The sequence below is a fragment of the Pistacia vera genome, unplaced genomic scaffold (assembly GCF_008641045.1).
Source record: "Pistacia vera cultivar Batoury unplaced genomic scaffold, PisVer_v2 Contig28, whole genome shotgun sequence".
In the NCBI taxonomy this organism is placed as follows: Eukaryota; Viridiplantae; Streptophyta; class Magnoliopsida; order Sapindales; family Anacardiaceae; genus Pistacia; species Pistacia vera.
The window spans coordinates 628,439-700,527 of NW_022196090.1; the positions used below are offsets into that span (position 1 = coordinate 628,439).

General features: G+C 34.2%; 2 protein-coding genes and 1 long non-coding RNA gene across 3 annotated transcripts in view; 1 reads left to right on the forward strand and 2 right to left on the reverse strand.

Moving 5' to 3' along the window:
• Window positions 1-24,860: 24,860 nt before the first annotated feature.
• On the forward strand, window positions 24,861-26,466 carry LOC116134000. The gene is made up of 3 exons (XR_004128635.1): window positions 24,861-25,172; window positions 25,274-25,392; window positions 26,286-26,466. It is a non-coding gene; the product is annotated as an uncharacterized LOC116134000 (long non-coding RNA).
• Window positions 26,467-50,851: 24,385 nt separating this feature from the next.
• Window positions 50,852-52,285, reverse strand: LOC116134011 (ATP-dependent DNA helicase PIF1-like). The gene is made up of 3 exons (XM_031419660.1): window positions 52,057-52,285; window positions 51,606-51,795; window positions 50,852-51,524 (listed from the first exon to the last, which is right to left on the reverse strand). The coding sequence occupies exons 1-3, from the start codon at window positions 52,283-52,285 to the stop codon at window positions 50,852-50,854; spliced, it is 1,092 nt and encodes a 363-aa protein (XP_031275520.1).
• Window positions 52,286-72,085: 19,800 nt separating this feature from the next.
• LOC116134012 (probable E3 ubiquitin-protein ligase RNF217) overlaps window positions 72,086-72,089 on the reverse strand; it is a 1,757-nt gene continuing 1,753 nt past the window's right edge. Inside the window, exon 2 of the mRNA XM_031419661.1 lies at window positions 72,086-72,089. This exon is cut by the window's right edge and continues 300 nt beyond it. The gene's annotated coding sequence lies outside the window, so the exon portion shown is untranslated.

Genomic DNA, 72,089 nt, shown 5'->3' on the forward strand with positions numbered 1-72,089 from the left:
TAACTTGCGTGGAAGGAAGCAGTACTATTTCTAACATGCACTAAATTTCTAATAGTGCTATGCTAACCGCAAATTCGAGATCCATGGAGCTGAGCTCAGGGTCTCATAGGTCTCATTTTTGTACGCCCTGTTTAAAGCTTTCTTCCTCTTACCGTTGCATGGTTTTAGGTAATTTCAAATTGTTATTATCTATTATTTATAATTAATTAATTGTATTTATTAATAATTAATAATTGGGATTTATTAATATTTGTTAATTATAAATAAATATTAAACAAAATTTTATTATTAAAAGTAAATTAGTATTTATATCATTAATAATTTTTTTTATTAAAATTAGTTTATTCTGAGATCTTTATATCATTAATAATTTTTTATTAAAATTTGTTTAATTTTGTTTATTATATCAAAATATTGCTTGAGCGGTGTAAAGTTTGCTTATTGGCAAGATTTGACATTTTGACGACATTGCAAGTTGTTTCCATGGATAGATTATACAGTAAAACCTTTCTATAATCATAATGGTGAGACTAGCTAATTTTATTATTATGAGGATATAATTTAATAGAGGTGTAATTACAAAAATTATTGCATTGATTTTTTATTTTATAATTCATGTTTTAGTAGTATAGTATTAGAATTTCAATTCATATTTTAGTAGTATTAGGATTTCAATTCAGCGCTATAATTGTTTACTTTTGAAACGAATAGAAGATCGTGTCTTGGAATCAGCAAAGATAAGTGTCATTGATAAAATTGTAAATGCACTTAATGCATAGTCAATTGATGTGAAGCCACAAACAATTGTCAATGGTTTTAAGCATTGCAAAATTAGGACCCCCAATTTCAGTGAATTGCAAGTTACAAATGAAGTGGATGAGGAGAATATAAGAGTCATTGTAGAATTGAGGGATCAGATTTGATAACTTCATCATCTTAATCGAATGGATATTAATGTCTTCTTTGATCATCCAAATGAGCAACAAATCGTGTATGTTTTAACTAAAGAAGAAATCATTGCTACAATTAGACAAGAAGAGAAAGGAAATAATCTTGAAGATGATAGTACGAAAATTCAAAAGGTTTCGTGCTATGAAGCTCTAAACATGCTTGAGAAGCTAAACATATTTTAGCTTCAATAAAAAGATGTCCATGTTGACGAGCTATTACGTATTCGCAAGGTAAAAGATATGGTAATAGTTCTAAAACATAAATCATTGTCCCAAACAACTTTAGATAAATATTTTATTTCATCTTAAACGTTAATGTAACTTAATATATATTTTTTTGTAATATACATATAATTATTACTATGTAGAGGCAACTTTCCTTAAGGCGGCAATTAAAAAAATTATAACTTATAATAATGTGTAGTTTATTCTTATTTATAACTATCCCAAATTGGGACTAGAATTTTTTATGAGTGTGTAGATTTTATTCTTATATAAAGTATCACTATAGAGAGGTTTTACTGTATTTGGAAAGAAATATTCTAAACAAAATATCAATGATCTGAAACATGGACTGGTCGGCTTGTCCAGTTCGATTGGGTTTCATTCCTCACTTGTAACACCCACAGCAAGGTACGTAATTTATTTATGCCCTAATACCCTTAGTTAGATTTCTTTGAAGTTACTTTAGACAAATGTGAAGAAAACCCCTTAAAACTTCATTAGGGCTAAAATGGTATTTTTACTCATAAGTAGATGAAAAAGTGGGGAGTGAAAGGAAGCAAAATAATGTGAAGAAGATAATAGAAATGAGGGTATTTTGGTAATTGACTAAAAGATATAGATGAGATTTCATTGAAAGTACAAGGGTAAAATGGGAATACATGCATATATTATTAGATATAAGGTTTCATTAAAAGAAACCCTAACCTATTTTCAGCCCTTGTACATGCCACCCTCACCCTTTTTTCTCTAAAATTTCTTCACTAAATTCCAAAGGGAAATCATAGGATTTGGCTTAAATTCCTGTAGCTTTTCAATCCTAAAGCATCCAAAGGTAAGATTCTAGCACAAGGAATGTGATTAAACTTTAAAGTTTTAAATTCTTTTGGTTTTTATATGATCTAGGTCCAAGAGGAAGAAACTTTTAGCAAAAGGAGGTTATATCACACATTCAAGGTAAGTAAACCCAATTTTAGCCTTAATTTGAGCAAGACTTGTGTAGAATGATTCTTGCATGTTTGTATGTGATTGTATATGAGAATTGTTAGCTGTTTTTTATATTGAATGATGTGTAATTTCCAACCATGAGAAGTAGTGCTTGAGTATGTGATGAATTGGTGGAATTATAGAAGAATTAGTGATGGAATTTTGAAGTGTTGAGGATTGTTGAAAACAGTCAGGCTTGATGCTATAACTAGTGAGTTTTTGCTCAAATTTTGATGGATTTAGAGAGATGTGGAATTGTAGCCAACTTAGTTGTTGTATGTGCATATGAATTGTTTGATGAAAATCCAAAGAGAAAATGCATGCATGAGTTGGCCAAACCCTATTGAAGAAATGGTTAAAGAAAGGCAAGAATTGAAGTAGAAAGATTATGTTGGGCTTAACCAAGTGTAAATTTTAGTATTCAATAATGCATTTTGTTATGCCAAAAATTTAGAATATCACTTGGTCATGTTAGTTCCATAGAGAGATGGCCCTTAGTGTTTGGTTCTAGTTAGTTGAACCTTTACTACTTCTTGAATAGCACATGAAAGTGTTAGAAAAGAATTGCATGTTAAAGTGTTAGAAAAGAATTGCATGTTAAAGTGTTACTTTGATATGACATTGTTGATAGTAGAGAATGGTAGAATATGTCATGACATATCAATATGTCATAATGAATTCTCAAGTTTGTGTATGTGAACTTGGAAATGAGAGAGAATGGGCTTGATCATACATATATTGTGCATATAATTTATTTATATATATAGTCTTGATTTAGTAAATGGGAATATTAAAAAAAATGTTAGCAAAGAATTAGAAAAAGAAAGAAAAGAAAATGGCTTATAGATTCTTTATAAGCTAACATGTACATATGTATATTTTCTCATTTACTAAAGCAAGCAAGTGTAGAATTTTCATAGCTTGGAAATTTATTTAGAAAAATATATAGAATCTCTTTCTACAGCATGTTATGTTAGAAGGTTGTTGCGATGGGGAACCCGTGAGTGACAGAGATGAAAAAATTCTCACATACATGCCGCCATCAGTGAGCGTTCTCAGCATAGAAAAACAATATTCGTACAGTCCGTCAACAGTGCATGTGGATGAAGACTGTACCCAGCTGAAAATTCCTACATGCACGCCACCATCAGTGAGCGACCTCAGAATAGCAGAACGGAATTAGTATAGTCCGTCAGTAGTGCATGTGGATGAGGACTGTACCCAAAAAGAATTTCATAATACACTCATGTGGCCAGGGTTCCAAATCCATGCATCAACCTAGTCCGATTGGCAAATCAGAATAGAAAACAGAAAAGAAAAGAAAGAGAAACAGAAAACAGAAAAGAAAAGAAAAGAAAGAGATACAGCATAAGAGACAGAAAACAGAAAAGAAAAGAAAGTTCATTTTTCAGAAAAAGTTTATTATTCTGCATATGTATTATGCTACTTGCAATATTTAGCATTTTTTATGTGCTCGACGATGTACAGTTTTATTAATTGTCTTTGCACGTTGGTAAGTAGCAAATCAGAATATCAGAAAAGATTAAAGTGAGAAAAGGAAATTCAGAATATGAGTAACAGAGGAAAAATAGTAGTGCAATTTGGTTTACTTACTGAGCAATTAGTGCTCATTCCGTTATTTTACTGTTTTGCAGGTACTAGATGATTTACGATCGGGTGGGACGTCAGTAAGCGGAGGAGTTGGGCGGCACTGTTCAATAACATTTTGTACTTATTAAAGTATGTCAGTTATTTTGTGTATATATTTATATGAATTAAAATTAGAACTTTCGGATTTTACATTATATACCTATATGTATATATGTTTACAAAAGTTATTTAGTGGATTTTGTCATATATTTATCAAAGAATTGCTAGCTAGAGAGAATATTACATCACTCCGATTTAATAATGTTTAAAACATGGTTATGTTTATTGAACCGTTTTGGACCGTTGTTGGATCGGTGAAATAGTGTCAAACTGTCGGTCCAACTGGATCAGATGGAAAACCGGTCCACTACACATTCAAAGTCAACATCCCGAAAAGGCTAAAACAAAATCTCATTCTCTTCTCCTTTATCCATCTTTGAGTTTGAACAAATCAATTCAAAACAAACAAAACCCTAAGCATTCACTTCACTTTCCAACATAGCCAAGAAAATACTTTCTTGCTATCCAAACACTAATTTGAAAAGGAAAGAAAGATTTAATCCGGTTCACAATTGGCGAGCTCGAAATGGCTTGAAAGGTGAAATAGAGCATTTGGGTGTTTCGTTGTGTAATTGAGTTGGATTTGATATAATTGAAGAAAGTGAGGGCTTGTGAAGAGGAGGGAAAGTGATGGCTGATTTTTAAGAAAAGACAAGAGTTGGAGAGGAAGAAAAGAGGAGTTGATTGACTTGAGAAGAGGAGGTCCATTCATTATGTGGGGTTTGGACTTTTGATGTCTTTGGCAGTTTGAGATGAGTTATGTTTTTTTTACTAATGGCAGCGTGCAATTGTTGGGGGAGGTGGCGTTCACAACGGAGAAGAAAAATTGGTGGCGTTGATACTTTGATAACTTCTTTAGGGTTTATACATTTAATAAATTCAAATTTTTTTTTTTATTTTTGACATCATGCTGATGTCAGTATGACGTCACTAGTTTGACCGACTGGTTAGACTGGTCAAATATTGTAGTAGGCCTTGACTGAGTTAAGGCCCGGTCTTGAGCGTGTCTGATTTTCAGAACATTGCAAAATATTGTGGTGAAAAGATTAAAGAGTTGGATAAATACATGTAGGTCCTAATTTTGAGAGAATATAACATTTTGGTGCTCTCATAGCACATGAATTCTTTATGGTCAATAGGAACAAGAATTGATGTAGATTGAAAATAAAAATTCAATGTGAGAAAGAAATCTCAATTTTAATTTTAATTGTCTTATAGTGCCATCCTTTGCATAAAGAGAGAAAACATCAAGGATTAAACGAATTTTTTCTACACGTATTACAAGGATTAAAATGAAAACTTAAAAAATTAAGGCTCCTTTTGGCATACTTTTTTTAATAGCATTTGTCAAATTCTATTCTAAATACATTTTAGGATATGATTCTAAGCATGTGTTTAATAGATTATTGGAAAACATTTTTTAAAATATTTAGATTATTTTTTAACCCTATATTTGTTAATTTAGCTAAACATCCCCTACAATAAAAGTTTATAAATTAACAAAAACACCCTCACCTACCCATTAATTGCCAATGGCTAGCCACCACCGCTAGACGGTGGTCAAAAGTTGCCGAAATAACGCAAAACAGGTTAGATCTAGCCAGTCATGCGCCAATCTGGCCTCTTTCGGCCAAATCTTAGCCTTCGTTGATGGCTAAACGATGACCAGATTTTTTGTCATCAATGACCATATCATTGGTCGTAGATCTGACAGGAAAATGGGCAAATCGGCGCATGACCTGCTATATATTTTGGCCGTCAACGGCCATATCATTGGTCATAGATCTTGCAAGAAAATGGGCAGATCGGCGCATAACCGGCTAGATCCAGTCGATCGTGCGCCATTCCGGCGGCGGTGACTGCTGGCTGGTGATAGTGGCTGGGTGGGTGGGGGTGTTTTTGTTAATTTTAAAACTTTTATTAAGAAAGACGATTGTTAATGTTTTGAGTTGAATATAATATGATTTGATTTTGAAGGATATTAAAATAAATGTATTTTTCATTTTTAGGATAGGATAGTAGAATATGATATGATAAAAATAGTGTGCCAAACGCAACTAAATCATCCACGACAAACGCTTAATAAATTAATATATCAAATGTTTTCAGCGTAAAATTTATTATGCTTTTTTTTTTTCTTATTTACATCCAAAGAATATATATCAAGGTAATAAAAATACTAAATTCGGGTTATATAAATGTATTGAGAAATGTGTTTTTCTATTTTTTGTGAACAAATTATATTGATGTTGTTAAAAATTTTGACCTTTTGCCATGTGATTTCAGGGTACACATTAAGATTATCCATATTTTTATAATATTGGAATTATGTAATAAATTATGAAAAAGGTACACATTAAGATTATCCATATTTGGAATTATGTAATAAATTATGGTTGTAGTTTGGCTAGTGGTGGACCTAGGATTTTTTGTCTAAGGGGGCCTCTGCGGCTCCATCATTGTCTGTCAAACAACTAGTGAAAACTTTAAAAAAATCATCAAACCTGAAATAAATAATACAATATCAAGAACCTGAAATGAAAGAATGTAATAACACAATACTTTCATACTTAAATAAAACTATGAAAAATAAAAGCTTGAGCAAATGTTTTGAAAATAACATTAAATTCACAAGGAAACACAAAAAAATGTTTACGTGGAAAAACCTCTTCAATGTGAAGAGAGCAAAAAACGACTGGAAATTAACGATCCACTTAAATTCAATATAATCAAAAGAGTTTACAACAATCACAATCCACTAAAAATATTCTACACAAATTTCTTATTTCTTATTTCTTCTCTCTTTTTTTTTTTTTTTTTTTTTTTTTTTTTTTTTGGCTTCCAAAGATTATAATATAAATTTTCATGATTTTGATCAACCTAGCCTAAATTAAAGTTAACTAAAACTTAAATCAAGTCAACGTTCTGTTGACTTTTAATATGAATGAATAAAAAAATGAGGAATTTTTTCGGTATAAACATAAATAATAACTCAAATTTCTTTAATAATTTTGAGTAGTTAAACAGTGACGTTTGAAATGTAGGAAAGTGGTGGGTAAAGGGTGAAGAATAACGTCCAGTAAAATATAGTTAAGGTTTAATTTGAGAAAGCAAGAACCTTCTTAGACACAAAACAAACTCACAAGATCCATGTATTTTTCCATCAAATTAGAATAAAAAATATCTAAAAAAAAGTATGATTCAACCCTAAAATAAACTAAATTGAAATGAGCAATACACATACTTAAAACTGATAAAATAAAAAACGGAGCTACTTGTGACACCTTGAATAGTGAAAGCTTAAACAATTTCAATCTTCAAAAATTTTAAGAGCAAATAGCTTGAGAAAGAGAAGGAAAGAATGAGAGAGTAAAAAACTTTGGGGTAAAATCATAAAAAGCAGGTAGAGCCATAGAGAGAGTTTTAGTTTTAAATTTTTAATATAATGTAAGCTTGGTATATATATATTAATAGCAAGTTTTTAGTGGGCTTAGATATATATATATATATAGTTCTCATTTTTTAAAAGTCTGAGGGTATGCCTAGATAAGTTGATATATATATATTAATAGCAATTTTTTATGGACCTATATAAGCAATTTTTTTTTTTTTTTTAAATATGAGGGTAAGCCTAAAGGGGCTGATATAGTTCTCATTTTTAAAAAGTCTGACGGTATGCCTAGATAAGTTGATATATATATTAATAGCAATTTTTTATGGACCTATATAAGCAATTTTTTTTTTAAATATGAGGGTAAGCCTAAAGGGGCTGGATCCGCCCCTACTTGCAACACCCAGTAGAGGCATAGGGTGCCTCATGGCAGCCGCTTGAGGCCACTAAAGGCTTTGCAGCCACTTTGAAAGGCTTGGAAGCCTTATTGGCAACATTGATAAAGGCTAAACAAGGCCACTCGACAATCGTCAAGGCCAGACCTAGACCCTTTGTGGTTGCATAGAGGTCAAATATAGTTTCCACACATGTTAATAGGTGAGATCAAGCCCGATGCTGCTGAGGTCAAATTTGGCTTCTCGATACTTGAAGAAGTCAGATTCGGTTCTATGGGCATTTATAAAAGCCAAATTTGGCCTTTAAGCAACTAGTAGAGGCCTAGTTCGGCTCCGGGAAGCCCATTGAGGCATTTCCTTGCGAGCAAGGGAGGAAAAAGAAGAGGGGGAGGAGAAATAGGAGAAGCATCGGAAAGGGCAAAAAAAAAAAAAGAAGTGGCAGAATTATGCTATTGTTTCCTTGAATAAGGTATATTCAAAAATACCTTTTTTTTTTTTAAAAAAAATTACAAACTACCAATTTGTCAGTCAACTTTAAGAGTGTGTTTGGTTTAGGAACTGTTGTATTATTGAAAATGTTATATTAATAGAAAGATAGATTACCTTGAAGATTACTGAGAATGTTTATGGAAATGTGTTGGTTAGGTTGGAATAAATTGGTAGGTATGTTATATAGATATGTTTGGTTGGGAGAAATAAATTGGTAGGTATATTATATAGATTACTAAAGTACCCTCCTTTTTAAATATTAATATAATATTTTTTTTTTTGAATCATTTTTAAACCCTTACATTTGAGATTTTGCTAAACACTCCAATCACATAAAAGTTTAATTTCTAACAAAATCACTCTCACCCATCCCAAGCCACTGTCGGCCACCACTGCGGTTGCGACAATAGTGGTCGGAACTGCGTACAATCGGTTCTAGTTATTGACAACCATGATTTGGTCGTTATTTGTTGACGACGGCTAGAAGCCATAAATCTAGCTGGAAACGGCTAGATTGATGCATGTAGGCTAGATTTGACTGATCATGCACCATTCTGGTGCCAATGACTGGCGGTGATGGCCAGATTCGGCCACCAGTCTTGGCTAATTTTTTTTTCAAGTTCAAGGGTATTTTGTTAGGTTAGGCGTACTAGAGCCAATAATATTATACTCTAGTAATATTATATTGAATATGAATAAAGGCATAAATTCTATGTCATAGCATTCATTTATATATTTGTATATATATATATATATATATATATATATATATATGTCCTTAGAATGGTTGAATCGTGAAAAAGGAATTCAATGTTTTAAATCTTAATTCTGAGAACCTTATGATCACATATGGTGGCCATTATACATATTTGTATATCATAGCATTCATTTATATATTTCTATATTATAGCATTCACTTATATATTTGTACATATATATTGATATATGTCCTTAGAATGGTTAAACCGTGACAAGGGAATTAAGTGTTTTAAATCTTAATTGTGAATACCATATGATCACATATGGTGACCATTCTAGAACTATCAGTAGCCCCGATATTAATCTGATCAAGGACACAGATTATATGGTAAAATTATCATAGCGTTGAATGACCATACTGAAAGGTAGTGACAATTCTCACATGTCAAGGTTGTTAGGTGACAACCTGGTGCTACGCATGAGTACTTGTTAATGACAAGTTCACTAGACTGACTCACTAAAGGATTTCATATAAATGATAACCCTAATGTCTATAGAATATATCTTCGAACGAATGGTAGAACATGTGATCCTTAGACTTGAGATTACCAGAGCGTCGTGTGTAATTATCGATAATTTGACAGTAGCCTAACATACTCCTATTTAGGATTATCAATACGTAGTTGTTTGTTGTATCGAGAAGTACACTATGGCTATGGTGGATCAATAAAGGATTCATCACTCTTAAGTATAAGAGAAATTATCTCGCTAAGTTATTCGGTTGGTAACTACGATCGCAAAATCGATGGCCATAGTGGAATTGATTCAATGCTCAAATCCAATTTTTTTTGGTCATTGATTCGATAACCGAATACAAACTTACCAAGGAAAATTGATTGAAGTTGACACTACTTCTGTACTTCAAACCTTGATGAGATAAGTGACGATGAAGAGATTTAAATTGCACGGTAACCATACTGTTGAAAGCTAGCAACTTCATGAATCTTTATTTGTTAGGTAATTATGATGCCTTGCTAGAGGCCAATCTTGATTGGTGTACGGAACACTAATTAGTTGATGCTTAATTATGGATTCGATCATTGCTAACACAATAAAGAGCCTATGGGTCACAAACCTTAAAAGCAATTTAAGAAGAAAAATGAAATGAAGGGTAATTTTGTCTTTTAGATGAAATGGGTGCATTGGTAATTTTGTTGTGCGATTAAATTCGCTGAGGTCGTTGCCAATATTCAATATTCATATTAAAGTTAATTTAGCAAAATTGTAATTATATTATTATTAATATAATACATTAATATTAGAATGAAATATATTTAATTCTATTATTAAATATATGAATAAATATGATTTTATATTTATTTGGATTATATTGGAAAGCTATTCCAAATAGGAATAGTGACATTCGTATTCCTAATGAGGGATATTTTATCCCTCTCCATATAAAGAAGGGAATAGGAGAAAAAGAAAATAATTCATTCACTTTTTACTCTACCAAAACCCTAGCCGCACAAAACCCTTTTTGAGAGAGAATTTTTTTCTGTCAAATTTTCGTGAACTCTCTTAGAGCAAATGATTCAATCTAGTCGTTGATTCGTTTGTGATCTCGTCTTGCTTTTGTGTGGATGCTGATTTGCTCAATTATACACTTGAATCGTCTTGCAAAGTTCGAATCCTAATCCAATTGAAGGAGCCATCAACGCAGGTATTGTTTTTTAACCTTGAATGGATTAATTAGGGTTCTTTAAATGGTTGTATTATATCAATCCTGCTCTTGGATTGGGGTATTATTGAATAAATTTTTAAAATATATTTCACGTTATTCAATGCAAAATCCAACATATTTACGTCATACAAATTGTATATAAGGATAAAATAGTCTATGAATATATTTATAAATTGTTTTCAAAGTAAGGGCATTATTGCCCAAACAATTTAATAGTTAAGGTTAAAATTGTAACAAAAATAAGATTACCAAGTAATCTTAAGATACCTAAGAAAATGGTGGTATTCAAATTACCTCTTATATAATCAACTGTAATTACTATTAGTTTTGAAAGATTACCAGAATCTTATATTACTTGACAACCAAACGTGGTAATCTAAGTAATATAAGATGACATTACCTCAGTAATGAGGGATAACCCCCAACCAAACACCCCTAATGGTAAATATAAAAAGAAGGAGGATTAGAATTCTATTTTTGACACTTGCAAGTACTTACATAATTTCTCAAATGCGTGAGTGTTACTATAATTTCCCTTTTTGCTATTATTAAATTAGAGCAATTCTTGTTTACATAATTGTGTGCATTGGATATTCCAAAATGCAATTAATAATAATATTTAATATTTAGAGCATCTCCAATAGTGCTCTTTATTTTGAAAAACATCTTTCATATAAATAAAGAGCATCTTCATTAATTTTAAAATATAAAAAATACAATTTTTATTCAAATCCAATAAACTCTTTAAATTTAATGAAGATGCTCTTTATTTTTAAGAAATAGACTTAATGGGAAAGAGACTTAATAAATAAAATACATAGGAACTTGTAGTTTATTAATTAAAATTAAGATAGAGAGTGAAATTTAACTTTTTAAATGTGGATAGTCAAACTCACTCTCTAATTTATATTTTAAAGATAAAGAATCTGTTAAACTCTGGTTTTTATGAATAAACCATTTATAATAAAGAGTTTGGGTTACATAAAAAGTCATTTGGAGATGCTCTTATAAGAACATACAAATAAAAATTATAATTTTCACAAACTCTTATTACAAAAAATAAATAAATAAATAAGTTCAACACAGTATACCTAGAAATGAACAGAAGCGAAAAAAAATAAGCATATCATTAAATGTATTTAAAATTAAGTAAAATTCAGATCTTAAATCTTAATGAAAACATCGAACCTATGAAGCAACATCCTACGGCCACATTTGCATTACACTCAAACTTCACTTAAAGAAACAAAAGCCACAGGATCTCTTAAAAGCAACGGCCACGGTTCCTCCATCCCGGATTTTTTTTCTCCTTTCCGAAGTGTACAGTACACCGCAAAATATCTAACGTCAACCAAACATTTATAATATCATCAGATTAATAAAGATGAATGTTTCATAAATAATATTTAAAATAAATAAAAATTTAAATCATAATGTCTTGATTTTGTATTGGAATAATACAGTTGTTTATTATGATTGAAATTTAAAACGTAAATAATTGAATTAATACTATAAAGCTCTTATAACATAGCACTTTGAAACAACCAAAAAAAAAAAAAACCTTGAAAATATTTCGAGATAATTTTAGCTTAATTTAAAAAAATAATTTTAGGTTACAAAAAAAGTAACAATAATGAATAATATATGTTTGTGTTATTATTCTAAATATTATTTTTGAAAAAATTGAGTTGAGTTATTATTATGAGGATAAAATTTGAATTTAAAAACGTGTTTAGTATGATTATTTTTTAATCTCCTATATTTGTTAGTTTAGTTAAACACCTTATACAATAAAAGTTTTAAAATTAACAAAAATATCCCACCCACCCATTAAATATCGGTTGCGGGGAATATGTGGGTGGGTGAGGATGTTTTTGTTAATTTATAAACTTTTATTATTAGGGGCGTTTAGTTAAATTAACAAACTTAAATGGTTAAAAAAAATCTAAATATTTTGAGTTGAATAAAATAAGATTAAATTTTAAGAATAGTAAAACAAACATGTATTTTGAATAAAATTTCCGTTTGTTTTGTTATTTTGGATCCTATCCTCTAAATAACTGTTTGTTTCATTATCTTCAAAATACTATTATATTTTTTTCAACTATTTTTAAATCTCTTAAGTTTATTAATATAACTAAACACCCTCAGAAAAAAAGTTTAAAAATTAACAAAAACAACCCCACCCACCTACATTTGTCAGATTCCAGCCACAACCGCCGGAAGGTGGCCGCAATCTGGTATAATGGCACACTATCGGCTAGATCTAGCCAGTAGTGTGCCGATCTATCATTTTTCAGCCAGATCTTTGGCCGTAGCTGGTCGTCAATGACGGCCATATCTTTGGCCGTCGCTGACGGCTAGATCTAGCCGTCGATTGCCAGAAATAATCGTAGATTTGGCCTTTTTCGGCCAGATCCGTGGTAGATTTGGCCGGAAAAGGCCACATCGACACACGAACGGCCAGTTCTGGCCGGTCGTGGGCCGTAACGGCCAGATTCCGGCGGTCGTGGCCGGAATCTGGCAACTGCGAGTGAGGGTGTTTTTGTCATTTTATAAAATTTTTATATATTAGGGTGTTTAGTAAATTAGCAAACCTAGAGGAGTGTTTTTGTTAATTTTTAAATTCTGGCTCGTTATTCTCACCCAACTCTAAAAATATCAAAAATCCTATCCAAAATAATGAACCAAACAAACCCATGTTAAAACAGTAATTTGAAAATAATATAATTTTAATATGAAGTTTAATGAGAATTGGGTGATTAATACAAATCAGATTAGTAAAATTTATTATATTAATCTTTATATGACCTTCTATAAATAGTTTGGTTTAAAAGAATAATACTACAAATGGTAAGTCATATCCCAAAATATTATATAATATTATTTATTTGAAATATGATACAATAATATTGAAAAATAAAAAAAATGAAAAAATGAAAAATGTTTAATCAAGCACCACTAGATAGTCCAACGGTTAATTATGACTCTTGGATGTATTACTAAAAAAACCTTAAGTTTGATCCACTTGGATTGTTAATAAGGGCGGTTATTGATAAAATTTACCTGATTGTCAACTTCAAGGACTTGGTGAATTAGTTGAGGTAGTAAGTTGATCCAAACACCCTAGGCTGCGTTTGGTTTATTATTTTGGGTAGGATTTTAGGGATAATATTGTATAGTTCGATAGGGAAGTATTACGAGATAAAATTTAAAAATTTATAAAAAGCCCCCAAGGTTTGCTAATTTAATAAATACCCAATATATTAAAATATTGTAAAATGACAAAAACACCCATACCACCCACAGTGCTAGATTTCGGCCACCACTGTCGGAATCTGGCCGAAAAATTGGATAACCACTCATACCGATTGGATCTGCCGAATATTCGATCGCTATGGCCTTTTCTGGCCATATCCACCATAGATCTAGCTAGAAAAGGCCAGATCTAAGGCCGGATGTGGCCTTCGACTGCCGGAAAAGGCCATATTTGGCCGTCAACGACGGCCAAAGATGTGGCCGTTGTTGTCTGTCAACGATGGCCAAGATTTGGTCGTCGTTGACAGTCAATGACGGCCATTTCTTTGGCCGTCGCTGACGGCCAGATCTGGCTGTTACCGGCCACTTTTGGTGGTCATATGACTGTTATGACAGATTTCGGCTACCACCGACGGTGGTTGTCAGAATCTGGCAAGTATTGGTGGGTGGGGGTATTTTTGTTAGTTTTTAAACTTTTTTCTGGGGGTATTTAATAAAATTAATAAACTTATGAGGTCTAAAATAATTAAAAAAATAGACTAATATTTTGGAAATAACGTGCCAAACAACATTTGAAGAATAGAATTGGGAATATGGATAAAAACAAAAACCCAAACACACCCTAATTACCAAAAAAAAAAAAAAAAAAAAATGTTTTATCCGGATAAAGTGGCGGTTACCTTTAGTTTCCTTCTTTGAAGCAACTGGCCAGTAAGCTCTTTTTGGTATTTTAGCAAAAACAATAAATAAAACTAGAAAAAATAATAAAAAATACTCTCCTTATTTGCGTAACGTACTCTTTTATCTCTCTCGAAATCATACCAGGTTTCTCTCTCAACTCTCTCTCTAGGTTTTAATTTTTTTTCTTCTTTTTAAATTTCTGTAAATTTTCCCTTTTCTGTTTAAATTAATTAATTAATTTATATTATTTGTGTTCTTCCTCACAGGTTAGGTACAAAGAGGAAGATCTGATGTACCTGCCGGTGGATCTCAATTATACACAAGATCATGATGGCCCTTGAACATAAAGGTCTGTGTTTTTTTTTTTTTTTTTTCATTTTTTTAATTTTTTTTTGTGCTTTTGTGATCTCTTCAGTTCTGGTTCAGTTATATTGAGTGATGATGATTTTTCGGATTTTTGTGTGTTTTTTTAGTGGAAAAAAATTGGGGGTTTTCGTTTCTGTGGGGTGTGATTGTAATGTTTTATGAGTTACTATTATTTTAGGTTTAATCTTGTGTTACTGGAAAAAAAGGGGATTTTTTTATGTGTTGTGTTATTGTTGTCAGTTAATTAGGTTGAAATAGGGGTGAACTGATTAGTTCAAGGCTAGTAGAGTTGTTACTGGGATTCAAATGTGTTTGAATATTTTTATTTTAGTGGGAGCATAAGGTGTTTTTATAATTTGATCCCTTTTAGAGGCTTATTTTTAGTATAAATATGTTGGAAAAACATTTGTAAGGGCTGAATTTACATAAAATTTCGTCGGACACTTTCAAGAAGTGGACCAAGTCCTTGAAATATATTATTTTCTGAACTTCCTGCCCAAAATAGTTAAAAAAATAAAACTTAGACATACTTCAATGAAGAAAATAGAATCTTAGAAACCTTTAACTCTCCTTTTCTTTCTTATCTTTCTTCTTTTGAAATTCCATCCAATTTGGCTAGATGAATGCTTTGTTTACATGTCAATAAAATAGATTGCATAATTTTTCCTAGGTTGAGAAATGTCACCGTTTTAAGAGATATAGCAATAGATACAAGACTTCTCTGTGGTTACTTCAAACTTTTGCACAACAATCTTATAGAAGAAGTCAAATGTTCCAAAGAATTATCCATCTGTTTTTTAACACAATTCAAGATATTATAATGGTGGTATGGAATTTTGAAATGATGAATTAAAGATCCATAATAAGAATTTCCCTTATCATCTACCACGTGTTTTTTTCTTGAATCCATTTATGTGGCTTCTCTGGTGCAAATGATACCTTTTTTTTAATAACTTCGAAGTATGTGCTTGAGCGTAATTAATGGGTCTCTGCAATAGCTTTATCAGATATAGTTAATCCTTGGTTGATCATATGTTAAACCAATAAAATGGATTATTCTTTATAAAAGCTCTACCAGATATCTGTAATGCATATCCCTTCTTTTTTGGTCTATCCGTGTATGTCAAATGGATATAAGTATTCTCAATATACAACGGAGTAATAGTATCTGTAACTTCATCAAAACAGATATTTTTCTGGTAGTGTAGCTAATGATTGCCCAATATTGCATTTGCATTAATTTATCTTTCAACCATGGTTTTTGAGTCCTACTCATTTCCTACATTGCCATTAATTTCAATGATAGTGAGTTATCTTGCTTAAAGAAGTATCCAATGTGCACCAATCTTAGTTGCCATGGTTTTGAGATGAAACAAGTTCTTCCCGTTGATCCTTAAGTTCATACCAAACATGTTGCTTGAAGGAACAGGTTTTTGACGTCAAGAGCTTGTAAATGGGTTTTGGGATATAAAAAGTGAACCCTGAGGAGAGTGAGAGTGGATAGATAATACCCAAATTAGTGTGTAGAAAAAAAAGAGAGTGAAAGAAACGAAAGAGAAACCTTATAATTTAATTCTCTAGAAAAAAAAGTGAATCGAAATACAGTTCTTCATCCTTTTATGATGGTGGTTCTCTTTATTAGTAGATCCTCCTTTTTCAGTAATATCGATTTTTTTATCATTTTTATGGGAATTTAATGTATATTTTAATTAATGAAAATCCTTTATTCTTTGGCTTTGTTTTGCTTGTCTACGTTTGGGAGCTATTGTACTTTGATTGTGCTAGAAGATTAATTATGGATTCTGATGATCAAAATTTTTAGTTAATTATGATGAAGTATTTGTTGTGTGTTTTTTGTTGCAGAAGCTATGCAAGGATTGAGGCGTCCTTAAAAGGCCTCCAGAGCAAGGAATTCCTTGCAATCTGCAGTATATAATGGGAATTCTGTTGAAGGATTTCCGAGTTTAAAGATGACATCAGTGCTTATCAAGGTGGGGATGTTGGAGAATCAGTTCGCCAATAAGCACTGAGTTTCTGGAATATTCTAATGAATTTTATAACAACCCCACTACCAACATGATTTTGGCTCATGGTCCACCTTCTATGGACTCTCAAAAGGTGCATCAATGCCAAATGAATGTTTGAGAGCCAATTTTACCCCTTCCTGTGGAGAATCGGTTTCAATGTGCACCGTACAATACTTTCACTCCAGCTTACCCCTATGATTTCCAGTTTCAAGATTTTCAGTATTTTGTGGTCATAGACTTTGAGGCTACTTGTGACAAGGAAAAAAATCCCCATCCCAGGAGATTATTGAGTTTCCACTGTGATTGTGAGTAGTGTGACTGGCCAGCTGGAAGCATTTTTTCAAACATATGTGCGAACTACTTGCAATCAGCTTTTGAGTGATTTCTGCCAGGATCTGACGGTATCCAGCAAATTCAGGGTAGTCCAGATTTCCTCTATGCATCAGCAGTAAGGAAACTGATATGCAGGTTAGTTGGAGTGGTCATTAATGGGGTGAACTCCTTTTTTTTCACCTAAAAAACCATGCTGGGGTGAAATAATTGAATAAAAGATCTTCATGAGAAAGAATTTAATTGATGAACTATCCTCGCCTTGGTTCAAGTACTCCTTTGTTATTAGTCAGAGTGTCAAATTAATGATGATTGGATTTCAAATATTAGCAAGTCTCAGTAAGTCACTTGGTCCCGCAATATGCGGAAATTTCTTTTCAATCGTGGGGTATCAAGGAATTGATTTGGATTAACATAAGCTCAATTCAAATTTCTCTCAGAAGACAGGTCCCAATTCAAGAGACTTAAATTTTACCATCCCCCCTTTCTTTGCATATGGTGTCTTCATTGTGATGTTATTTTCTTCGGGTATTTGGTGGGGTTGTTTTTTCCCTATTTGTATGAGTAAAATTAGGTATATGTGCTAATAAAAAATGTTTTGTTATCTATCAAGGTTACTATGTAATTCTTTCTAGGAAATGCCCTTCTAATAATAGATGAATATATCTTAATGGATGGATTGATACAAATTTATATCAAAAATGAACTTCCTGATGGTATGTGGCCTAGATGGATGAGTTGTCCCAAGTTGTAGTAGGAGAACCCTAATAGCTTAGCACCCTTAATTTTAAAAGTTACAGTAACTATATAATGAAAATGTTAATCATGGAAGGAAGTCAAGGCTTAGCAAATGAATGAGCTTGAATTTACTGACGGGATAATAAAACTGAATGTAATGAAATGTTAATTCAATTTATTACAACATTTTATTTTAGGTAATTGTGAGAAGTAACAGAGTTGAATAATCAGGTTGAAGCAAATTATCAGGGGCATAGCAGTTTGTGAGTAAAGATAGGGCAGGTAAGCAAAACTTAGTTGTTTGCTAGACTGAGGTGTTGGACAAAAAATTTCTTGTTAGCAAAATATTTGATCATCATTAGCAAAATCTTAATTGTTTGCTACTGTTTGGTTTAAATATTTGTTGGCTTGTCGTGTTTTAAAAGTTAGTTTTAGATCTCTTCTATTAAATTGATTTATTTAAATTTAACCGTATAGGGTTACTGGTGTAATTTTTACAGATTACATTATCTTTAATCCTTTTATATTTTAGGTCTTAATCTTTTGACTTTAAGCCCATCACCAATTGTTCTGACACCTAATTCTACAACCACCATGAATATATTTTGATTCGTATCTCAGTTACCCCACTCAGCTTCATTCAGAACTCAAGTTCTTCCTCATCTTGATAGAAGAGCATTACAGTGCTCAAGGTCTCGGTGATGTGTGTCTATTCCTTGCCTATAGAAGAGAGGGAGATGAGACTAAGACACAAATAGGATGCGTGGGAAACATATTATTATGGTTCATATCCTTGGTGTCCAGGATGAATAATTTAAAGGATACTCCTCTAAAACTAATTGAGAACAGAAATTTGTAGGCAAATATGATCTTTCAGTGAACTTACAAAACAATTTAAAACTGAAAGACAAAATTGGAATGGTATGGGAGGATTTGCTGATATCGATTGATAAAAATCTGTATAGACTGTGCTTTATGATCTAGGAAAAAGAAAATGAGTGACATATTTTCTTCCTTTTGATTATCTAAAAGTGCCATTGATAAAGTCATATGGGTTTCTTATTAACCTTTTCTTTCTTTGAGAACATTGTTAACTTTTGTAATTAACTTTTTCCTAGATTACGTAATACAATTTATCATAGTGGAATCATCATCATCATGTCACTATGATTCTTGTTTGGTTCTTGGTAAAGTGAATAACAGTTGGTGATAATTACGTTGTGATATAGGAAAAAGTTATAAGTAATGTTGTGTTCATTTCAACAAAAAGAGAAGTCATGCTATTTTAGAATTTGAGAAGAAAACAGGAAAAGCTGGGTGGACTTGGATTGTAGTCCTAAGAAGTTTCTTCAAACTAATTAAACATGGGACTTAAAATAGCATATAAGGCAAGAATGGTGCTAAATGAGTTTCTACTTTTTGTATGCTTGTACTTTTTCTGTTTTGTGCTCCTTGTGGTTTCGCAATTCCATTTCTTTTATCATCATTTATTTCCTTGTGAACCTTCAACTAATTTGAATGTATTATATACTTCCAGGTTGACAGAGGTGTTACTTTAAGCGGAGGTCTACTTAGGCATGACAAATGGCTTGAAAATAAGGGCATAAAGAACACCAACTTTGCTGTGGTGACATGGTCAAACTGGGATTGCCGTGTAATGTTGGAATCTGAGTGCCGATTCAAGAAGATTCGAAAGCCTCCTTATTTTAACAGGTAAATGATTTAGATAAGAAATCGTTTGTAATATTTTTTATTCTATGAATAGTTTCTTTTAATATGATTAGATAAGAAATCGTAGATTATTAATGATTTGTAGTGGAATAAAATTGTAATATAGTTTTGTTTTTTTTTTTCAGATGGATCAACTTAAAAGTTCCATTTCGCGAGGTTTTTGGTGGTGTTAGATGTAATTTAAAGGAGGCAGTTGAGATGGCCGGCCTACCATGGCAAGGCCGTGCTACTGCGGCCGGATGATGCTAAAAAACACGCTCGCTTACTTGCACTCCTCATGCACAGGGGTTTCAAATTCTCATTACAAACTCCTTGATGTGGCAGGCAACTGATGCTTCACTGGCATGTACTCAATTCCCTGAAAGCATGCCGTGTTCCCTCATCAAGTACATAAACCAAAGGACCTGCATGTTCTCCAATTCCAGTATCACCCTTATTGTTTCTGTGGGGTGAAGAGCAGCAAGGGGATGGTTCGGAAAACTGGACGAAACAAGGCAGCGTCTTCTTTGGTTGCGGGAACTGGACTGTGCACAAGAGGTGCCGCTGCCATTACTTTGAATGGGCTACTCCATGACTCAAAAACTACAGAGGAATCAAGGAGTGAGTTCTCTATCCTTCTCTTGATGACATCTTAAACTTTGATGAGATGTCTTATGTAAAAAATGAAAAAAAAGGTAGTGGGTTGTTGTCTCCTAATTGAAGCAAATATTTATTTGCCTTAGCCATATGGTGGTGAGGTTTAGGCTTCATGGGAAAACGCATATTAATGGTTGGGTGAATTGCAGAAGGTGAAAGATTGAAGTAGTTTTTCTAAGGGAGGTTCAACTGTAAAGTGACTTCCTGTGACAAAAGGTAACGAAATGGGAATGTGAGGATTCGGGTAGTTAGGATGATGATACTTTTTACATCTTATTAAATAATCTTGTGAGAAAGGGACTTTTGCTTTCCTATGCATTTCTAATGGAAATTTAGTGGAGTGGCTGCACTTGCACCCAATTTGCTCTTTTTTTTTTTTTTTTTTTTTTTTTTTTTTTCACTCTTTTAGTCGGAAAAGGTTATCTTGCCAGATGTCGTTAAGTTACCTGGCAGTTCAGTTCTTGGATCTTGTTCAAGGCAATGGGTGAAATTGGGGGTAATACGTTGGAGCTGTAGTGTTCCTAATTTAGCTTTTCAACGATGTCGGAAGTCTAGATCCGGCCTCTTGATGCTCTTGGGCAGTCTCACGGCTAGATATGGCTTTGCTTTACTCTATGAAGGGTTTTAGAGGTTTTTTCGCCCCCACTCTTATTTTAGATAGAGCTATAATATTATTACAAAAATTATTAACTATTTTTAAAAAAGGTTCGTAGACATGTTCATTATTTTGCTTAAGATCTAAAAACTTTGGCCCCATTTGATATAGAATTTAAATAAACACTAGAAAAACGTTTGATCGAAATTGAAAACCGTTTTAGTTCAATTTTAGAAACTAATAAAACATCGTTTTCTTAGTATTCTATGAAGTTGTATCTATTTGTATTCCTGGCAAAAATCTTTATTTCCTTTCTATAAAATCTATTAATATATAACTACTTTTATGTTCTTCTAATCAATTAAAACTCTGATTTCTCATTCTACATAGCCGTTGTTGTTCTCTCATCTCTGACTTTATTTCACACTCTCAAACTGATCCAACGTATGTTATGCTTATATTTACAGTGTTTGAAAACAGTTTTTAAATATTATGTCAAAGGCATTTTCAAAAATTAAAATTATTAAGAAAACAACTCATATATTTGGATTTTATCCTTGTTTATGAAAACTGTTTTGAAATCGCGAATCAAATGCGGCCATTTTCCTTGCAAGTTCATTAATTGGTTGAGTTCTTTCTTATTTAATCTAAAATCACTTAATTTTTATTTAATAATTAAAATAGGTGACAAGTTAAATGAATATTGAATTAAGGGCAAACATAATCATAAATTTTAATTTGATAATTTCAAGGGTTTGTAGTGCGAAGTTGATGGGATGGTACACTTATTTGTGGATGTGTCTAGATTATTTATGCATTAAAAATTCCAAGATAAATGAATATTAGCCTATAGTGATTCTTTAGTCATTTGTAAAACAAGACCATAACCTCAATTATTATTAATTTATTCGGATAAATGGTTCAACAACAAGGCTAATTCCATATCAAAGGAGGCTATAATATATCAACTTAAAGTCTTGTCTGTCTAGTTTCTAATACTTCAATATGTTCATCAATTGGACTTTTATTAAGCAACTTATGGCCAATTTACTACTGACTGTGTAGGGAAAACTAAAGTAACAGAGAAAAACGAAATGTTTGTGTATTTTGATGATAGAAACATCCTTGGTTTAATTCCATTCCAACACAAGATTTTTTTCCCTATAAACAACAACAATAACAAAAATTAATTGATTTTGATATTAACATTGTGAAGAGATACGCTTATTGAATTGTTGAGACCAACCGTATTGTTGAAACCAAGTAACATAATGTAGCAATAGGCGATCGATAATGTCATGGTGGAATGCTATCATATCAAATAAATATAGATAGATATTTAATGAGAAGGTGAAACGTTTGTATTTATGTGAACATGAAAGGATAAACATGAATCCATAGATCTTCTTATTTGAATAAACAAAGTTTTAAGTAGACTTTTGGGATGCCACTATTTGATAGCATATCTTTTCGATAAGAATGTGAAGGGTTTACAATTATCCAAATTCAGTATAAAATATATCAAATTAAAGTCATGTTTGTCCAGTTTCCAAACCAAATAACATAATGCGACAATAGGCGACCAACGATGTCATGGTGGAATGATATCATATCACATTTTCAATAGTTCGGCAGCACAAGATCATAACCTCAATTATTATTAACTTATTCAGATAAGGCAGATTCCATATCAAAGGCAACATATAATATATCACATTAAAGCGCAATATGTTTGTGTCTTTTGGTGTGTAAAACGTTAATTGTGTCTTTTAGTGTGTAAAACGTCCTATAAACGTGGATAGCATTAGAGTTGTGGGCAGATAACTCTTGTTTATCTTTGCTTACAAACATTCCTTTGTTTGATTTGACAATAATATAAGATTACGGGAATGTTTTATTCCCAATAATGAATACTGTTGGTGATTTTGGGGGTTATTAGATTACCTAGTCTAGGGGTGTTAATCTTTTTTTACCGGGGTTATCTTTTTTTTTCACCAAATTTGCCGTTAAATAAAAGCCATTCAAACTGAATTGCCTTCAAATGTCTACCAAATAACAATTACCCAAACCCCTTACATTTGATACTTTAGCTAAAACACCCTAGCCACAAAAAGTTTAAAAGTTAACAAAATACCCGCATCCACCAAAGACCACTGTCGGTTGCTAGCCACCATCGTCGGCCACCGATAATAGTTGCTAGATCGACACACGACCAGTAGGATTTGGCTGGTCGTGCGTCGATCTGACTGTTTTCGACCATATTGAAGGTCGAAAATGGCTAGATCGTTGTGCTTTTGGCCGTTTGTGGCCGTTTTCGGCTAGATCCATGACGATCTAGCTGTTTTTGGCCTTAATCTAGTTGGAAACAGCCAAAACGACACACTGTCAGCCAAATCTAACCAGTTATACGCCATTCAAGTGATTGTCGCTAGCAGCCGTCGATAGTGGCTGATGGTCGGGGGTGGTCTTGGGTGACTGGGGGTATTTTGTTAAAATTTAAACTTTGTTGTTAGATGTTTTAGCTAAATTCTCAAATATAGGGGGTTAAAAGAATTTATTTAATAATAATAATAATAATATTATTATTATTATTATAATGATATTAAAAAGGAAGGGTAATTCAGTAAAAGCTTATGTCGATAATATTTTATTCTTCCCAACCAAACATCTTAATTATTTATACCCACTAATCTAACAAAACATATTGATATAACATTCCCACGTAATCTTCAAGGTAATCCATCTCTCTGGTAATCTTTCATTTTCAGCAATAAAATATTCTCCGAACCAAACATACCCTAGATGTTCTTAAATTTGACTCTTGAGTTTTCTTTTTAGTAGTAATATGTGTCATTAATACTAACAAATATCAAACTCCAATTACATTAAGTCACATGTAACCAAAAGAGTAATGTTATGTGCACTAATCAAATTGTACTAATTCAAGTACTAACAATTGAAATTTTGAAATTTTTTTTTTTTTAGTTTTTGGGAGAACTGACGTGACAATAAGAGAGGTTTGCCACGTCAGTTAGTACTTGGATTAGTATGGTTTTGGTTAGTGCACACGGCATTATTCCAACCCTAAAGACATCAAAAACCCTGCGATATAAAAGCCTTTTGTTGCAGATAGCCTTATTCCAACCCTAAAGACATCAAAAACCCTGCGATATAAAAGCGCCTTTTGTTTAACTTCCATCGAACAAAAACCCCTGCAAAACCCTCCATTTCGAAACTACAAAAGAGCTTTCAGAAGGATTGTAGGAAGACAATTGAAGCTAAAGACGATGGTGAATAAGAAACAAGCGGCGGACTTCGAGCCATTGCACCAGTTAGTGAGGCACCACATAGAGTCCTTCGATTACATGGTGGATGAAGGTTTGAATGAGATGCTCGATCGCATCAAGCCTATCATCGTTCACGATTCTTTCACCAATAAGAAGCTTAAAAATATCCTTTCTTTTCATTTCTTTATTGGGAAGTTAATTGACGCAAAACGTTATTGTTTGTTTTATTTTATTTTATTTTTATGAACTGTTGTCAATTTTGAAAGGTTTGGAACAAAAATAAATAATTGAAGTGATTTTTGTTCAAGAGCTGAAATTGTTTTTGTTTTGAGAGGAATGCTTTGTCGGCGAGATTGCTTTTGAAGAAAAGAAATTAGAGTGTTTTCTTAAGATAAATTGACAGTTGAAGCGCTTTTTAAACAAGCCCTTATTCTGGAACATTTCCTTTTTATTAGAAAAGCACTTGAAGTAGTTTTTAGAAGAAGAAGAATTAGTGCTTTTCTAGGTAGCTGTATTAAAAATTTTAGCTTTCTAAAATTTGGCTTTAGTGTTGGTAAAGATATAAAAGTAGTTGAAGTGCTTGATGGTGAAAAAGTTCTTATTGCATGACAAAGGGCAAAGGTGTTGAAGTAGTTTCGAGGAATATTTCAAGGGTGCCTTTTGACAAGTGCTTTGTTCTGGACAAGTACTTTCTGGATAGAAAAGGCGCTTCAAGTAGTTTTTGGACTACTTCCTTGGTGCTTTTTGAGGAAGTTCTGTTGAAGAAATGCAATTGTAGTAATTCTGTAATGTTTGGCTGAAATGCAGTATTATTTCATTTTAGTGTGTGTTTTTTCTTGACTAATAGCCTTACTATCAGTGGGTAATCCTGAAATATTTCCACCTCAAAAGGAACACGGCTCCAAATCAATGCGTGACGTGTTACTCCCTTTCGAAGTAAAAGAAAACTGCTATCTCTCTATTTTCTTTAATATATAATTTTATTTTTTTAATTTTAAGAAGTAAATTAATTGGCAGTTTTTGTTTTCTGGAAACAGTGTCGACAGGCTAAAATATCATATACCGGCAAGTTAATGGTGATGTTGAATTTCAATATGATGACTCTGCAGTTATAAGAGAGAAATTCAATTTTGGGCAATTTCCTATAATGTTAAAGGTTGGTGCTCTTTGCTCTGTCTCTAAATTTTCTATTTGTTTTGTCTTCTGTGAAGCGTAGACATATTTTGTTAAATGTCTTGACAGTAAATGCATAAAGAATGATATTTTAGTTGTATATGAAAGTAAAGGGTTTTTAGAGAGTTCAAACGTAGATGTCATACACTCATACCGGTGGCAAGGTCCGTACTATTCATCAGCATTATTCTTTTAATTAGAAATGTTTCTCATTTGCTATGAAAAACTGGCTCATAGTCTCAAAATGCAGATGGTAAATAAAACTGAATTTCTATATAGGTTTTAAAGCTAGCTGCATCAAAGGTTGTTTCTTCAAACACTGTAGCAGTCCTTTTTTGTATTGTTGGGTACCCTTGTCAAGAAAGACCATAGGCAAATTCTTTATAGCTTTGCTTCGAGGGATAGCAGTTTGCCTCTAACCAGGTTATGGCGATATGTCATCAGTATGTTTCAAAGCACAGCTTGCACCTGATGAGTTAATGACCCTAGATAGGCACATTATTGTAAAGAACTATATATATATATATATATATAATAGTAAGTTTATGTGTGTTTGTCTCCTGTACTTGGTCATTTATCTTTCCCTCAATTTTTTTTCTTATTTGTTAAACCTTGTTGTTTGTGGCATCATTTGTTTGTGAAATTCAATCTCATTATTCTTGAAAGTATTGCTACAAATAAATATGTGTTATTACATGTAATGCATTTTTGCATACACAAGCCTGAACGTCTGATTGATAATCATTTGCTTACACAAGACAATAGGAGGCTGGTTATTATCTACATAAAACACTCTATATTTAATTTAGTTTGGTGTGACCACTGAATTTTTCTTGAGTGTGTTGTCACAATTGATGAGTTGAGTACTTTATGCAGTCTAAACGTTGTCATCTACGAGATGCTGATCCCCAAAAATTAAAATCTTTCAAGGAGGAGGCATCAGAAGTTGATGGGTAAGTGATTCAATGTCTTCCATAGTAATCACATATATGGTATCCTTGTTTTACTGGTTTTTGTATTTGGATTTGATTATATTGAACCTTTTCATGACATGGTGTTTGGCCTCTCTTGACTGAATTTTCTTGATTGCATATGAGAAGCTAGTAAAAGATACTGATCTGGAAATGCTTTCATTATATTGTTATGTCTCTATAGATATAGAGTTGCATGATGATGTTGATTGGAATTTTAGAAGTAATTTGTATAATAAACCCAAAGATAATTTTTGTAGTTGTGCGGAGATGTTTTTATCTGAGTGAAATCGGAATGCTATAATAGAAGTAGTAAAAGGTTAATATGAATTTTATCTTCTTTCATAGTAAATCTTGCATTGCTTCCAACTGCCAGTTATATTTGCTTTGAGTTCAGGCGGTATTTTCTTTTCATATTTTGCTTGATTACGGTATTTGAGTCCCTTCTGATGTGCCAAGGATTAGATGAAAGACACTTGCTTTTCTTTTATTTTTTTAATCACTGCATTCTTTATTTAATTTGTTTACCTTTTAAATTGTTATGTAGTTACTAATTCATTCTGAATGGGCTGGAGAGAGTTTTTCGAGCTGTAATATTACCGAAGCAAAACTTCGTAAGTAGGCCTTTTTGTTCTTAAATATAGTTATGATGGTAAGCAGATGTAAAGATTTGAACTTTGGGTGACGAACCTCATTAACCAATCGGTAGTATTTTGTGGTTAAGCAATGTTGTAATTTTTCATGCAGCTATGACCAAATTTTCTTTTGTTTTGTATTTTTGTATATTGCATGGCTGATCTGAATTTTTTCTTTCTATTTCAGCCAATGAGTATGGTTCGGAATTCCTTTCGTGATCGGCGAGAAGGATATACTAATAAAGCAGATGTCTTGAGGTTCTATTCCTATATTCTACTTAGAAACACTTTTGGGACTGAATGAAGCTAAGAACTTGGGCTGATAAAATTATTTACGTTCTGTTATGTCTCAAAAGTCAAGCCTATGTCAGCACAATTAATATCTCTTTGTACTAGCTGCCAAGCCCATATTTTCAAAGATATTCTCACCAATTTTATCTCATTTCAAAGAGATGAATGGACGAGAGTCTTCCATGTGTCAAGGTAACTTGCAAAACACTCATTACATTGAGTGTTTAAGTGTATAAATGGGCACTCTTCCCGAAGAAATAGTGTATGAAGCGCTATTTCCAGATTTTGACCCTCTTTCCAAGGAATAGCGTATGAAGCGCTGGCTGCCTTAAAACAAACAACCACGGTGACTGAATATAGGGAGGAATTTGAAGCTTTTTCTGCACCCTTGAAGGATCTGGAAGAGGAGATGCTTATGGGACTTTTTGTGAATGGGCTTAAGGAAGATGTAAAGGCTGAGTTAAGATTAATGAGGCCCAATAGCATAAGTGAAGTCATTGAGCAAGCCTATAGAGTAGAGGAAAGAAATTGGATTTTAGAAAAAAGGAGGCCCAAAGTAATTAAAAATCAAATGGGAAGAGAAGCTTACAATCGGGTCACTATTAACCAAGAAAATGCGCAACCTGGGTGGTGGTCTTCGCATGTTAAAACACCAGAAACCCATTTCTCCTCCAATGTCAGGCCACCCGAGAGGAGAGAGAGGCCATTGGAAACGACCATGTCAAGCTTCAGAGGGGACAACTTCCGACGGCTTACTGAATCCGAGATCCAGCACAAGCGAGAACGTGGATTATGTTTTAAGTGTGACGAAAAATACAGCCCCACCCATAAATGCAAGAGTAAATCGCTGCAAATCCTTCTTGCTTGGGATGAGGACGAGATGAAGGAAGACACACCTGAACAGAACGTAGAAAAGGAAGCCAATACATATGGTAGCCCACTTGCCTTATCAATGAACTCCATTGTTGGTATTACTACAGATAAAACATTGAAGATTAGAGGAAAAATTGGTGAGGAGGAGGTTATAGTATTGGTGGACATTGTAGCATCGCACAATTTCATTTCACAGGAGTTGGTTAACAAATTGGGTATTGCGGTAGATAAAGGCATGACTTTTGGGGTGATGGTGGGAAACGGAGTGACAGTAAGGGGCGAAGGTATATGCACAGGGGTGAAATTAGAGATACAAGGAGTAAAGATACAACAGGACTACTTCCCATTTGATTTAGGAGGGGCTGACGTGGTACTCGGGGTGTCTTAGTTGAGTTCTCTGGGGGACATCTGTGCGAATTGGAAAAAATTAACTATGGTCTTTGAGATGGAAGGGAGACGTGTGATGTTACATGGAGACCCCTCATTGGTGAAAAAGGTTGTATCTCTTAAAGCCATGTTGAAAACAGTTCAGGTAGCGCGAAACGGGTATTTGGTGGAATTCTGTTTGATCGAGTATAAACCAGAAGTCAAAGAAGAACCGCAGGAACCAAGAGTGGCTAGAGTCTTGGAGGAATTCCAACAATTATTTGACCAACCTTCTAGCTTACCTCCCCATAGAAAAAATGATCACACCATATTGTTAAAGGAAGGCGCGCAGGCTCCGAACATCAGACTGTATAGATACCCGTATTTTTAGAAAAATGAGATCGAGAGGTTGGTTGGCGAGATGTTGGCAGCTGGAATCATCCAACCCAGCACCAGCCCATTTGCAAGCCCTGTGTTATTAGTTAAGAAGAAGGATGACAGTTAGAGGTTTTGTGTTGACTATAGGACCCTCAATAGTATCACCATACTCGATAAATTTTCTATACCAACCATCGATAAGCTATTAGATGAGTTAGTAGGAGCCACAATATTTTCCAAACTGGATTTAAAATCAGGGTACCATCAGATTAGAATGAAGGACGAGGATGTACCAAAAACAGCTTTTCGAACTCATAAGGGACACTATGAATTTTTAGTGATGCCATTTGGTTTGACTAATGCCCCATCCACCTTCCAAGCCCTTATGAACACCATCTTTAAACCTGTCCTCCGAAAATTTGTCTTAGTTTTCTTTGATGACATTTTGATCTATAGTCCAAACTTAGAAAGCCATATACAACACCTATCCCAAGCATTTAACATTCTGCAAGCTCATGACTTGGTAGTTAATTGGAAAAAATGCTCGTTTGGGCAGAAGAAGCTGGAATACTTGGGTTACTTGGTGTTCGAAAAGGGAGTAGAAGCAGATCCATAGAAACTAGAACCTATGAAATCATGGCCCATTCCGACTTCCGTTAAGAGTTTGAGGGGATTTTTAGGACTCACTGGTTATTACCGCCGATTTGTGTAAGGGTACGGGAACATAGCTCTTCCGTTAACCCAATTACTCAGGAAGGATGCTTTTCAGTGGACAAAAAAGGCCTAACAAGCTTTTGAGCAACTGAAATCAGCCATGGCTACGGTTCCGGTATTAGCAGCCCCCAATTTCAGCATTCCCTTTGAAATCACAAGAATGTTCGAGGAAAGGGCTTGGGGCGATGTTGGTTCAGTAAGATCGTCCTATTGTGTTTCTAAGCAATGCTTTCTCCCCAAATGCCAAGCAAAAATCAGTGTATGAGAGGGAACTCAGGGCCATCGTGTTTACGGTACAAAAATGGAGTCACTATGTATTGGACAGTAAATTTATCATTAGGACAGATCAGAAAAGCCTTCAGTTCTTACTTGATCAGTGTATGAAGACTCCAGAACAGCAGAAATGGATTTCCAAGCTCATGGGGTTCACCTTTGAGATACACTACTGCCTTGGCCATAAAAATAAAGTTGCAGACGCCTTGTCCCGTAGAGAAGAGGAAGTGAGTACAACACAGTCACCCTGGTACAGTTTACGGACTTCGAGTCTCTAGCTGAAGAAGCCCACAACGACCCCAAGTTATGCACTATCATTCAGGATCTTTTATTAGACCCAAGTAGTAGACCATATTATGAACTCCGTAGAGGATGTCTGCTGTACAAAAAAAGGTTAGTACTTCCTAAAAACTCCAGCTTTATTCCCAAACTGTTAAAAGAGTTTCATTCTAGCCCTAGAGGGGGTCATTCGGGTTTTTTAGAACATACAAAAAGGTGGCAGGTGTGGCGTTTTGGAGAGTATTAAGAAGGATGTTTAGAATTTTATTAGGGCTTACACTATTTGTCAAACCAATAAGTACACAGCATTGAAACCAGCAAGCCTACTTCAACCATTACCAATTCGTAACCAAGTTTTTGAGGATCTTACGATGGATTTTATTGGGGGGTTACCTAGGTCTAAAAGCTTTGATACCATTTTTGTAGTGGTGGATAGACTAACCAAATACAGTCACTTCATCCCCCTTTCCCAACCTTACAATGCAAAGGAAGTAGTAGAAATCTTTGTGAAGGAAGTAGTTAAATTACATGGTTTTCCAAAATCGATAGTATCGGACCGGGATAGGGTGTTCATGAGCCATTTTTGGCAAGAATTATTCAAAACAGCCGATACCACATTGAAATTTAGTTCCGCCTATCATCCGCAGACGGATGGCCAAACTGAGGTGGTAAACCACTGTATGGAGACATACCTTAGATGTTTTTGTTGTTCTCAACCTCGGCAATGGCACAAATGGTTACCAAGGGTTGAATTTTGGTACAACACTACGTACCACAGCTTCACTAAGATGACTCCTTTCCGAGCCCTCTATGGGAGGGATCCACTTCTATTGTTGAAGCTTGTGGACTGCCCTTCTTTAGTAGAAGACGTCAATAGACAGATTGAGGAGAGGAACACCATCCTGCTTGAGTTAAAGGAAAACTTGTTGGTGGCTCAAAGCCACATGAAAGAGGCAGCATATTCCCATCGCAGAGAGCTGTCTTTTCAGCCAGGGGACTTTGTCTTTCTCCGATTACAACCCTACAAATTCATATCTTTAGCCAGGAAGACCAATGAGAAATTGAGCCCTAGGTTTTATGGTCCCTTTGAGGTGATAGAAAAGATAGGCCAAGTTGCATACAAACTTGCCTTCCCACCCACAGCCCGTATCCACCCAGTTTTTCATGTATCCCAACTCAAGAAGAGCATCCACAGCTTAGTCCCCACCCAGCCTTTACCTCCAGCATTGACTGAAGAGTTAGAACTATCAGTCCAACCTGAATTTGTTCTCTCCTCTCACACCTTGATGGATGGCTCCAAGGAAGTCCTAATTAAGTGGCGGGATCTGCCCACTTTCGAAGCCACTTGGGAGCCTTATGATGTGATTGCCAACCAATTTCTACACTTCCACCTTCAGGACAAGGTGGCACTTCAAGGGGAGGGTATTGATAGGCCACCCATCACAAAACGTTACACCAAGCAAGGGAGAAGGTCCACATGGGGGAATAAAATCAAGTAACAACCAGCAGGAGGGAAGATCACGCCAAGCAAGGGAAAAGATCCAAGATCCACATGGGGAGATCAGGCTAACAAGAATTAGTTAGGGGAAGGCACACGTGTCAGGTTGTTAGGTGATTAGGGGAGGCCAAAAAGTGCTTATAAGGGAGAATATTTGCATGAGTCGTTCATTCAGTCATTTTGTAAAAGATTAGTCTGGAAGGTTGCTAGCTCCTTNACAGATTCAATTGTTCAACACGCACAGTTATCAAATCATATTAATAAACCGTTTGTATAACGTGTAGTTAAACGGTGATAATTATATATTAAATGTAAATATTGATATATATTTATGAAACATATTGATATGAATGTGTTAATAAACATTTGTACATTTTTAATTTGAATGTGAACTGTTTGTTTTTATGTGTATGTGAATTAATTAAACATATTGCACAAATTTTTAGGTTACTAAATTGTTCACCGATAGGTTGAAGAATGAAGTTTACCACAATAAAAAGTTAACAGTTGGTTTTGAACAATCAAGTTTAATAAATAAGTAAATTTGTTCCAGAAGGTGAAAAAACTTTTCATATAATTAGTATAAGGTGCATATTAACTGCAACATTTATTTATTAGTTATAAAAATATTATTAGAAGGGAATGTGAATCATTAGTTCTTTTTCAAACCGTTCATATTTACATTAATATTTGTAATTCTTCACATTATTATCAAATGAATTTTAGGTATAAAACATTATAGGTTTATGTAAATTTTCGTTTATCTACATGAAAATATCTAATGTGAATGTGAAGTTTGTCTTTTAAATTAATAGGGACATACATGATTGATCAAGCTTCAATGATTAAGGTTATTAATATATGTTATTAATACCAAAAAAATATTGAAAGACGAACTATATTAAGCTATATGTCATAGCAAATCCTTTTTATGTATATATTACAAATCATTATCAATGACGTGTAGTAAAATCTAAAACTCAAAAATCATGGCTTATAACATGGTATCATGTGTTGGAAAATCTTTTGCATGTTATGTTAATAACATACTTTTTTTTTTATTATGGTTAGGATATAGGATTATGCGATTTGAGATTTGAGATTTTTTGTTCAACAATATAATTTGGAATGCACGTATCATTAGTAGGATTAATTTTGAATAATCACTGGTATATTAAACTTCAGTAAAATATTATGAAGTTTCTAATTTGAAGTCCTTATGTTTCTATTACAAATTGTATTTCACACATATTATTTGGTAATCTACACAACAATTTTGGCAGGTGATATTTTCTGGTGCTGTTATTCTATCCTGGTGCACAACACTTTCATCTTGTTTATCACAAATCCCAAATATCTTTCTTTTGATGAGAATCGTTACTGTTGGAGTCAGGGATTTGAAGGTTTCTCTGCAATTTCTCATCCTGAAAAAATAATATGGCTGTTTGACCAACTTGAGTAGAATTTGTATACCTTTCTGTTCATGTATGGTTAGTAGAGCAATTGCGAAGTGATATAGTGCTTGCATTGTATTTGTTCTGCAAGCTGCATTCAACATCGGTAAACCTATGACCTGTGTATACATCATGTTTGATGAAGACTAAGTGCGTTCCAAGTAGTAATAAAGCATCTATATTTTCTGAGTTTGCAAACGTTTTTAAAGTTGAAACTCCTTGCAGCGTGATTGCTGGTAGCTTGGATTTTGCTTGTAGATATTTCTTTTACACAGTACTTTCTTTGTATTTGCTTGTTTGTTAAGATGTTTGCAGCTGTAAAATGTTAGATAAATAAAGTGTAATTTATGTCTTGCGATAGTATTTTGATATAGTAATCAATACCATCGGGGTTAGTAGTACTTACATCAACCGAATTGCGCATAGAGTCTGGATGCTTCTTCGAGTTGCTTTAACAATGATTTGTTGTATTATATTTGCCGGAAGTTGTAAAATATTATTGATTTCTATTGTTGAATCTTCGTCATCCATTGTAAGATTTTTTTAGTGTATGAAAATTTTAGATTTTGGATATTTGCATTGTAGTTTATAATTTTTTGGTTGATAGTGAATAGTCATTATACGTTATTGTTTTAAATAAAATTATTAATTGCATCTAGCTTTTAGTATTTCTGAACATTGATTATGGTATTGAATATTTATTGAGCATTGAATTAAATTTTGGTAATTGTACAGAATATGTCAAACGGTTTATCATGTGAAAATGGTTCGCCAAAGACAAGCTCCCTATATGTCAACATAAACGTATCTCTGAAACATTATCATCAGTATTAGTTGATTATTAATGCTTATTAATTATTGTTCAGCGAATGGTTTTGTAATAATGACCTGTTGTAAGACCCTCAATGTGCCAAGGGCAAGGGCAGGCGTGTGGCTTTCATCCTTAACCACGGCCTTGCCAAGACAACATACGGTGTATGCTAAACAAGGATGGGCGAGATCAGGTATGGGGTGTTTGAGCGTTGGGATGCCAAGTACTCACTGATGAGATGGCTTGCGGGTGTGGGCACTTGCAAGCTAGAACATGCACGCGTAGGCATGTGTTAACAATTAACATGGGTGTGGGGCACCCATGGGCAGGCTAAGCAGAGGCACACGAGCTGGGACGTGTGCAAACATGCAAGACAAACAACAAGTGGTTGAGTACATGCATGTGGCAAGGAGCAATGTGCGTGGGGTGCATGTGGTCGTGCACTAGGTGATGGGATGATCAGACAAGGCTGCATGATTGCTGGACAAAGGCTGGGAGACGGTTATAATTGTCTAGATAAACTTGTATGTAAGCCAACTGCTATGTACCTACTAGATAGTGTTGTAACTGCTGTTGTAACCTCTATGTAACTGCTGTGCCAACATGTATATAAGGCAAGCAGGTTGTAAATTCGTGAGAGAGTGAGAGAGGGCAAGGGATATATGTGTGTGTATACCTTGTCGTAACTTGGGTGTTGAATCTGTGATTGGGATCAGATTGTAAACAGTGGGAAACACTGTGTGGGCACTTGAGTTTCCTTGTATTCGGAATTATATAATATAAGGTTGGGTTTTCCCGTATATTTTGTGCATTATACTTTCATTAGCCTCTCTTGTGTATTGTGTGTGTGATTTTGTAATAGGGATACGCACACTTGAGGAAGGCTGACAAGTGCTTGGTGCGCTTGTGCCGTGCAGTGCTTAGAAGAGAGTTTAGGCCTTGTGACACTTGCCATGGTTCGCCAAAGGCAATTGTACATTAACAACATATCTTGATATAGATGTGTTACCAAAACAGTATGTAATAAGTAATGGTTATTGTAAGATTCGTTGTAAATATTCAGTATGCATAATACAATTGTTTGGCAAAACATTTGTTTATGTTATTCTGTAATTGAAAAATACAGTTTACAATGGTAGGAGTATTGTTTATTAAAATTGTTAAGGTGTATCGTTGATAATGTCAAGTTTTAATTTTATTTAATAAATTATTCAGTTTGTTCGACGTGTTTATTGAATACGTAATTGTAATGTTGATGTATAATATTTTATTAGAATTGTTTAATTATTTTTGCAATTTGATAATCTGCATAATAAAATAATGTTTAACATCTAAGAGGTGTAATTATTCAAAGTTAAAGATTTTTTTTAGTTTAAACGCTGTTGCTAAATTATTGTTCAGCATGTAGGTTATTATACACTAAAATGGTTAAACTTATATTTATAATATTTACAAATAATGAGTTACTTTTATTAGTTTGTTGTTTTAAATATTTTTGCAAATTTGGACTGTTGCTGTTTTATTTTTTAATGGAACATATTGATATTTTTATTAAATGTATTGTAAACATCAAAAGATTGTGTACATGGGAATTTTTTATTTTTGCTGTTGATGAATTCCGAGTTCTAATTCCTTTGTAGCAATCCTAAACTCTCTCTTGGTTAGATCAAAAATAATATTGACGGTTAACTGCATGATTTCTAACGGTCCATCAATTGTTTTTTTCAATTTCTGTCTTGTAGCATTTAGTTTCTCCGTGTTGCCTTTGACGTTGTGAAGAATCTCTTTCAAGTCTAATTGTTTGTCAATTGACGTAGGTTCATCTGTTAAGTATAACAATCAAATTTTATTAATTTAAAAAATATATATATAGATAGAGATATAGAGTTTCTGTATAGAAATAAAAATATTAGAATGGTTTAAATGTTTGTTACTGTCTGCAAAGTTCTTTGGATTTGATAATCTGTCAGGCATATTGAGATAACTAGAGAAAGTAAATCAAGCATTTTGTAAAGCAAAACAAATGCAAATTTACTTATTCTTATATAGATATTAACATGAGAAGACGTTTTAAATGAGAATAGAATATGAACTGTTGGGAACCCAATAGGTATCTCTTCATAAATAAAGGCATTAGTCATTAAAAACGATTTAAACAACTCTTCGTATAATGTGGAGTGTAAAAGTTAGAATATTAATAGATTGGATAACGTTCAATTAAATGATAATAAGTATTTATTGTACATAAAAATTTTAAAACATTACAAATACATATTTATATTGTTATGTTTTTAAATATATATATAGATATATTTACTTTAAATTTAAATGGTTTGTATTTTTGTGTATGTTATGGGATTAAACACATCTAAATTTTTTTGAGAATAATACAATGGTTCGCTAAAACACAGTTATGGAAGTAGATGAAAACAAATGTTCAAACAATATGTAATAAAACAGGTATATAATTATATTTTAAATGCATAAATTTGAAAACGTTTACAAAACTGATTAATAACTGTTGTCAATGAGTTTGCAAGTACAGTTGAATATTGCTGCAATGAGTTATACTTTTTTTGAACAATAAAGTTTACAACACTTAAAATTTAACAGTTGGTATTCGAAAATGAATTCCATTTGACAATCAATTTTTAGATAAAAGAAATTACTATTAGGTATTTTATAATGTTTTATGAGCAAATGTTATGTCTATCTTTTATAAAATTGATTTGTCTATTTTCCCTTCTTGTTGATTATCTTGTACACCTGACTTTATTTGTATTGATATATTCATCTCTTTATGGTATTGCTTGATTAGTTGTTTGATATAATTAAAAATTGCTTATCCTGTTTTTTATTAGTTAGTATCATTGATGAACAATATCAATTGTTTTTATTATTGTATGTTAATGTTTGATATTGTATCTAACAAAAGTTATTTAGAACATGTTATAATTAACTTTTTAATCAGTTAAACATTTGACAATGAGACAATTGAAAAAGTATTGTACTTATTTTATATGTATTCTAAACATGGTTACATCATTATTTTTTACTATCAGGTATGTTTGGATGATGTAGAGGAAAGATCTTGAACTTTCTGTTTAAGAATTTTTAATTCCTCTTCAGCAACCAAACTCTCCCGTTTATTTAGATCAGAGATAATGTCCATGCAAGAATCATGATGTTACCTGTTGATGCAAGAATTACACCAACTAGAGTTATTCGATTGACCTTGATGGGATCAGAACCAATGTGTGCGTGATTACGAGTAACCAGCAATGAGTAAATAAGAAATGCAGTAAAGTAAATGGCAAAGAGATTTTTAAAGTGGCTTGGCAAGATGAACTCTTGAGCCTACATGCACTGTTATTGTATTTGTTGCGAGAGTTTACAATGACAATCCTAGAAATACTTGTTAATCCTTTTCTCATCATTGGAGGGGGTTTATATATAGAGTTTGTACAAAGGAAAGAGTGAAAATAAAGGGATTACAATTAAGTTTGAAATACAACTCCGATATTCTCTCGATTGGGTGCTATGATTGTGCAAAGATTGTTGTCAATCAGATCCTTTCTGAGATATCCGGGATCTGAAGTTATCTGTGAATTGGTTGAACAACTACAAGGATTGGTCGCGACTAGCTTGTGCTAAGTCGAGCTATAACTCGACAAGCTTATGTTGGGTCAGACAATCGGTAGAATCAAGCTGGTCCTAGGTCGAGCTATAACCTAGTAATACTCCAAGCTTGGTGGAAAAATCACACACAACATCTACCCCAAAGTGTTTGGTGATCGTTTCAAGCTTCGAAGACTATTGCTCGATTTGATATCAAGCTCAATATTCATCGGTAAGGCATTGGATGCAGATTCGGTCGAGCTTCGAGAGTCAAACTCATGCCTAGTCGACGTACTCCACACTTAGACCTTTTCTCTTCTGTGACATTCTCAACAAACTCAGAATTTGAAAAGAAAGGATAGTTGTGTAAATTCCACACGGTCATGTCGCATTAAATGCGGTAGCCTTTGGCAGTTATTTTTTGTCACGCATGGGCAACTATAGATGGCCACACGCAAAGTTAAAGTGACGTGCGACGACAGTTATGATTATGGCAGTCTAATAGTTGATCGCCCCTCGTGGACGATTGACACGTGGTCACATCCAAGGGCTGAGATTGCTCGACGAATGAAGGGTCGAGATTCACTATAGATCGATAGTTGCGATCTAACCTTGCCCTTTCGTCTCTCATGCAGACCACTATAAAAGTCGGCGAACTCATCAGAAAGCTTACTCTCCTTGTAAAAACTCTTAGATGTTCTTGCTCACTTTGTCACTACTACTTCGTCTTCATGATGCTCTTTCCGGTGAGTTCATCATATTCCCTTGTTTTGCTAAGGTTTCTTTTCCCTTCCTTTAGTTGTTTTCTTGATTTTCGCGATTGAGGGTGGCCATTGTCGTGGCCACATTGAGTCTTTTAGGACTATAGTAGGGTTTTTAAGTGTGTCGTCGACAGTCTTGGGTTTAAGGAGGATTTATCATGGCGGCCACCAGGATCCGCAGTAGGTCGCGTGTATCTATTGTCCGACACTAGCTATCTCGGGTACCTGAACTAAAAGCAAAATATAGATAGGTTGTCGAGTTTTTTCGAGCTCTTACACATCTTCGCTTCTGTTTCAATTGCCCTGAGGCGAGTTATAATCATGTCTTCATTAAGCATCCACACAATTGATCGCATGTTCGATTCCCCTATAGGCTCGACAATCCTTCGGGACATAATCCTTGAGGTTTTCGAGGAGGTCGTCGCACGGAGCTCAGACCTTGATGCAGCGGACTCATCCGATCATGCTTCTGTGGAGGTCATTTAGTCAAGGAGATCTCTAGTTCATAGACCGTGGAAGGAACCACAATCCTCGATTGATGTTGAGGATCTTAGGTGCATAAAAGAGACTTATGCGCCTCAACTCAACTTGTGGGTTCTAGGAGGCTTTTCTCAAAAGAATCCCCCCATAGGTTGGGTAGCGATCTCTAAGACCCTTCTTAGATGTGGGATGTCTATTCCCCCTCACCATTTCATTGATAGCATCTTGAGACGGTTCGACATTGTCCCTCTCCAGCTGTCCGCTAACTCATACGTCATAATCGTAGGTTTGTATATAGCGTACATGATTGTCGAGCTAGGCGAGCCATCTGTTGAGATGCTTGTTCATCTGTATAGATTAAAGAAAGGTCAAGACGATACGTATTACCTCTCCAAGGCAAGGAAGGTACATTTCAACGGTCTGGTCGACGTTCCAAAGAAGGTCCCGCATTGGGATTCTTAATTTTTCTTTTACGAGGCTCGGGAGACCGACATTTTTGCTTTGGAAGCTAGTAAGACTTTGACCCTCAATGAGTACGAGAGAGCTTTCAAGCTTGATGGTTGAACTAACCTAACTTCTTTGTTGTAAAGTTAACGTCAAACACAATTTTCTCCCAACTGTGAGCTTATAGAGGCTTCAGCGCTTTAACAACCTTTCCGAGAGGGAGTGCAATGTTAACGAGATTATCTCGCTTCCTCGCTTGAGGGCATACGGCTTTTGCAAGGATAAAGCTAATTTCATTACCATTCTTGGGAAAGGTAAGCGTTCGCTTGCTCGTGTTTCTTCCTTTTGTATAGGTAGGTTGCTTATTGCTTGCTTCTCTTTTTGCAGAAATGTGGGTCGAGAAACCAAAGGGTCTGAAGAAAAAGGTGGCAACTTTCAGGGCTGCCAAGAAACCGCCAATTGCTTTAACGATGAAGCAGCCCACTAATGTTGCTGGCACGAAGCGAAGCAAGGGCGAACTTAGGGAAGGCCCAAGTGAGAAGAAGATCGCGACTACCTTGAAGGCAGTTGACAGGAAAGGTACCCTCGAGCCCCAAAAGGGGCTGGTAAAGAAAGCATCCGAGCCAACTAGAGGCTTGGAGAAACAGAAAGCACCCAGGCAATATGATGGCTCGGACAAGAAGAAATCGATTGAGCCTCAAAAGGGCTCGAGAAAGCAAAAGATGGTTAATCAACAAGTCAGCTTGGGCAAAGAGGTTGCCAGGTGGCCAAGAAGAAGTTTGTTCCTACAGTCGAAACTGCCTCTACCGTGGGAAGTAAATCCAACTCGTCTTGACAAAAAGGCAAAAAGATGGATCAGGCGACTTGAGCTATGGTCGATGCATTAATCTATCAACTCCTTGATCATATCAGCATCGGGGCTGTGGTAGCTAGGGATGGCATTACCCCGCGAACCTTCACGGGTGTTAGGGATTCATCTCCCACCTAGATGCTGGCTTGGGTGTGTAGTTATACGGCAAAAACACTAATAGTTCTCCTCTTTCTCCCTTTTATACATGCTGTCATTATTTCTCGCTGACTTTCACTTTTCCTTTTCTAGGCTGCCGTGGCAAGCAAGCTTTTCTATAATGAGTGCTATCCCACGTTGGAGGGCACTCATCAGGGATGGCAACTAGAAGAGACGCCGAATGAGGATGCCTTGGATTGGGCCCAAGTTGAGGAGAATGAGAAAGAAGCAAAGTAAGTCGAGCTTGAGCGGTTTAGGAAAGAAATGGCTACCTTTGGGGTCAAGGAAAGGGAGTTCCTTGACAAAATTAAGGTGAGCGAGGCCACGCAAGCAAAGGCTGAAGCTAAAGCAATCGAGACTAAGAAGAGTTTGGCACAACAGCGAGGTGCCAATAATAAGCTGAACTTTGAGCTCACTTCAACTCAAAAAACTGCCTCGGATTGGGAGGCAAAGTTCAAACAGGCCTCGCTCAACCTTGCCCAGGAAGCGAAATGTCGAGGCTGAGACTGAATAGGTCAGGCTTCAAATCGGGGAGTTGCATGAAGTCATCACCAATCAAGCTTAGGAGATGTCAGTCTTCCTTGTGCAAAAATTTTGGGAAGCTCACCCCTCGATCGACTTATCCTTTCTTCTGCAATCTTATTAGAAAGAGGTCAACAAGATGAGGACTGAAGCTCATGGAAAAGCCTATGTGTAATCGGATGATTCTAAGCTTGATGGTGAGGGCCAAGAGGAAGTCGAGGAAGGCGAGGAAGAAACTGGCCCTAAGTAGGAGGTTGAGGATTCGACTCCTCTGGTCACACTTCCCCCCATTACTGTCGATCTTCCTTCGGGCAAGGTTCCAAAAGATGTGCCAACTCCCAACCCTGAAGAGGCCACCGTCACTCCTACCGTCAAGGAACCATCTGTCCCAGCTAGTGAGAAACTTCATAGTCCGGTTGACAATGATGCCCCCGCTCCTCCACCTACTTAGAAAGAATTTTTTTTTTGTATCTCTCTTTTTTTGTTAAGTTTGTAACCAAAATTTTTAACCAATGAAAGATATTTTTGTGTGTCTTTGTCAAGCAATTTTTATTTCTGCGAAGTCGTTTTGATCGTCCTAATCGAACTTATCATAAAAAATTCGAATTTACTCCAAGTTATGCGTAGCTTGCTTCTTGAGGGACTTTTTGAATATATGCGAGAAAATCTTATGCGACAACTCCAACTTTGGATTAATTGTCCGTCTCGGGTTTTGGTCATCGGTTTATGACCAATTTCCCTCGACATGTTTTATTTGAATTTTTTCTAAGTGTAACTTCTTCGATTTGGGGTATTTCACCCTTAATGAGTTGGATTTCGACATGGCTTATAAAGCTTAGCTGTCTTTTTCTAAAATCTTGACTATGAGTTTTTTGGATGCAATCGCGTAGGTCACGATTTTTGAAGCAATAAATGATAAATGCTAAACAAAAGTAAATAAAAATGGCGAACAAAGAAAAGTTATAAATAATACATTTTTTATTGATAGAGCTTTTTGGTCGTAAATGACCTTACAGCAAATGATTGAAAGAAAATAAAACATTTGTGGAACCCAAGCTGCTCATTGTTAATACCTTCGCAGAAGCTCGGCATTCTAGGCTCGCAATATGGCTTCGCCATTGAAGTGTTCCAAGTGGAAGGTTCTTAGTGCGAGCTTTCCGGAGATCCTGAATGGACCTTCGCATTTGAGCCTAAGTGCTTGTAAGTTTGGGTTTTGAGTACCCCGGATGACCTTTTTTGAGGACTAGGTTGCCCACTTCAAAGTTACTATTCTTGACTTTGATGTTAAAGTATTGTCTGGCTCACTGTTGATATGAGGCGAGCCTTAACTGAGACTTGACCTGATGTTCTTCGATTAGGTCTAGCCTTAGACAGAGAAGATATTCGTTTGTTTCTTCATTGAAAACTTTCCTTCAAAATGAACTAATCCCCATTTCAAATGGGGCCATTGCTTCACACCCGTAAGATAGAGAGAACGAGGTTTCTCCTGTCGAGCTTCTGGCTATCGTTCTGTAAGACCACAAGGCCTCGAGCAATTCTTCAACCCATCTTCTCTTTAGGGCGTCGAGCTCCTTCTTAATGGTGTGCTTTATAACTTTGTTTATAGCCTCTACTTGACCATTGGCTTGAGGTCGATAAACAGCGGCGAAGCTCTTCTTAATACCAAGTCATTCACAAAAAGATCTGAAGTCTTCACTGTTGAACTTTTTTTTGTTGTCGGTTATTATAGTGTGGGGGATTCTGAACCTACAAATAATGTTTTTATAGATGAAATCTTTCACCTTGTTTGACGTGATAGTGGCTAAAAGCTTGGCTTCTGCCCACTTGGTGAAGTAGTCCACAGCAACTACTGTGAACTTAACTCCCCATTTTTCTTAAGGCAAAGGGCCTATTAGGCCAATGCCCCAGATTGCGAATAGCTAGGGGCTTGTCAAAATAGTAAACTTTTAAGGCAGAGCTCGTAGAACATCTACGAACCTCTGGCATTTGTCACATCTGCACACATAGTCTGCTGTATTGTCAAAAATTGTTGGCCAATAATAACCCTAACAAAGCATTTTGTATACTAGAGATCTGACTCCTGCATGGTTTCCATAGATACCTTCATGGATCTATCTCAGAACATAGTCCACATCCTCATGGTCAACACACCGCAATAATGGTGAATTGAACCCACGCTTATACAACTTGTCATTGATGAGCATGTATCGAGCTAATTTTGCGCAGAGTGTTCTATCTTCATTTCTCTTTTCAGGTAGTTTTCCATCTCTTAGGTAGGAAATAATTGCATCCATTCAACTGTATCTCCGACTTGTTGCTAAGATTGGTTCTTGTGGAGTAGAGATGCTTTGACTTGGGAGGAACTTAACAGGTATTGAATCAGTTTTCTCTTGGCTCATTGCTGAGGCTAGGCAGGCTAGAGCATCAGCCACTGAATTCCTTTCCCTTGGGATTTGAAGAACCATGAAGGATTTGAACTGCTTAAGCTCAGACTTTACTAGCTAGAGGTAGGATGCCATTCTGTCCTCCTTCGCTTGATACTCCCCAGTAATCTGGTGGACTACAAGTTGGGAGTCACTATAAATCTTGATAAATTATGCCCCTATTTTCTTGGAAAGGTGGATCCTCGTGAGCAATGCCTTATACTCAGCTTCATTGTTGGAAGTGGCGAACCCGAACCTTACTACAACTCTAACCAGGTTTCCTTCAGGAATTTTGAGTAAAAGCCCCCCTCTTGTCCCCTTCTCATTTGAGGACCCATCTATATATAGAGTCCATTGTCATAGATCGTTGAGCTTTGACTTTTACTATTCGCTTTCCTCTGAGGTGCTTGCCTTTCGTAGGCTTATTTCCCCTTCTAACTGATAAGAGAATTCGGATATGAAGTCCACCAAAGACTAACCTTTGATTTCCATTCTCGGGATGTACTTGATATCATGCTAACTCATTTCCATCGTCTATTGGATCAATCTGCCCTATGTCTCAAACTTTTGCATTATCTTCCTCAACAAAAGTTTGTTAGCACATGAATGGAGTGCACCTAGAAATAAGGTCGCAACTTCTTGGCGGCAATGACAAGAGTATAGGCGAGCTTCTCCATCTTGAGGTATCTTGTCTCCGTGTCGAGCAGCCTTTTGCTCACATAGTACACCGGCCACTACACTCCCCCTTCTTCATGTACCAAAGCCGCGTTGATTGTAGACTTTGATACCAATAAATATAGCAGCAGTGGCTCACCCTAGACAGGCTTTAATAATAAAGGAGGTTGTCTCAGATATTTTTTCAATTCCTGGAAGGCTTTCTCGCACTCCTCTATCCACTTGAAAACATTCTTCCCCTTCAAGGTCTCAAAGAATGGTAAGCACGTGTCCATGGCTCGGGAAACAAACCTGCTAAGTGCGGCCACATGCCCTATCAAGCTCTGTACCTACCTTATGCTGGTCAATCTTTTCATGTCTAGAAGAGCTTGAATCTTCTCTAGGTTGGCTTCGACACCTCGCTGATTTACAAGGAACCCTATGAACTTTCCCGAGCTTACTCCAAAAGCACACTTCAGAGGGTTGAGTTTCATTTTGTATTTTCTGAGGATGTCGAACATCTCCCCAGCTGTTCAATATGGCTTTTGGTGACCTTTGATTTGACGAGCATGTCGTCGATGTACAACTCCATTGTCTTGCCAATTTGGTTAGTGAACATCTTGTTCGCCAAATGCTAGTAAGTCGTCCCAAGATTCTTCAGGCCAAACGACATAACCCTATAACAATAAATCCCCCAGTTGTAATAAATGAGGTATGTTCTTCATCGGACTGATATATCAGGATTTGGTTATATCCCGAGTATGCATCCATGAAGCTGAGTAGTGCATTTCTAGCTATCGCATCTACTGACTGATTGATCTAGGGCAACGAAAAGTTGTTTTTGGACAGGCTTTATTTACATCTGTAAAGTTGATGCAAGTCTGCCACTTGCCATTCAACTTCTCAACCAGGATTGGGTTGGCGAGCCAGTCCAAGTACTTCACTTCTCTGATGGAGTTGATATTCAGGAGTTTGTCAACTTCATCTTTAAGCGCTTTAAAGCGCTTTGCATCCATAAATCTTCTTTTTTGTCTTATTAGTCGAGATGCTGAGTCGATGTTCAATCTGTGAAACATTACCTTGGGGCTAATCCCCACCATATCTGCATGCACCCATGCAAACAAGTCGAGATTTATCTTTAGAAAGCCTACCAAACTGTTGGCCATTTCTTTGCTTAGACTGGTACCGATCTTTAATACGCGAGTTGGGTTTTCCTCGCAAACAGATATTTATCGTAGCTCTTCTGTTGGCCCTATGGCAGGCTCTTCCCTATGGATGCGAGGATTTATGGTATCCTCGAGAGGTCCGGGGTATGGCACGAACTCTGCAATGACCATGGTTCTCAGGAGTGGCCATTTTAGTGTAGCATTAATGGCCCAATTGTAACATTCCCAAGATTTTTTTTTTTAGCTTCTTATAGTCGCAACCCCCGAAAGTCGAGAATCTCATTACTTGGCAGCGCACTGAAGTGACTGCACTCAAATCGTCCAAGATCGGTTTTCCAAGAATGACATTGTAAGTGGTCGGGCAGTCTACCACTAAAAATTATACAATCACGGTCCTGATTTTGGATTCTGCCCCCAAAGTCACGAGTAGGTCAATTGTTCCCTTCGATGGCTTCTGTTCACAACCTATCACTCGGGGGACTGAGTTTGTTTTGGCCTATCGAGCATATTGTTCGCAAGAGCACCTTAAGCTCCCTGCAATGTCAGGACCCCTGTAAATCATGCCCACTAAGACTTCATTGTTGGCGTTGGCTAGGGCTTGTTAGATCTAGTTATTCAGCTCGTCTGTACTTTCACGAGCTGGTGACTCCTTAACAAATTCTTTTAGGTGGCCCTTTCTGATCAGATCTTCAATGGCGTCCTTTAAAACCCAACACTTGTTGGTATTGTGTCCAATGTCCCGGTAGTATCGATAGTATTTCTACCAATCTCTTCTGCCTGGAGCCCCCTCATTCTTTCTAGAGTGGGCAGCCTCTTAGCCTCACGGGAGACTAAGAGGCTATGTCTTGCATGAGGGGGTGTATTTTGCATATCGCGAGAAAGGTTGCCTGTCCCTGCGGTTATTTGTTCTCTATCTCTTTTGGGACCTGCTCCAGTCCCTATCATTACGATCTTGGCCCTTTCGCTTGTCTGATGGGAGATTTTGTCGCCTGTTTAGGGCTCTTCGCGACAAGCTTCTAGCTAAGGCTGCTAGCGAGTTTTCTACTCGCTGGTGTTTTACAGCCATCTAGTAAAACTTTGTCAAACTCACATGATGTTCACTTTGGAGCTCTTTCCATAGCTCCATTTACGGCCTGATGCTAGCAATTACCAAAGTCTGGATTGACTCTTTAGGTGCATTTGCAACCTTTGCTTGCTCGTTTTGGAACCTCATTAAATACGAGGTCAGTGTTTCATCTCCCTCCTGACGAATGTTACTCAAATAGCTAAGCGACATTACGAATTGTCTTCTTACTTGAAATTGTTGTAGGTACAGTGAGGAGAATTACTGTTAAGAACTGATGGTATTCGCCTTGAGTCTTTTGTACCACCTCTTAGAGTCCCCTACCAATGTGATCGCAAAGCAGAAACACTTCGCTAAGTCACAAACCTGATGCAGCTTCATCAAATCATTGAAAGTGTTGAGGTGGTCTTTGGGATCTCATTTCCCATCGAACTTACTTTCTGGCACCCTGAATCCTTGGGGAAGCGGGGCCTGCCAAACTTCCTTTGTGAAGGAAGAGCTCATTATCTCTTCTGTCGCATGGTTCTAGCAAGCTCTCAGATGGTTGAGCATTTTTTGTACCTGATCCAAGTCTTCGTTGTGGTTGCCCTGGCTGGCTCTGTTAGCCTTACCTTGAGCAGGTGAGTTTGCAAATATGTTACTTCTGAGCCCCCTCCATTATGCGCATTGATGCGCGAGGTTGAGTCATAATGGCTAGGTTGGTAAGTGCTATCATGCTCGTTAGTGCATTGCTCACTACGTCGATTATAACCGAAACGTCGGTCATTGCTAGATTGGCAAATATGACTCCCCTCGCGAGCTTGCGAGGTTTGAGCCTGCCTTAGGCGTGGGTTAAAACCGGCATGCTGATGTTGGGGATTTCATCGAGCACGTTGAGCGTCTCATGGGTGACCATTTCCTTCACCTTCCCCCATTGGTTGTTTTCCTGGTTGCCTCCCAAGGTTAGTTTGCCTGCAGGGCTCATGCTCATAAGCGGAGTGTACTTTATGATGTCGTAGGTGTCAGTCGCCCCTCAATGCCGATGAACCAGACTGATCACCGGCTGAATTCTAACCTGTTGGGGTAATATCGGTGCAGCGTGGCTGGTCTAGGTTCTGTGTTGTTGGTTGCTAATTTATCAGCTCAACCATGTTCTGTTGCACTACCTATGCAACCATTGTTCTGATCATTTCCACCAGTTGGCCATGCTCGGGATTTGAAGTCCCTACTCTCGGGTCATTCGCGATCTCTTGAATTGGCAGCACTAGTGGTCAACACCCAACGACGTCTTGTTGCACCTCCTGATGGGTGGTTTCCACGTGTCATGGTTTCTGGAGGTAGTTTTTGATCTTGTACGCACCATTGCGGGCCTAGAGTGATTAGGTCACTGGGATTGCTTGCCAGAAATTCTGAGATTTTGGCAGGGGCCTTCCTTCTAGCACCAAAATGTTTATGTAAGATTTACACCAGCTAGAGTGATCTGATCGACCTTGACAGGATCAAAACTGATGTGTACGTGATTACGGGTAACCAGCAGTGAGTAAATAAGAAATGCAATAAAGTAAATGGCAAAGAGATTTTTAAAGTGGTTCAGCGAGATGAACTCTTGAGCCTACATCCACTATTATTGTATTTGTTATGAGAGCTTACAATGACAATCCTAGAAATATTTGCTAACCCCTTTCTCATTGTTGGAGAGGGTTTATATACAGAGTTTGTACAAAGGAAAGAGCAAAAATAAAAGGATTACAATTAAATTTGAAATGCAGCTCCGATATTCTCGTGATTGGGTGTTGTGATTGCGCAAAGATTATTGTCGATCTGATCCTTCTTGAGATATTCGGGATCTGAAGTTATCTGTGAATTGGTTGAACAACTGCAAGGATTGGTCACGACTAGCTTGTGCTAGGTCAAGCTATAACTCGACAAGCTTATGCTGAGTTGAACAATCGGTAGAGTCGAGCTGGTCCTAGATCGGGCTATAACCTTGCAATACTCCAAGCTTGGTGGAAAAATCACACACAACATTACCCATTTCATTGGTAACATCTTTCAGATCGAGTCGTGCCGCATTTAAATCGTCTATGTTTGTCTTGACTTTCTGCAAAAGTTGTTTCAAGTCTTTCGGTTCGTCATTTTTGTTCACTGGTGAACCAATTGACAAAAAAAGAAATTCATGGCATTATATCAATTTAGAAAATGCTACAAATAAAAAATTATTTGTAGTTTAATTCAGAGAAACATCATCAATGCAAACACATTCGTTTCTTACCTTTTTGTTTCTTTGTTGAAAAACTTGAAATATCTTCATCTACTTTTTTCTTGCCTTTATCTGCCATTTTAAAAACATGAAGAAAGCTTGAGTAGATAATTAAACTACAAAAACTTATATAACAATACAGATGCAGTTTTAGTAATCCTTCTATATATATATAAGCATGAAAGTATCATTTTAATGTGTGTGGAATCTGAATAGTTAGAAAACAAACAGACGCATCATAATAACTATATTGGTCAATTGAAGAATGTGCAAAAACTGTTTGGAAATTGTAAAAGACAATGGTCATTGATATTATATCAAAATTAACACCAAGTAAATGTTAACAATTTATATTTACATTGTAATCAGTATTTTTATTTATTATAAAAATAATGTTTGTTTCAAATGACCAAGTTTTTAATTCAAATATGAATCTAATGTTATTGTAATGAAAGATGAAAAGAAAATCAGACAACATTTTAATAAGATATTATATTTTTTCACTAATTATTATATTTAATTAGTGATAATCATGTTTATTTTATTTTATATTTTTGTGGCAATTGGATTTCAAGAATTTATAATTGTTCATACGATAAATTATTCAGTCAAAATATATTTTTTTTAAAGAAGAATAATATGCAATTATTATTATACTGTGTGTATTCATTAAGTTTAAAATAAAATATACAATTATTGTTATTTTGTCTTAAAGAAATTATTATTTAATGATAAAAAAAATGGCATTATTATTTTGGTGTGTGACATCATTTAAATTGATAAAATTTATATGTTGTTTAAATGTTGTCATTCAATATGTTTATCGCTTTTAAGGACATTTTATTGATTAAGAGTATTTTTTCAGCCTGATTCAAACTCTCCAACCCTAACGTATGTATTTTTGTTTCTTCTGCATCAGATTTTTTGCTGTGATTTGAACAAATTGATAACATTGAATGGTTTTGTCAAAAATCCTTTCAGTTTGCACGACTTTACAACGGTAAAATTTATTTCTTTATTTATTTGGATATGCAGTTACACACAATCTGTTTAACAAAATATCGAAGTCAAAATGAGTTAGGAATTTCCAGATGAATGGTTTGTAATCGCTTTGAACTCATGATTGTCTGAAATTTTGTTTATAATTTGTCTTGTTGGTTTGTTGTAGTATTTGTTAATGCAATTTTTTATGATGGTACGAATAGGATTTTATACTATTATTTTTGTTTGCTAACGATTTTAGGCAATTTGGAAATATTGTTTCTTTAGGTTGAATTATGATTTAGTTGTTCATTTTTCTATAAGTCATGAAGTGTGCTTTTTAAATTTTAGATATGGCTTCTAAAAAATTGCTGAAGTTTATGGATAGAGCGAGGCCAAATCAGCATCTAATACAGGACCAAGCATTGCTACGACAATAAAGTTGATAAATCAAGTACAAACTTCTGTTCACCTGCATCAGTGCCTAATCCTATTGTATCCCCTTCTAGTTCATGTCATGTTGAAGCTATTGAAGAGAAAGATGATGCAACAGAAGAGGTTCCATTATGTAGGTTTATCAAGTGACAAAAAACATCTCAGCAAGAGAGTGAGAATATAAAGAATGAGAGGAAATTTAGAACATTATCAACAGAAGAATTAGATAATAGGATATCTTTTGTTGGTACTCAAGTATTATTTTTTTGGAATAATTTAATGGTTAGTTAAGTTTGTACTTTTTTTAAATGTGTCTCATTGAGATTTTATGTTGTTCCCTTTTGTTTCTGCAATAGGGTTTTGAACTTTGGCAAGAAGCCCGGGAGCGTTGGCTGGCAGCGGAGAATGTTATTTCCAAATAGCAAAAAAGAAATTGAAGTTCTAAATTCTGACAAACAAAAATTAGAAGAAGTGAGAAAGGTTTTGAAAGAGAGGGTAGATAAAGTTGAAGATGACTTGAAACATCTTCACGAAGCATTTAAATCTGTTGAACAATCTATTGAAAATCAACAAAAAGAAAAGGAAGTTGTAAAAAAAAATTGAACAAATTGTCTAATGAGAATACAAAAATCCGATCTTTGGTTGTCAAAGCTGAGAAAGAGAAGAATGAAGCTAAAGATTTAGTGGCAAACATGTTTAAGGCCACCAGAAAAGCTTGTGTAGATGCTTTCAAGTCAAAATTTCCAAATGAAGACTCCGAATTTTTGGAAAAACTTGTGTTGAAGAAAGAGTAGAATCCTTCTAATGAAGTTTGTATTAATGATAATGCTACTAAAAATGTATCTACACCATGCAATACTACTTGTACAAATAATGAAACAGTATATTGGTGTAGTGAAATATTTGACAAATATTTTGTATTTGAAACTTTGCATTGTTACATAATCAGTATCATATCTAACTTTCTATCATGTGGAACACTTCTTTGAAAACAATATTTCTCAACTTTTCTTCTGGTTCATCTTGTTGTTGGGCTAATAAGATCTTGATACCTTTTCTCAAAGGTACCCTTGATAGGGCAACATATAATTGTCCATGGGTAAATACTTAGTGTTTTATGTAGAATCCCACCATTTTGAGCAGTTGACCCTGACTTTTGTTTATAGTCATGCAAAAGCTAACTGCAATTGGTAATTGCCTTCTCTTCAATCTGAAAGGCCATTTCATATCTGCATTGGACATTGTTATTCTAGGAATCACAATATTATCACCAATATTTGATCTTCTAATAATTGTTGCTTGAATGCTCCACTTCCCTAGATGAGTCACAATCAATCTTGTCCTATTGCAAAGACCATCTGATTGACTCAGATTTCGTAGCAACATAATTAGAACTCCAATTTTGAATTGCAATTCATGTTTTGGCATACCAGAGCACATCAAAGAGTTAAGGAACTCTGTTGGATATAGAATGTCATCATCATTTGGAGTCCCTGCTGCTTTGCAAGTGTTGTCTAAACTGTAACAGGTCTTCGATTCTAATTGCAATTTTTGAATAATGTAGTCGTTCAATTCATGTGCTGTATCATTTCTTGCTATCAATATTGCCCTCTCTCTGATATAATCAACATTGCCTATCTCAGCAGATAGATTCAGGAAAACAGCATTCACAATTCTTTCTTCTAGATTTTTATGTTGAGAAAGCCTCAAATCTTCAGGAATTTCTATAAAGCTTTCATCTTCTAATACTCTTGTTCCTTCACCAATTTGCAGTAACCATCTGTCAAAAATAGTCAATTCATTCAATTATGCATTGCTTTGCAAATTCTTTTTCAATCTCATATTTTATGTTAGCTTCAACACTGTGACATGTTCCCAAAGGGGAGATGAAGATAAACATGCTTGTATCGCATCATATTTTTTCCCCTTTGGTATAACTGGTAAAATTTGTCTTAAGTCTCCACCCAGTACAACAGTTATGCCTCCAAATATTCTATTAGCATTTGATGGATCTTTATCAGACAAAATGTCTCTCAAAGATCTATCAAGTGCTTCAAAACAATACATATTTGCCATCTATGCTTCATCCCAAATTATCAAAGATGTTATCAAAATTAGTTTTGCCAATTGCATCCTTTTTTTAATATCACATCTACTCTTTTTAGTTACATCTAAAGGTATCCTAAAACGTGAATGGGTTGTTCTTCCTCTTGGTAATAGCAAGGTAACAATACATAACGAAGCAATAGCGAGAACAATTTCACCATCAGACCACAATTTTGCTATTATTGTTGACCATAGGAATGTTTTACCTGTTCCACCATGCCTGTAAACAAAAAATGGCATTCCTCTTTCATTATAAACTGAATCAATAATTGAATTGTAAATGTCTCTTTGTCCATTGTTTAGACCACTGTGTAAATCATTGTGCAAGATTTTGTTGCTGTCAATATCGTAATTCAACTCCTCGACAATCAACTTATTCTGCGTATTTTCAAATTCAACGCGATTTGAAATTGGCAGTCCATGAAAATCAGCCATTGTTTTCCCTCCTTTTTTAATGAAGTCTTCAATCTCAGTCAATGCATGATTGTGTAACTATTCCATACTGTATCTCATTGTTCTCATTCCTGTTTTTTTCCTGAGATTATATGCGATGTCTTCAAATAGTCGATCTACATTTTCTTGCTACAATTCTGTTGCGTTTATGACTTTATTAAATAAAAGAACCGTTACAAATAGTTGTCATAACTGCTCTCCAGCAGCCCATATTGATGCTTCAGCCAGGCAATCATTCCATTCTTTGTCATCATCCAGCAAGCCTAATGCATAACATGCATCTTTAAGTGCAGGATATATCCTTTCATTAACAGTCCTAATAATTTCAAATGATGTTGCTCCTTTAACCAAATTTAGCAGCATCCGCAAATCATATTTTTCACCGCTGCCTGGAAATGCAAAGTAAAATCTGCCAATGCATCTTGCACCTTCCTGTTGACTCCATCTCCTTTATTTGTCATTCCAAACCCATTGTGTTAGGAAGTCAAAATAAGTCAATGATCTCGCCTCTTCATATTGTTGATTACATTTCATCCATTCTGCTAATTTTGTCTAAGTGACAACATTGCTCTCCAAATATTTGACTAAATTCTGATTTGGATCAAGGAAAACTGTTTGTTCATTCTCCAAGTGAAAAGGAAGCCTTTCAATAGCTAGTTCTCTATAGTATTTATCAAATTGATTTATCGTCCAACAAGCTTCCATGGTGGAAATATATATGTACATGCAATAATTACATTTTTCAACATTATATTTACAACCAATAACAACAAATATATTATATTTTATTCTTCTATATACATACTTGCAATCAACATAAGCTTTAATTTCATCTTCCTCTGTAATATTCGTGCATTCAGAATTCCCTTCGTTAGTTTTTGCAACCTCCATAGAAACTCTGATTTTGTCGGGTCCTTTGTTGACATACTTGAATAGATACTTGATTGATCTATTCTGGTTACAGTTCTCAATGATTGTGTGACCTCGTACTTAACCGTCAAATTTCTATTATAGGGAACAACAAAATGGTTGTCAATTTTGACAGTTTTTTTCTCATTAAATGCTCCAGTATCTTGCCTTTTATATACTACGTACCCTTCATCATCTACAGTTGTTGCATTCACAAATTTCTTTGGAAAATGTTTTTTGCATTTCCCGTTCTCCATGCAGGGTGAACTTGTATCTAAATTTCCACATGGACCATGGATGTTGTAGTTCCAAACAGTTGCATAAGCAAGAGGATTATTTTCTTTATCTGGTAATTCAGTAGATATCATCCTATCAATCTTCAATGGCAAAGGATTCTTATATTCACTGCAGAGGAAAATCAATACATGTGCATGTAGGAGACCTCTTTTTTGGAATTCAATAGTATAAATAACTGGGAAATAAAATACAATATTGTCAATAATTGTTGATATATTGTAAATTTCATATTATAAATCATAAATGAACAAATAGTTTAAAAGAAAATATACATGTTATTTATAAAAGTACTTACTTGCCGAAGTTTCACCAAAATATTTATCATTCTTTATCTCTTTCACCAGTTCAAGCAATTTCATATCGAACACTCTACAAACAGTAGTTACTCTTCCTTCTTCATCACATTGACCAATAGCATTCTGTATATATTGTATCTCTAGCCCTTTGGATTACATGTGAATGTCAAAAAAATATTAGGATATCCGTGATATCTACAAATTGTCATACACCTTGATAATTTATATGATATCGTGGCCTGCCAGTGTGAGACGACGATAGCAGTGTACACTTGCCTATATTCTTTGCATTAACATCACCTTTTGAAATAGCATCCATCGATCCGCTATACAAATCACTTCTTAATTATTATTTTTCTTATCCAATGAGATCTTTCCTTTTCAATAACCATATATGCATCTACAATGTATTGTTGCAATAGTCTGTTAGATGTCATCAAAGTGTTTTCTTCATTCAATCTGTACTGCAATCGAAAGGCATAAAATTGTCTCATAGTTAGTTTATGCCTTGTAGAAGATTCTTTGTTGCCTAATTCTCTATGCTTAATGCCAACCCTGTATCCATCCTCTCCATATGGAAACAAAATTGGATAACTTGATGCCATAAAACTGGGATGTAAGTCAGTAATTCTCTATAAACCATTCTTTGAATGATAAACAATAACATCATTTTCCAACATTTGACAATCCACATCACCAACAATTATTCCTGCAATTTCAAATTCAGTTGACAGATTATACTGTCTTCCATCTTTTTCTCTATGGATTTTTAAATGCAATTGGAGTTCAGAAATATTATTTGATTCAATATAGTCCCTGGCGAACCGAAAACTTTTAACCAACTCATTGTTCCTATCAAGCATCAGTTTCAATTCTTCAATCAATTCCTTGTCAGCACTATTGTAAGTTGTTTGCCTTCTCATACAATTCAAGTTGTGACTAATTTCACATTGTGTATCAGAGATGTAAAGCTATGCAAAAGTAGGTTTCTTTCCAATAGGTGGAAGTAATGTCCCTAAACAGTGATAATTTTGCCCACAAAGTCTGAAAACATATGGACCACTACTTCTATTGATATTAGTATCAATGTCCCCTCCCATTGATGTAGATAAGAATATCAAGTTGTATATTCTTATCTTGTTTTTGAATATTTTTCCTTTAGAACCACCGTTTACGTCCAATAATTCTTTCAATAGTTCATGTGGTTCTTTCAAGAGTGGTAACTCAATTTTACCATCCATACAGCATCACGAAAATACAGGAGAAGTTATCTTTTTTCTCTTAATTGTACGCTCTTCATACCACATGGTTGCCCCGCAATGCTTGCAATTGTAAGATGGTACACCGAAGTTTAATGCATCCAAATCCACTGACAATAGAAATAACATTAATTTTAAACAAAAGTAAAAAATAATGATATTGTTACACAAATGAACAAACTGTAATAATTTGTTATGTAAATATATGTTTGAAGTTTATAACTTACGGTTACATATTTTTGAAGGAGTAAGCTTTAATTTAGATTTTTTTCTTACATAATAATCAACACCTGCAAAATTTTATATATAGTCAGTCAGATTTCTCAAGAAAATGAAATCAACATAATTATATAACAACATAATTTTCCTAAACTCTCTTTCTCTTTAATACATACATTATGTATCTTCTATTTTCTTTGTCTATGTGATCATTATTTTCAAAAGGGCCTAAGAAAATTTGCGAACCTACATTTGTTTCCAACATAGATTCTGCTTCATTATTCGATACGTCTACAATTGTTTCCAACACAGATTATGTTTCATTATTCGATACGTCATTTGTTTCCAACACAGATTCTGTTTCATCATTCGATATGTCTACATTTGTTTCCAACAGAGATTTTGTTTCATCATTTAATACGTCTACATTTGTTTCCAACACAGATTCTGTTTCATTATTCGATGCGTTTCCTGAAATTAAAAATAATAATAGTATAATTGTCATACTATTACAGAAGGGATAGGAAAACAATAATTGATTTATGTAATGATTTATTAATTACCTCTTTTTCTCTTCGTTCTAGACATTTTGTGATTCGTACTATCCCCAGTTTCAGTTGTAGCAGCTTTTGTAGCTCTTTGTTGTTTCAATACAATCATTCTCAATTTCCTATTTTCCTTGCACACTCTTCTTCTCAATTCAACAGCAATTATATTTCCAGAATCAAATTTCAATTTATAACTTTCTATCGTTTCGAAATATAACTGTACGCTTGCTGAAATTCCACCAGCAGTTTCCATACTATGCTTTCCACATCAGCAAACAAAATTAGACTCGAACAATTTAATGTTCACTGTTTTTATTTTTTTTAATAACACAATTATACACCCATGCTGATAATAATTTAATACAATGAAGAAAGCGAACAAACATCATATCTTTTAGAATTGCAAAAAAAATTGGTTCGGTAACAGTTTATGACATTTTTATATTTATGTATTATGGTTCGGCATACTTATAAAAATAAATCTATAAATGATTATTATATAGTTATATTATAAATTATCGTTCCGCAAATAATACAGATATAATATTATACATCAGTTATATTTAAATCATAGGTTGGTATTACCTTAACACGATTCTAATGATCTAATACATTGTTCGGTATCCAGCATATCAAAAAAATAATAATACACCAAATAAATGGATGGAAATTGAAAATGTTAATTAACAAATCTATTACAATCAAAACAAAAATTATAGTTCAGTAAATGGTTTACTACAATTCTATAGAAGAATTGTAGTCGAGTTTGTTTAATATTTTCATATATTGGTGAACATATTACAATCCTATAATCTAAACAACATAATTCTATGACCAGTATAGAAAATTGCATAATACAATGATATACCAAAAAAAAAAAAAAAAAAAAAGCTTCAATACTTGTAAAAAGAAAAATATTGTAATAATAAATTTCAAATTATCTTCGTATACCTGCATCAAATAAAAACGAAAGATATTTACAACACATGGACATGAATGAAAAGCATATAACAATCATCTATAAATTGTTTTATATATTGCAAATTTAAAAAGTAATACATACAGCATTTAAGTATTAAATTGTTAAAAGAATCAAGACCATTACATTATCTTTACCAGCAGATATATTGTAGCTATGAAGAACAATTTTTATCTTGTTCTACAAATATAATAAGACCAAACGATCAGGAAAAGAAAAAAACAAGTATTTATTAATCCAATATTGATTACATAATTATATTTATATGTATACGAAGTATATTAATTACAATAATTCAATGAATGAATCACTAAACATTTAATTTTTGCAATAGTACAACGAATCAATCACTTCATATTAACATAAACACTTTAAATGCTTTCTATTAACTTCACATAACAATAAAAACGAACAATTTTTGCAATAGTACAACGTATCAACCACTTCATATTCAAATAAATACCTTGAATGTTTTATATTAATTTCACATAACAAAAATAATTAACACATACAATTTATACATTCACGTTAAGAAACATTAACTGAAAGCAAATCAAAGAGACTAGATGCAATATACCGACCGATTAATATCTAATAGTTTATAAAAAACATTACAATAACAGAAACAACGTATAAATCCTTTAACATCCAAATAAATATTTATATATCAATTAATTTAAAAAATATTTTGGTAACAATATTTCATTAATGACATAATTAAATTCATAACATACATAAAAAATTAAAATATCAAATATGTAATTAATATACAGTTAATACAACAATTATCAGACGATATAGTTGAAAATTTAAGAATGTTTACAATACCTGGGTTTAATCCTATACAATTTGAAGGATTTTGTATTATCATCGATCAGAGTTTAAGAGAAGAACATTGTAATCATTAATGAGGATTTAACAAAACAACTCTCGAAGTTTTAAAAAGTTGAAGATATAGATCAATAAATTGAATTTCAATTTGTTTGTGAACCCAAATAAAAGAAAAAAAATTGCTATATATAAATCACTGACATATTCTTCTGACAATATAAAGCTTTATTAAGTATAAGAATGTTCAGAAATTTGTAAAATCTATAATTCAATAAAACGTTGCCGTTTAGGTTCTTGCCATGTATTTAAAATAATTTTGGGCATTTAGGGTTTTTGTTCTTGTTGTACATATTGCAGATTCAAAAATTTATGTTCTTACATTTGACTAAAATACAAAAGTATCGATATTTTCGTTTGTGGATACAATTTGTATTTGTACTTCAATGTCTTTGAAACCAGTTCGTAGATAAGTGAAGTTATTTCCTATTCCACTGGTTTTTAATATCATTTTTCTTCTTAACAATGTCTTTTTTAGAAATTAGTAGTACCCTTTCTGATGAAGAAGTTCTAAACTTCCGAACAGAATACAATATCTCTGACAATTATGATTTATTGCCTTGTGATTCGCCTGGGTTTTATATATGCATTGCTCCTCCTTCTGGGTTTTTTTACCTTTTTTGAAATATTTTTGCAATCTATCTTAGTTCCTCCATTCTCTCCATTTGTAGAAGAAGTAATGATGGCTTACAACATGGTGTCGAGCCAGCTCCATCCAAATGGTTGGAAAATTGTTATGGCTTTTGAGGTTATTTGCTTGATGACTATAATCGAACCAATGTTTTCTATTTTTAACTATTTTTATGCAATTAAAAAGCAACCTAATAGTCCCTTTTACTTTATCGAGAGTGGGAAGGGTAAAGTCTTGTTATTAGGATTGAGCAATAAGTTGCGAGGGTGAAATGATAGATACTTTTTATTGGGTTGTAAGAAAGGTTGGGGTGGATTACCTACTGAGTGGACAGAAGTCAAAAAGCGGGACAATGAAATCGACAATAATAAGGGAAATGAAATTGCAATCAAAAGATTGGAACTTCCTATTCAGAAACAACAGACTTTTGACATCTACGATATGCTGAGCAAATACTTGGATTTTAATTCAAAAAGTGGTATTATGAATTTTAATATAATTGCATCTTATTTTTGTTAGAAATTTATTGTTTTTTATTTTGTTGATGAAAATTATATTTGTGAAAGCAGCTCTAGTTGCAACAGCTGCAATAACAATTTCTCCAACCAAATTGATTATTTCTACACATCCTACACCATCTACATCTGAAAAAATATATTCACCAATTGAACTGAATGATGAAGATATAGAAGAAAGTCAATTATTAAAGAGAAGGAAGCGTAAGAATGACATCTAGGAAGTAAATATAGTTCCTAATTGTGGAAAGAATTTGAAGAATATACATGCAACAGATCTGGATAGACTTACACTAGATGAGGTAACTTTGCTGATATAAAATATATAATTTGTTTCACTTTATTTTTTTGAGGATCATATAATTTTGTAATTGTTTTTGTCTTGTTTTATTAACATAATTTGTATAGTTTGCTTGAAATGAAGCGACGTTGGTGAGGGTCTAGCAATACCATTGTTAAACTGCAGAAAAAGAAAAAAATCTAACTATTCAAAAGCAAAAACTTACAGTTGAAAACACCTATCTATAGAACAAATATGCAGAAGTCATAATTGAGTTAAAGGATCATGAGGAGATAGTTAAAGTTGCTGGACAAAATTGTGAAAAAAATCCATGAAGAAATTTGTCTTCTTAAAAGACAGGTAAAAAAATTATTTGACTCCAGTACTAAAATAGAATACGTTATTGCTCAAGCTGAAGCAGACAGGAATGAAGCTTGTGGTTTACTAACTCAAATGTTCTTCGAAACTCGGGCAATCTGTGTTAACGAATTTAAGTGGCAGTTTCCAAATGAAAATCTTGCTTTCTTAGAGCAATTACAATTGCAAGCAGAACAGACAAATCAGGTTGTTTCTGACACTACCCCAGATGTTGTTGATACTTGATCTATTGTATTTAATATAATATGTACAAATACTGAACATTTGTAAATATTTTATCTATTTTTGCAACAATGTTTATAAACATATGTAAATATTTTATGTGTTTTTGCAACAATGTTTATAATATGTTTTATAATATATATTACTTCTTACCAAAAGTACTATTAAAATAATTTTTTTTAAACCCTGTTTCGTTTCAATATAAAAATGATTCTATAATAATGTTAAAAAATTATTATTGAATGTGGTCATGAATAACATTCATGCAAGCTAATGCCACATTTTATCACAAGTTTTGCTTCTTTTTTTTCATTGCCATGATAATTTTGCTTAGCAAATGTACTTTGTTAAATCCTATCTTTTTTCAGTTCACTTCGTTCTTCTTTTTGAATTGCTATATCTGTCTTCTTAAAAGTTGATTTGTCTGTTGCTGCGTCATGGTCACAATGTTCAACACCACGTTTCGTAACATCTGCCACTAATACTTGTAATTCTTCTTCTTCTTCACTTTTTTGGTTTGTGCCATCTTCTCCACCAGTTGCCTGTTGTTTAATACAATTTGTTCATATTACTTGAATAATCTGGACAAATTCATATCAAAGTATGTACTAACCTTGTCCAATTCCTACAGTTCGTATTCATTCTCCATTTTATGATTTACTGGAAATACTTTCACTATAGTATAAGATTGATATCCTTCCTTGAGGTTTGAATCTCCCAACCTAATCTTGAAAAAAAATGTATGGCCGCACAATTCATACAAACGTTTCCGGATTGTTCCTGGGTCATTCTCTTGTTTGTTCAGCAATTGAGAGCAGGATAGTCCAATCAATTTCTAGGCTATTGAATCAAACAATAAAAAAGTTGTTTTTTGCACTTTCATCTGTCACTTTCATTTTTATCTTGTACCTATTGTAACATTAACAATAATTCCATTAACAATTGAATTGTAATCTACAATTTAGTAAGGGGAAAAAAATATACATACCTCATTTGAGGGAATTTCGATTCTTTTTTGCATTTCTAACAATACAAATTCTCTGGGATCTTTTTCTTGCAAAAATTGCAAGACAAATAGCACCAACCAAAACTAGAATCAACTTCACTTAGCATAGCCTTTATTGTGAAATCAATGACCTATTCAAATAAATTTCTTATATAAAAAACAAAGTTGTAATGACCTATTCAAATGAATTTCTTATATAAAAAATAAAGTTTTAATAATCAGTTTAATTGCATAGTAAATATTGTACTTGATCATCATTGTTATACCACATCAGATCGGTAATATGCTTCAATGTCACTCTATTCTGAAACATCTCCTTTTCTACCAGTGCTTCATTGAAAATTCTCTTTTGCAATTGAACAACTGGCATATTTTGGTTTTTATAATAATAACAATGCATAAAATATCAATCATAGACAACATTTAATATTATAATATACAATTTCTTGATATCTTACATTTCTGCCGGGAATACACCTCCTCAATATTGAGATTTACATAAATTCTTGATGCCGAAGTTGTATTCATAATAATCGCCCAACGAAAAAAAAAAAAAAAAAGTTAATTAATCACAATATAATAATTTTCTATAATATGTTTAAATTACCTTGAAACTCCTTCACATTTGTTGATGTAATAATCATAACAATAGCCTTGTCATTTTCCATTTGCACAAATCTCAGATTTTTCCCCAAAAAGATATAGTAATTATTTCTCCGAAATTAATGACGATGTAAGTTATATCAATTGATAGCTGGATGTACCAGTATTGAAAAAAAAAAAAAAAAAAAAACTTACTGTTCAATCTACAGTCTAATGTCTCTTATTACTCTTTGTTGATACAATTTCTTGAGTTTCTCCTATTCCATTCAGAATACCAATCACATTTGCATATCATTATTTATGTTAAATATAATATATAGCTTCATTTTTCATAGATTTGAAGTATCTATAAGAAAAACTAAATATACTTGACAATAAAGTGGTATCATGTGATCTATTTTCAAGATCATGACTACCAGAAAATTTAAAATAAAAATTTGGAATGGCTACTCTTGGTTCTTTGATCTCCTTCAAAGATGTGGTCATCGGAAATTGTATACGATATGTGCCTTCCACATGTCTATAAGAAGCAGCACATCCTATAACCCTTACATTTCTAATGAGATATATACAACCTTCATGAAGCTGGCTTCTAAAATTAAGAACCCTATTTTTTGGTATAATTCCATGCATCACATTGCTCTGTAAAACAAATAGAATTGAAAGGCGTTAACAAATATGTGTAATTTATAAATAAAAAAACTTTTAACTGATATAAATATTTATATTTTGTTCCTATTCATCCATCAAAACCATATCAATTCTAAACAAATCGTTATTCATTTTAAAATTAATACATTCCCAACATCTTATTACTCTAGCAATGATTATCCAATCATCACGTGATTGGTTAAGATCTTTAAGCGAACAATAAGACATTGCAATGAATTGCCTACAGGGGGAAACAAGACAATTATCAATAATGTATAGTAATGGTGCAGCATCGTTTGGCAGCTGGATTTTTACCATATAATCAAAAACTGTATGTTTTGCTATGTCGAGTTCTTGTGACATAAATGCAAACATACTAATTATACATTATGGTTTGACTGCCGAACCATAACTATAATATTAATCATTATAGTTCACTCTCGTAGATTTGTCCAACAACATCGCTATGGTTCGACATATAAACATGAACTTGTTATATATGTAACTATAATTCGGTCAACCAGATTTTTAATGAAAATAAACAAATAAAAAAGGTCATTACCTTCACAAGGATATATAAGTAACAGTTTTGTTTCTTCCAGAAATCATATATACCTAAATCAAATTTGAGAAAAAAAATAGTTGTTATATCAATAATAAACCAACATAATTCAACAATTGAATTGTATGTTGAAAATTATAAATTATAGTTGAATAATCAATAAGTGCTCTACATAGTTCGCCCTGGTGCTCTGCATGATTCGCCGTGTGGAATTCCTTTGGCATAATCACAAACATACTAATGGTTCATTACAACTCGGTTGTCGATGGAATAACTTTACCTTCACTAAGATATATAAGTAGCAGCTTTGTTCCTTCCACAAATTGTATATACCTAAATAAAATTTCAGGAAAAAGTAACTGGCATGAACATAAGTGAAAAAATATAAACAATAAAGTGGCAAGAACATGACATATAAACATATCAAATTACAATATCAAATAACTATACCTCTGTTTTTTGCTCAGTTTCTTACTGGTAATAATGTACCAAATTACATAAATAATTACATATATATACTATTTACATCCAATTAAAGTATACAACTCTACTCATTCTCATAAATATCTGTAACCGTTTATATTAAAGAGCAACACATAACACAAACAATGTAACAAAATAAAAACTTATCAAACCATTCATATTCACAAACCCCTTAAATTCACATAAATGCATTGTGAATAACATACAACGTATAAGATCCCTTACATTCACATAAATTTATAAACAAACAACAATCAATAACGTTATGTGTATAAGGTTATGTAAATGTAAATGACAATATTTATTGTCAATGCGAAACAAACAACAATCAATAAGATTATTAATACCTGTCATTAATAACAAACAATATCAAACACCAATTACATGAAGCCAAATATACCATAAAATACAACTCATCAATCTATTTCACATCATCACGAATAACATCTAGCCAACTGTAAACAATCCACATCATCACCAATCAAATGCAACCATGTGTCGGGCAATCTACAGACCTGTCAAAATGAAAGAACTCTAGCTTCTCAAATTGGCAATCATATAGTCTATGCCTCGGGTATATATATATATATATATTGATTATCCTATCCTATTCAGATAGTTTTTCAGAATAACATTTTTTTTAAATAACCTACCAAATAAGCCCTTAGACTTTTAAGATAACTTTGCATATTTCCAACACTACATTGATACATGTACTAGTTTTTTGAAACTATGTCTATCTCTTTTATCAATGTCTATACCTTAGATTTGATATACTTCATTAATTAACTATTAATGTAGTGCATATTTTACTGATATATCACTTGTACGAAGGATAACTAAGCCAACCCAATAATTTTTGTAACTACATCTCTATTAAGTTATGACCTCATAATTAGGGTTGTTCAAAAAAATGCTAAAATCAAATTGAACCGGAAAACCGGTATTCTGCTGAAATTGATTCAGTTTCAGTTCAAGAAAATGTAAAAACCAAATTTCAATTCGGCTACCAGTTTAGGGTTACTTTATAACCGATTAACCGAAACCGGTTTTTTGAACTAGTTTTCAATTAAAATTTTAAAAAGTAAAAACCTAAATCCCCAAATCCAGTTCTATTTCTCTTTTTCTTTCTTCAGTCTTCATCTTCAGTACGTCGAACACATTTCTCCTCTCATTTCATCGTCAGTCTTTAGGTTGTCCGTCATCCGTCAGACTCATTTCTCCTCTCATTTCTCTTTGGTGTGTGAGTCATTCTTTCGAGTTCTTATAACTATTTTTGTGCAAATTTTTCTATTTTTTTTCTCATTCTCTTGTAAATTTGGGAAATTTGCTTAACCTTGTGTGAAGTTTTACTTTTTCATGTTTAAAGTTTCGGATTGGGTAATAAAAATTTAGATATTTAAAGTTTCATGTTTAAAGTTTTACTTTTTCATCTTCAGTCTTTTGTTGATGAATTTTTGGATGGTTGTCTGACAAATTATTGTCATGACAATAATATTTGATATTTTGAGCTTGATATCTTCTCTTTATACTTCACTTTTGTACTATTTACTTCTAATTATATTTCTATATTCTAGTTGAGACTACCCTGGGAAACTTGAAGAAAACTGATACTTGATTTTTCTTTTTATGTTTATTTTTTAATCAATGTTATTTTAAAGGGGCCCGTTGCAAGAAAATTGATTGTTGCTTTTGAGATTGATATCATTATTTTCTGAGAGTAGTAGCAAGGAAAAGAAACTTTAGAAACAAAGTAAGAATTACATATTTTCTCCTCTAGTTTCTTTTATGTAAAGAAGGAATTGGTTTTGGGATAACCAGTTCAAAACTAGTTAACTGCAAAACCAGTTTTTCCCCATAACCGGTTTGGTTCGGTTCAAGGATTTCCCTGAACCGAAAAACTGGTTCGGTTCAGAAAAAGGGGTATCCGGACCAGTTAATCGGTTTTGAACACCCCTACTCATAGTAATAAACTTAGTTTAGTCTCATCATTACGACTATAAAAAGGTTTTATTATATATATAATTCTAAAATTTATCCTTGGGCCTATATTGAGTTAAGAACATAGATTTTATTATAGTAATATATGTGTTATGGTATTTATACTAATAAAATTTTATCAAAATTAAATGAGATATTTAAAACAAATTGCACATGATTTTGAGTTTTGCACAAAAGTATAGAGGTACAAATTGGACACACTACTTAAGGTAATCACTAGAGATGGGCACGAGGCGGGGTAGGGCCGAGAGTCCCATTCCCCATCCCTGTCCTCTAAGGGGACAGGGAATCCTCGTCCCTGCCCCACCCCGGACAACGGGGAAAAATCCTCGCGGGGATTTTTCCTGCACTACAGGGAGAAATTTTTCAAAAACCCTAAATCTAACTCCGTCAAAGCCATCCCCACCGCACCCACTCTTCACCACCACACCCAGTTTCATTTTAACACTGCATCCACTCTTCACCACCACACCAAATCTTTTTCAAACTCATAACAAATCAGTTTTTATTCATAAACCAAACTTATAACAAATCAAATTTTATGGAATTTAAAACTTTAAAAAAAAAAATGGTTGTTCTGTTGATATTTCGCCAGAATCCGACCAAGTGGTGGTCAGGTCGTGGCCACCCTATCTGGCTCTGTAGTCAACTAGATCGAGCAACCACGAACTAGCCACCGCTTGGCTAGATTTGGGTGCCAAACGGCGGCACCTAGAGGGTATGAATAGGGAGGAGGAAAGAAAAGAAAGGAAGAGAAAGAGAAGAAAAGACGAGGAGAAAGGGAGGGGCAAGAGAAAGGTGGAGAAAAGAGAGAAGAAAAAAAATAAAAGGAGGATAATTAGCATGGCGGGGTAGGCAGACCTCTATCCCCGTCCTTGCCTCATCCCCGGGGATAGGGAATTTTCTGGTCCTTGTCCCCCATTTTTTCGGGGAATCTCCATCCCGTTTAGGGTGGAGTGAGGCGGGTCCCCGACAAGACGAGGAAAAGACCCATTCTATTCACAACTAGAGGTGGAACAAATGGGCCGGGTTAGGCAGGTCAACCCTAACCCGACCCGCATCAAGCCGGGTTCAACTCGGACCGCCTAAGAGGCAGGTCGGGTTCAACCCGGCCCGCATATACCCCGTCGGGCGGGCCAAGTCTTCATAGGCCAACCCGGCGGGTTGGACCAAAAAAATTAAAAAATATAAATTTTTTTTTTTGCAAATACCCATTTTACCCTTGAAATATAGTCGTTTTATAGCAATTGGAGGGGTTTTTTTGGTCATTTTCTTTTCCCAGTTTTTTTCTATAAATAGGGCCTAAACTCTCATATTTTCTCACATCCCAAATCCTCTCATTCTCTCATTTTCTCTATTGAAATCTCTCAATTATTCTCTTTGTTGTCAATTTGCTCTCATTTTAATTTTTATTAGTCTTTGCAATTTTCAATTCATATTTCCAAATTCCAATTCTCCTTTAATTTTTTATTTCTTCTATATCAATTTTTTTTTTTAATTACAATGGATAGATATTTCCATCCTATCAATTTCGATGATGAAGGAAATTATCCTAGTCCCCCCTAAATTTACTAACGTAAATGCAGTAGATTCAAATAGTTCCTCTTTCCCATTCTCAGAATCCGATACACCTCATAATATTCCCGCCCTTCCTCCCCCATGCTGCTACAGCTCCCAGTGGTTCTAGAAGTCGTCCTCGTCCAACTCCATCTCAAGCAGAAGCAGGTTCATCAACTGTAGTCGAAACCGACGATAGGCACACATCAGACGTTTGAGTGCATTTCGATAAGTTTTACGAGACAGAAAATGGAGTTCACATGAAGAAAGCAAGATGCAAGTATTATGGAAATATTTATAAAGCAGATGTAGGTAATGGTACTAGTACTTTAAAAAATGCATGCTAATAAACATATTACTCAACATAGAAATACAGAAACTAATCAAACTCAAATAACTAATATGGGTACTACTTGGCGTTATAATTCTGATGTATATAGAGAACAATTAGCTTTATCTATTGCTGCAATTGATCAACCTATTAATATGGCTGAAGATAAATATTTTGAAAGATTTATTAAAAATTCATTTTTTCCAGGATTTAAAAGTTATTCTAAAATTGCACTAGAAATGATTTAATAAAATTGTTTGGGAAAATGAAATTATAATTAAAAAATAAAATACATAGTTGTCATGTTAGTGTGGCTCTAACCGCCAATATTTGGAGTGGTAGAGCTAAACAAGATTATATTTGTGTGACTAGTCATTATTTTGATAACGAATGTAAATTAAATAAATCTTTATTGGGATTTAGATTAATGGATGTGGATCATAGTAGTCAACAAATTTATAATAAAATTGTTGAAGTTTTAGAAGATTATGATGTTGTTCATAAAGTGATAAGTTTAACTTTAGATAATGTAAGTGCTAATAGTAGAGCTATAGATTTTTTGAAAATAAATTTTCCTGTTTATGACAATTTGAAGTGTTTTCACCAACGCTGTGCATGTCACATTATTAATTTAATTGTGAAAAGTGGTATGAAAAAATTTAGAAATAATATTGATAGAATTAGAGATTTTTTAGCTTGGATTACTAGTAGTAATTAGAGGTGGGCACGGGACCGGTCCCTTGCGGGCCCAGGCCTGGGCCCGTTTGGGACTGGTCCCTTGGGACTAGTCCCAAATGGGACCAGTCACTCATGGGCTTGGGACCGGTCCCAGACCCATGAGAAAAACCAGGACCCGGACCAGGCCCTAGGCCTGGTCGGGACTGGTCCCATGGGCCCAGGACCAGTCCCATGGGCCTTGGATAATTTCATTTTCCCCCCTCAATTTTTTTATATTTTGGGGGCAAAACGAAATTTTATAGGGGGTTTTTAGTATTTTTTTTAGGGGTAAAATTTATAAATTTTATAATTTTTTTAGACCTGGAAGATTTTTTTTTTATATAAATTTTGTAAAATTTCATTTTAACCCTCGTAATTTATATTTACTTTAAAATTAACAGGGGGTTTTATGTAATTTAGTAGGGACTACATTAAAAAAATACAATTTTTTTTGGGCCCGGGCCTTGGAGGAGGGCCCAGTGGAGGGCCCGGGCCCTCCTCCTTAGGCCTGGTCCCAAAAAAGGTCCGGTCCTCTCAAGGACCAGTCCTAGGACCGGGTTTTAAAGCTGGGCTTTTGGGCCCGGTCCCAAATGCCCAGCTCTAGTAGTAATAGACGAAATGCTGAATTTTAAGATGCTTGTATAAAATCAAATATGTCTCCTAGAACTTTTGCATTAGACATGCATGTTAGATGGAATAGTAACTTATTTAATGTTTGATTCATGTTTACCTTATGCAAATTTAATTAGTTATTTTGTAGCAAATAATAGAGGTCTTCATTATTTGGTAGACAGTGATTGACATATAACTCAAAAATTTCATTCTTTTCTTAAAAAATTTTATCAATCCACTTTACAACTTCTGGTGTGTGTTATCCTACTAGTCCATTAGTAATATATACAATTATAAAAATTTCAAATTTATTTAAAAAAAAAAAACAAAAACAATGAAATTTTAGCGGGACCAATAGAAGCAATGGAATTAAAATTTAAAAAATATTAGAAATTCATTCCTTTTCTTTATTGTTTAGCTGTCATGTTTGATCTTAGAATTAAATTAGCGCGTTTAGAAAATGGTTTAGACACGTTAAGTGAAAATTTACGAGACGAAGCATATGCCAATCAACTATGAGAGATAAGAGAGTCTTGCGGAGGTATATTTGCAATATGAAAACAGGTATGGGAACCAGCGAAGAGGCGAAATACCCGAGGAAGTAGCATCAGAAGAAACAAATGAAGACTTCGACTCCTGAAGTGCACTTAATAGGCCGAAGAGGACCTGAACCCGAAGCACAGTCTCCTCTTCAAAAGCATCAACAACGAATGTACTGTCCTCCTTGCAGCTACAGAGTAATGAGCTTCACCAATATTTGGGAACCCCTGACGTGCTACCGGCAGATCCACAACAAAGAGCCAACTTTGATGTCTTAGAATATTGGAAAACCAGAAAATGTATTTTTCCGGTATTATCAAGACTTGTCCTGGATGTTTTCTCTGTTCCTGTCTCAACCGTCTTATCTGAACAAACATTTAATGCAAGTGGAAGAATTTTAAATGAAATGAGGACTAAACTTTCACAAAAAAATTATTGAAGTCCTCACATGTCTTCGAGATTAGGAACGGTCCTGCCATCAGGATCAATACGATGTTATCGACGATACTTTAATAGAATCATTTCAATTTTGTAATATAGATGATACGGATGAGGGAGGTCCTAGTTAATTCCTAAATTAGTTATTTTGTAAACTTTTTGTAACTTGTAAATTAATTGTCAATTATTGCACTCTTTTTTCCTTATCAAGTTTTTATCCCAATTGGATTTTTCTTAGTAAGGTTTTTAACAAGGTAGTAATTGTTATATTTTCTTATTTCTTATTTCTTATTTTATTTTTTGATAAATGAATAAATCTAATTTTTCTTATATTACAATTTAATTGAATTATTATTTGAAATGTTAACAAAAAAAAATTAATTTAATTGAATTATTGATATTTGAAAAGTTAGTTAAAAACAATTACACAAAAGAAAAAAAAAATTTAAAAGAAAAATTTCGGGCTAGCTCGGCCCGGCTCACACCAAAACCCACCGGGTTAGGGTTGACGGGCCGGGCTAGGCCAACCCTTCTAACAGAGAGGCGGGCCTAACCTGGCCCACCCTTATTGACGGGCTGGGTTAGGCCCAACCCATCTTTTTGCATAACCAGCCACGGGCCGGGCTGGATAGGTTATTTTTCCACCACTATTCACAACCTAGTATCCTCAACCCTCGAGTCTTCTAAAAGTGGAGGCATTCATTTATGCCGTCATATAGTAAATAGATTATTTACGCGAGTTGACATTGTTTTAATAAATGAACTTATTTAATCACGTAATATATTTTTATTCCTCTGTGGTTCCAATACTATGCAATATAACCCTGTAAAATATTTTTCAATCCCTCTATATTTGCAGTCCTGGTACTTACACCAGAATTGTTTTTTTTTTTAATTACAAATATACCCTTATACTCAATACAACCATTGGATCTTATAACACTTAAATTTTTATTCTCTGGAAATATGATCTTATAAATATATAAAATTTCATAATGTCTTGACATATATAAAAACTGTAAGAAGAAAATGTTTAGAAACATGAAAATATTGTACAAAACTCTTGACAGTTTTTAAGAACTTCCTTCCTGCTCATCCTGCGCAGCCTTCATGTTGGCCTCCTTGCGAGGGGTCGTCAACTCAATTCTTAAGAAGAAATTTCATAAAATCATTCTTCTGTACATTAAAAAGACATTAAGATAGTTGGAATGGAGAAAGATACCCTTCCTTAAAAAAGAAAATAATAAAAAATAAAATAAATAGTCATCATTGTTTATTATTTACTGTTTGGATGTCTAAACTTACAATGACATTTATAAGAGAGCAATTATTGTCATTAAAGAGCTATAGATATTCAAAGCTAATAGAAAAACCAGCAGCACTGGCTGCGGAAGGCTGTGTCCTGTTTCAACTAATGAAATGTTCATCTTCTTTTAGCCAAACTCATACTGGTTTATTTTATAAAGCACTGCCCAATTTGCATTATACCTTTCTCCTCTTCATTTTCATTGCGCACATGTCTAATATTGCTTTGCTTCCTCCTGCTCAACCCAATATGCAATGCCCAATTTGTATCACATCTTTCCTTCATTTTCATCAAGCCTTTTAGTGTGATACTGTTAGGATCTCATATTGGAAGAAAAAAAATGTGGATATGTGGGTTATAAAGGGCTTGAGCACCTTCCCTTGGCAAGCCAATTTTCCAATGAGAGTTCTACCCAAGCTCATAAAAGGCCCACTGCCCAACCCAATTCCTATCAAAGGCCCACTGCTCAACCCAATTCTTATCAATTTGGAAGTGGGTTCCTATCAATTGGTATCGGAGCATGATCATGCGCCTACATGACAAGGCTTGAACTGCTACCCCGAGAAAGGGCATGGAGGCCTGAGAGAAAGGGGATCTGCGTAGTCACTCAAAGGGTAAAGACGCCCGAAGGAAAGGAGATCCGCATAGTCACTTAAGGGGTAAAGAGGCCCAAGGGAAAGGGGATCCGCGTAGTACCCAAGGGGTAAAGAAGCTGACGTGGATGTTGGTTGCGGAAGCGTGGTGGTATGTTAAGATCCCACATTTGAAGGGAAAATGGTGGGCATGTGGGTTATAAAGGGCTTGGACACCCTCTCTTGGCAAGTTGATTTCCAATGAGAGTTTTACCCAAGCCCACAAAATAACCACTACCCAGCTCAATTCCTATTAAAGGACCACAGCCCAATTCTTATCAAAGGCCCATTGCCTAGCCCAATTCTTATTACTTTGGGAGTGGGTTCCCATCAGGTACTAATTTTTGTAATCCTTGGGAGGGGCTTGAGATCTTTTGTCTAGGCCTTTGTATGATTATTTCTTTTATACGCAAAAAAGAATATATGTATTCTCCTAATCTAAGGTAACAAAAAAGATGAAGAAATAAAACTCCTCGGCCATCTTAACAAAGATATTTCTTTATCACAAAATTTTAAGAAATCGAGATTGATTTCTCAACATCATCTTTCATAAATTTTAGTACTATGCACAAGATTACTTAAATAAGCACCATTATGCAATCCTATCCCAACAAAGTAGAGGATTAACGCTTACACTTCGGACAAATATGACCATTAGAAGTGAGAGTATAAGGTTCTCCGCAGTTGTAACAGAATGCATGTCCACACCTGTATTCATTTATCCAAGAGACAACAACCATATTTAATTAATCACAATATATGTTTAGACCTGTTAAAAGCAAAGCTGATTCCCATTAACAATCCATAAACACAATAGCATCAATCAATAATTACCAAAGAGGTAACTGAATACATTCAGCTGAGTCACATTGAAATAACACAATACACATGCTAGATTGATTATGAGCAGAATTTAAAAATAAAAA

Coding starts and splice junctions, on each gene's coding strand:
- LOC116134011 (XM_031419660.1), bottom strand. CDS start 52,285: ATGGCTGATTTTCATGGACTGCCAATTTCAAATCGCGTTGAATTTGAA. Junction 51,796..52,056: donor TTACAGGCATGGTGGAACAG/GTAAAACATTCC, acceptor ATTGTTTTGAAG/CACTTGATAGATCTTTGAGA. Junction 51,525..51,605: donor CTTTGGGAACATGTCACAGT/GTTGAAGCTAAC, acceptor TATTTTTGACAG/ATGGTTACTGCAAATTGGTG.